Source organism: Puma concolor, chromosome B3 (genome assembly GCF_028749965.1).
Source record: "Puma concolor isolate L17-30 chromosome B3, mPumCon1.1.hap2, whole genome shotgun sequence".
In the NCBI taxonomy this organism is placed as follows: Eukaryota; Metazoa; Chordata; class Mammalia; order Carnivora; family Felidae; genus Puma; species Puma concolor.
Window position 1 is genome coordinate 102,743,399 of NC_141672.1, and position 63,487 is coordinate 102,806,885.

The 63,487-nt window shown below is 42.2% G+C and overlaps 1 long non-coding RNA gene across 2 annotated transcripts; it reads left to right on the forward strand.

Moving 5' to 3' along the window:
- The first annotated feature begins 10,430 nt into the window (after positions 1 to 10,430).
- Positions 10,431 to 22,744, forward strand: LOC147580245 (uncharacterized). 2 transcript variants are annotated; one of them, XR_015252676.1, is made up of 3 exons: positions 10,431 to 11,731; positions 21,018 to 21,113; positions 22,408 to 22,744. It is a non-coding gene; the product is annotated as an uncharacterized LOC147580245 (long non-coding RNA). The 2 variants fall into 2 exon arrangements; XR_015252675.1 differs by lacking the exons at positions 21,018 to 21,113; positions 22,408 to 22,744 and adding exons at positions 12,036 to 12,098; positions 14,261 to 14,447 and having other exon boundaries at positions 10,432 to 11,731.
- Positions 22,745 to 63,487: the final 40,743 nt, after the last annotated feature.

A 63,487-nucleotide genomic window follows, 5' to 3' on the forward strand; every position in this document is an offset into this window, starting at 1 on the left:
AAAAGGCTGACAGTTGTCTTCTGAGAGGTTTCCAGTGTGGCAGTTATTCACTTAATGACCTGACTGTGGTCTATGATCTGACCTTTGGTGTTGAGTAGACACAGAGCAACTGATCATGGTCACATGGCCATGATGCCATTCTCTTTCTGAAGGTGGATCTGGAAGAGAAGCCCACTGGCTGTGGAAAGGTGTTTTGTGGCCCTGAGTCAGGACAGAGAGGAGTTAGGCAGGTGAAAGGTGGCAGCTGTTAAGACTGCCTGGGGCAAACATCTCTACTTTAGAGTGTGACTTAACAGTAAGTTGGGAACCCTTAAAAGATGAGGGTTAATTCTCCAGGCACCACTACCAACCAAGAAAGAGCTCAGATGGACACTACACACCTTTGTCCTGGGGCCTCTCCTTTTTCTTAGTTTCCATGGTGACTATGCCCTTGTGTTTGATTGACACCATCTATCTTTAAACACATTAAAATATTAAGTCAAATTAGTCAATTATCAGAGTCTTGAAAGCCACACCATCTCTCTCAGATTTTGACCCAAACTGCTAGGATCTAGGGGTGCCTGGGTGGCTCAATCAGTTAAGCATCTGACTCTTGATTTTGACTCAGGTCACGATCTCACAGGTTCGTGGGTTCAAGCCCCACGTTGGGCTCTGTGCTGACAGTGTGGAGCCTGCTTGGGATTCTCTCTCCCTCTCTCTGCCCCTCCCTGCTTACCTGCCCTCTCTCTCTCTCTCTCAAAATAATAAAATTTAAAAAAATTTAAAAAACACACAAAATATAAAACTGTTGAGATCTACTTGGACACTGAAAAGATAATTTATCTCTCTATTCTTTTTTTTTTTTTTTTTAACTAGGCTCCACGTCCAGCATGGAGCCAAATGTGGGCTTGAACTCATGACCTTGAGATCAAGAGTCAGACACCTAACCCACTGAGCCACCCAGGTGCCCCTTTATTCCCTATTCTTTGAGGGAATCTCACTGAGCATTAATAAGAGCAGACTAACATTTACTGAGTGCCTACACTGTGCCACGCATAATGCTAAGAACTTGGTGTGTACTAACTCATCTCATCCTCACATATGAGGAGTGTTCTGGTATTATTACCATTTATAAACAAGGAGCCTGAGGCACAGAGAGGTTAAGAAACTGGCCAAAGAGCATGCAGCTCCTAAGTGGGCAAAGCGGTGTTTGAACCCAGGCAGTCCAGCTCCAAAGTCTAACCCAGTGTGTCACAAACATTAAGAACAGTCACAACTTGAATGGTTCTCTTGGAGGAAAAGAAAATTAACTAGATTCCAAGCTGAAGTTTACTGGAGTTTTAAGAGTCTTGTTGGGTGTTGTATCTAGTCTTTATGAATAAGTAGAATAATGCAGTGGCCAGCCTGGAAAGGGGAAGGAGGAACAGCTAAGCCCCTTGTCCTGGGAGTGCCCTCCCCTCGGGTCTTGTCTGGACTCCCTGCTCTTGCAGCCACTCCCTTGACCTTTGACCTGTTGTATATTATTCATTCACTAGACTTGTATCGAGCACCTTCTATGCAGCTGACACTAGGGACCTCAGAATCACCTCATGAAGTGAGGTGGAAATCGATATACCCATTTGATAATTGGGAATACTGAGGAACCGAGTAGCGTGCCTCTGCCCCCACATCTCCAGTCATCATACCCACTTGAATTCCAAATGAAGCTCTATTTCAGTTGTTCTGTCTTCTTGCCTCCATATTATACAAAGAACACTTACATGGCTAGTCTGTTAGGAGGCTTTCGCTAGTCATCAATGAAATGAGAAATAAAGATGATGGAGAGTGTTTTCATTAAACTAAATTTCTTCTATTTCAAGAACTATCCTCTATTCTGAAATTATGTTCTTCCTACCTTTCAGTATTAAAATACCCTTTTATAAATATTAGTTTTTTTTTTTTTAACTGCACTTTTATGGCAAAACAAAACATTGGTGATTCTATTATTTTCCAAACCTGTTTGCTGGTTTTTGAACCACTGCCCTTTTAAAATGCACATGACCCCTGAAAGGCACTAAGTCCAGCCCACCACCCAGAGCCATTGGTGAGCCTCTCACAGCTGGCAGTACCTATGGTGCCTGAGAGCATGACCTTGACTGGGAGGGCAGGAAAGCTGGCAGGAGGCTTGAATAAAGAAAAACAAGGAGCAGGGAAGTGCTGCCATCCCTTTACTCTGATTTATACAAGACACATGATTTTCCACAGCCACGGCAACTAGCCAAAAATGATAAGGCTGATTAATTCCGCAAATGCATTATTCCCATGTCACCAAATATTGACTCTTACCCACCCCCTCCCCCGCAGCCATCTGCCCTGGTGTGTCAAATCAAAATAAATCAGCAAACAAAAAGTGGCAGGCAGAGGACACCCCAGGGATGCCACAGCCAATTGCGTAAGTCCCAGCGCAAGCCTGAGTTCTGAGTGGCTGCGCCATTTCCCCATCTTTCTTCTTCCCCAGTGGCCAGGAGTGCACACGTCTGCATGCACACACACGTGCACTCACACGGGTTTTAGATGGCAACGGTATGGGCATGTGGGGAGGAAAATGGTGGGGAGCAGCTAGAGTGAAAAAGACTTAAAAGATCCTAGGAAGTAATGCTCATAGTAGACCATTTGGTGATGAATTTATGTACCAGGCGTACAAATGCCAGAATGATGTTTGATCCTCACCACAACTCTTGAGACAGAGGAACTATCATTAGTCCTATTTTAAAGATGAAAAACTAAAACTCATTTGTGTTAATTAACTTGTCCAAAGCCAAACATGGAGCACCTCATGGTCTGACCTCAAAATTGATGCGTTCAATCCCTACATAGGCCAACCCTCCTTCACTGCCACCTGGACGTGTTTTTCAAGCTCTCTGTGCCTCTACTTCTGCATCTTGATCATGGGACAGTTATGGTACCCAGTTTACAGGGTTGTTGGGAGAAATCAAAGACCTACCACATGTAATGCACTTACAACAGTCTCAGCACACATAAGTGCTCAATATGTGTTAGCTTTTATTACTGATATTGTTGTTATTTTTATTGCACAATATTGCCTTCCTCGGCTTGGTGAAGGGAGTGTGGAGGACACAGAATTTACAAGCAGAGGATACACCTGGATGTGTGAGCATTCCTGGGGACCTAGTGCCAACAGAGCCACACTTCTATTCCCAGCAGAGGCTAAGTCATTTCCTCCTTACCTGCTCACATTGGGTTACACGTTTCTACGCCCTGTGGACTTCCTAAGCAGCTTGTTCTCGCTTCATTCTGTCTCCTCTCTTCTGAGAGCTCTCTGGAGAGGCCACTCACCCCCTCTTCCATAGCCTTCTCTCTCTCCCTGAGTCACAAGCTGCTAGACTGTCTGGTGAGCAGTAGCTACGATGAATCTCCACATCCGCGGACCCTGCGGTGGTATGTGTGTACCACACCCACAGAAACTCCCCACAAAGCACAGAGGAAGGTCAGCTCAGTGCTCCAGCCTACTCAATTTTAAAAGCAATTTCCAGGGGCGCCTGGGTGGCTCAGTCGGTTGAGCGTCCAACTCGTGATTTCGGCCCAGGTCATGATCTCACAGGTTTGTGAGTTCAGGCCCCGCATTGGGCTCTGCACCAACAGTACAGAGCCTGCTTGGGATTCTCAGTCTTCCTCTCTCTCTGCCCCTGCCCTGCTCATATGCTTTCTCCCTCTCTCTCTCTCTCTCTCTCCTTCTAAAATAAATAAACTTTAAAAAATTTTTAAATAATAAATAAGTAAATAAAAGCAATTTCCAGCATTTTCCTCCCTCCATTATATTTCACCAAACTACAGGCAAATGTGAAAATTAATCCACTGAAGCATCACGAATAGCTGCTACCCATCTTCATGCGGGGCATTTAAATTTAGTCTTAAATTTTGTAACATGGAAAACACAACCAACAGCCCCTGTGAACGAGAATTATTTCCATGAGTTTTCTTTTCCAGCATCTGAAACCGATGACTAAAATCCCAGTCACCAGCTTGAGTGTGTCACAAACATGCTTCTTTCCCCCATGACCTTTTCCCACCACTGACTGCATTTTCAAAAGTAGCCTGAGGCCAGAGAACAGCTGTTTGCTGGTTCCCTCAAGAGCAAGTAGCAAATGGCACATCATCGTTGGCTTGTGCTTTTTGCTTCTTTGAGGAACGCACTTGAACATGCCAAATGGAAGGGAGGAATCGTAGAATGGATAATAGGATGTTAAAATTGGAAGTCGCTACTAGTCACTAAGATATACCAGATGTGAGTCAAAAGTAAAGTATAGATTAAAAAAAGAAGAGAGCGCCTGCATTATCACTCCTTGCACTGGATCGTTCCAGTGCCAACTCGTTTCCACTGGTACTACATTTCCCAGAATCACCTTTACAGAATGTTCCAGATTTGAGTCTATCAGGTGTAATTTTTGTGGGATTTGGGAGGCAGAAGTGAGGCAGTGGCTCTTCCCCTCTGGTGGTTGCTGTGAATTAAAGGAGGTAAGAGAAATGCAGAGGTGCCCGTTCGCTTTCACTACTCCCCCCACCCCCAGTGCATCCACGCTCCTTCCCAGCTGCTGACCCGCCAACCAGCAGTGACCCCAGGCCACTGCAGACACTTTGCCGTGAACCCCAAGGGAGCAGCCATGATGAGTGGACAACCTTGCACAGCCTGGTGCCTGCCCCTTGGCAGTCCTACCCCAGCAGCTGGAAGACGGGCTTCTAGCTGTCCCTGAGAGCTCTGAGGATTCGCCTCTGCCCACACTGCTGTGCGACCTTTCTCCAACCTTCCTTTTCTTTTCTCACCCTCGTTTCCCCAGTGCCTCTCACAGTTGTATGGTCTCGTTGCTAGAACATACTCCTTATTCATAATGCTTGAAAGGATTCTGCCTCCCCAATTGGACCTGGACTGATGTACTCCTGGACCCCTGAGCCAGATCAAGGATAAGGAGTGTGAAGAAAAGAGAATTATCAGGAAATTTCCCTGAGTGAACATCAGTCAGTAGAGCATGTGACTCTTGATCTCAGGGCTGTGAGTTCAAGTCCCACATTGGGTGTGGAGCCCACTTAAAGAAAATTTAAAAATTTCCTTGAGAGATGCAACTGTGCCATGTCTGTCTTCACCTCCCCCTATACCTCAAGTCTCGTGATGGGCCACCATGGGCCCCCTCAGAGGGCTTTGGTATATGCTCCCTGTGGCTAGATACAATGGCTGCCACCTAACTTGTGCCTCAGAAAGACAGAACCATTCAGAGACCCAAGGTGGCTGCCCTGGGTTCCTCTCAAGTTTGGAGATGGGTAGGGTGGGTATCAGGATTGTCCCGGGTCCTGACTGACAGGCTAGTGAGAAGGGCTGAGCAAATTCAACAGCAAGAAGCAGGAAGTATATTCAAGACTCCTGTGGAGCAAATATCACCAGCAACCCAGGGAATGGAGATGCAGGTACCAGACCAAGGGATCTGCAGGAGAACTCAGTGATGAGAAACTTGAAGGCACCCTGGAATCACTTCACTGAAAAAGCGATGTTCAATACCTACTAATCCAGAGAGCATGAGGTCAGGGTCTGGCCCTGGTCAACACCTCATTTGTTATTCCTTCCTCCTTCCTCTCTGACCCTGAAGGGGTCACAAATTGCCTAGCAAGCTGAAATGGGAGGGGGACAGGAAAGGGGCAAATATTTGTCATAAAATTAAATTTAGAGGCACCTGGGTGGTTTAGTCTCCAACTCTTGATTTTGGCTCAGGTCATGATCTCATACTTGGTGGGTTCAAGTCCCACATCAGGCTTTGTGCTAACAGCACAGAGCCTGCTTGGGTTTCGCTCTCTCCCTTTCTCTCTGCCCCTCCCCTACTCACTCACTCTGTCAAAATAAATAAGCATTTAAAATTAAATAAATAAAATTAAGTTCAGAGTTTTTGTTAATCTCTTGAGTGGACATAATTGCATTGAGATCATGTTTTGTGACTCACAGTGACTATGTAAGTGAGAGTGAGCTGGAAATTACGGGCCTGCTGTGGTTTTTACCTAGGAGTGGAAGAGTATTTCTGTTTCATTTACTTTAAGGTGGGAAAGAAAAATGGAGTTTCAGTTACTCACACCCAGAGGCTGGGTATTGTGGATGCCAGTTACAAACGTTGAGGCAGGGGTGCCTGGGTGGCTCAGGTGGTTAAGCGTCTGAATTCAGCTCAGGTCATGATACCCCAGTTCGTGGATATGAGCCCCACAACAGGCTCTGGGCTGACAGTTCAGAGCCTGGAGCCTGCTTTGAATTCTGTGTCTCTCTCTCTGCCCCTCCCCCACTTACGCTCTAACTCTCCCTGTCTCAAAAATAAGCATTTAAAAAACAAAAACAGATGTCGAGGCAGGGTCCAGGCCCTATGGGCCTCACTCTGTGCTTGTGGAGCGCTGAATTCCTCTAGTGAAGCCTCAGGACATGAGGGGGCACAGGGAAGCCTGAAAGTGTGGGATATGGAGGGCTGTCCCATCTTCAAACAAGAGTTTTTATACCTTTTTATACAGGATTTCCAAATAGGTTTTCATTTGAAGGCGGGATAGAATTCCACCACTTTAAAAAAGATCTTGAGGGGTGCCTGGGTGACTCAGTCAGCTGCGCATCCCACTCCTGATTTCAGCGCAGGTCATGAGCCCATGATCATGGGATCAAGCTCCACTTGAGGCTCTGCGTGGAGCTTGGAACCTGCTTGGGACTCTCTCTCTCCCTCTCTGGCCCTCTCCCCTGCTTTCACACTTGCGCTCTTTCACTCTCTCTCTCTCTCTCTCAAATAAAATTAAAAATTAAGAACTAAAAATAAAATAAAAAGATCTTGAAACCTGCTTTCTGTCTAACCCCATTTAACCAACCAGGAAACAAGGGCCACAGAAGGGAAGCAATTGACCAAGGTAGAAGCAGGACCTGAACCAGTGTCCTGACTTCTAACTCTAAACCCTCTCCCCACCACCCACAGCTTCCAACCCCAATGTTCATATAAACATCTGCTGTTTGATTTAAAAAAATTTTTTTTAATGTTTATTTATTTTTGAGAGAGACAGACTGGGAATGGGTGAGGGGCAGAGAGAGAGGGAGACAGAGGATCCGAAGTAGGCTCCAGGCTCCAAGCTGTCAGCACAGAGCCCGACATGGGGCTCGAACCCACGAACCATGAGATCATGACCTGAGCCAAAGTCTGGCACCCAACCGACTGAACCACCCACGCACCCCTACTGGTTGATTTTAGAGATCTCAACTCAGAAATAAATGTAAGGACAAGAAAAGTGAAACAAAAGATTAAAAACCAGATCAACAAGTGCAGGGTCAAGGAGGAGGAAGGCCTTGGTGAAGACACAAATTGCTGCTCAGGGGTTAAACTCAGCTCTGGGTCTTTCCTGACCTCAGCTGTGCCCTGTCAGCTGGGCACCTCTGAGAAAGCATATTCCCAATCCCCTGGCTTGTCCTGGGGCACAACCCTGAACCTGGATTTTAACAAATATTCCAGATGGTTTAATTGCCAGGGCAGGTTTTACTCCACTGCATGGCTTCACACATCAGGCCCAGAATGCCAGCGCACAGTGGCAGCAAAGTCCTGGACACGGGCCCCGGATGCCTTCTCCCCACTGAAGCTTACTCGGAAGAGCACGACAGGACTGCCCGCCTGCTGGGTGGTGACTCAGGCATGTGGGGAGCTAAACAGGGCCATTTCTGGCCTGAGGAATGTGCCCCCAAGGAGCAGCAGCTGCCGTTCTGGAAGCTTAGCCCAACAGAGGTGGGGCTTCTGGCTGCAGGAAAGATGGAACTTGAAGTGGAGCCAGAGGCAAGAGCTGGCCCAAATAGGTCCTGAGAGGTGGCTGTAAAGCCTGGGAGAAAGGAAAGGTCAAGGTTCTAGGCAGCAGGGGCCATTCTAAGCAATGAAGCCTCAACGTATGAAGGAGGCCGTGCTAAATTGGCAAGAACTCTTTGGCCACAGAGCCTCATGGAAAGGTTTGTGTTCTCATAACCAGTTGGAGCCCCAGAGCATTTGAAAATATGTTACTCTTACTCATTTGCGAAAGTGGGTCTCAACCAGAGGTGGTTTCGCCCCCACCTCCCCCCGGAACATTTGACACTATCTGGAGACATTCTGTTTGCCACACCAGTGGGTGGAGGCCAGGGAAGCTGCTGGACACCCTGTAAAACCCGGGACATCCCCCACCACAAAGAACTACCCAGCCCAAGAGGTTAATAGAGCTGGGGTGGAGAAACCCTGCTCTGCGTGGCATCACTACAGGAATCCATCCTTTGGGGATATCCATATCTGAGATGCCCATGATATGCCCTGGTTTCTCTCCACCCACAGACGGGCACACACATGAGGCCCCCCCACCCACTCCGGAGGGCAGGTAGGCCTGGAACCGGGCACCAAGCATGCACGCGTATGCCCACCACTATGTATCACAGCAAATTTTATTAAAAGAGAAGATAAACAGCAACATGTTTTGTAATAGGCAACAACAGGCATTAAAGTCCGCTGGCTTCACACCCCTGTGTCCCCGCTGCACCCACACCCTGTACTGTCACTGCCCACGTGATGGTTCTGCACTGTCACAGGCATGGAACAAGCACCTTTACCACCATTACCTCCCACGCCAGACACCAGGACTCCACTCATTCGATTTCCAGCAGGCAAATCTGATGTCTTTTGCAAACCAAGTGCCTCAAAGCAGGGTTGGGCTGGGGGATTGGGGGGGGGGGGGCGTTGCTTCTCTCAGAGGAGCCAATTCACTTTCTTTCTGAGCTACTCACTTTGCAGAGAGGGCAGCTGTGCTCTCTCACCCTGATCCTGGTACATCTCATACCTCTCAGTAAGTGTGGGCATCTGTGTCCCCAACGCACTGCTCCAACCTGCTCAGAACAAGCACCCCACTTTCTCCCAACTCATCTCATTTATTCAGTTCACTGAGGCGCTCAAGAGCATCTCCCCTAACATGTCAGGGGACATGGGTCCCCTACATCTCTCAAAGTGTCCTTTAAAGGGCATGGCAGGAACAGACAGGTGAAAGCTCAGAATCTTCACTCTCTCCGAGCAAGGCACTGCCAGCTTTCTTTCCTCACTTGAAACAACCCTATTTGTTATTTTGAGCCATGACTGGGATGACACTTATGACATATAGCAAAGCAGGAATTATCTTTGGGAGCAGAAAGACGAAGACATACTGTGAGTCTGATAAGATAAAAGCGGCCACAGATAAAAGCATTTATAAAGGAAAATGATGGCTATCTGCCAAACAGAAGCAAGGAAACTCACCCACCAAACACAAAGAAATGAAAAGAAGTCAAGCCAAATTCTGTAACAGGCTGCATGCTAGCATCCTTCCCTGCAAGACAACTCAGCAATAGGAGAGAACATGGAAGGGGATGTTGGGTGATGGGGTCTGGGGACACTGTGTGACCTTGGACAGCAGCTTCCTGTGGAGAGAAAGGAAGGGAAGTCACTGGTGTACCTCTCAGCGTCATGGTGATGTTTAAGCGAGAGGATGCAGGTCACAACACTGGGCGTGCTGGGAAGCATCAGATATGTAAGGCATGGGTTCTCAGACAGTCACATACGGAAGTTGCTTAGGAGAGCTGCTAAAAATACAGATTCTGGGCCCAAACTCCAGAGATGCTGATTTAGGAGGTTTGGGCTGGGGCCCAGGAATCTGGATTTTGGACAAGTGCTACAGATGATTCTGAAACAGGAAGCCTCTAACAACCCTATGAGGTAGATACTGTTACGATCTCCATTTTACATGTGAGGAAACTGAGGCAAAGCTAGTTTGTGGTAGAGCTAGCTCCCAAGAGATCTTGGACTCAAGAAATGAGAAAAGAGGTTGTCCAGATCTGGGCTGGGACTCCCGTCCCTGCCCCCTCCTCTAAAGCAGCCAACAGAGTGGCAGCCCATTCCCAGAAAGATCAGAAATGCTGTTTCTCTGAATCTTTTGAGCTTCAAGCAAGCAAATATGCCTAAGACAGGTGTAAGCAGACACTCATGAATGATAGAGACAAAGGAAGAGGGAAGGAGGGAACGGCCACATTAAAAATTATAACCTACATCAAGTTTGTGCTTCTCTGGATCACTCTGAATATTCACTGGGATAAAATATTCTCTAAAATATGTCAATGCCAAGGTGATTAAAACGCCATTCTGTACCCATCAGTGTACAGAGAGGAGAGGGAACAGCAACCAGGATGTCAAGTTTTCAGAAAACAATACAAAATGAATAAGTAGAGTTACAAAACCCAGAATCATCAAATATTAGAGTTGCATGTACCTCTGGGAGTTATCTTGATTCTCCCCTTTATTTGACTGATGAGAAAATTGAGATTTGGTGAGGGCAGGTGCTGTGGCTGGGCGTCAGAGGGCAGCCCCAAAGCCGGGGTTCTGACCCCTACTCTGGTTCTCATTTTGCTCCATATGCTGCCCTTGTGAAACTTGAAAGGAACCGAAGTCCTTAATGTAGCACTCCTTCCAAACTCCTTGAATGGCTCCAAAGCCAGGGTTGGTGTGGCAGCACCGAAAGGACCGAAGGGAGGTGAGAAGAGGCAGCCAGCCACAGACTCAGTAAATAAGAGTCTCAGACATAATCACTGTGCAGAGAAGTCCCAGCTCTCCAGCTCCCTCAGAGAGTCAGAAACAGAGAGGACAAGTGACTGAATGGAAGGGACCCTGAAGAAGGCTCCCTAGGATGGGTCAGGGGGTGTGGGCATGTCAGCTCGCCTCTCACTGCCTTCCTGCCTTGGGTACCCAGGGACGCTACCAGAAAATAACTTCTCTGAGGCACAAGCTGCAGTGGCCAGAAGTAGAGGTGGAATTTCAGGCAGGATTCAGTTGTCATTTTTCCTCCAGCTCAAAACCTTCACAGGGGCCCTTGGCCAAGCATCCCAGATCCACCATGGTCTGCCTGTACCCTGCCCATAAATTTTATTTTCTAACACTGCCCTGATGTCAGCACCCATCCTATACTTTGGATTATTCTGCCCAACCGATAGATACCCTGGGAAAAGTGCCAGTGACAGCTCGAGAGGCCAGCCCAGACACAGTCCTTGGCAGTGGAGGAGGAAGAATTTCCAGGCTACAGGGAGCAGTCCTGCGGGGGAAGACAGGCCTGAGCAAGGAAGCATACACCAGGACTTCCAAATCCCATCAGCAGGCTCACCTCTACACATGACATCACCATGATAGTGACATCAACAATGGAGAGGCATGGCCCAGCCCCCAGCTCTGAGCTGGGTCCTCTAGTGACCAGAGTAGTCAAAGCCAGCTGGAGAGCAAGCATTGCCCTGAGCTGTGGCAAGAGCAGTGTCTGGCCATAGAGGACAAGATGGAAGGACCAGAATTTCTGGTTTCCTTTCCACAAAGAGATTGGAACCAAGATTACTATCATAGAATGAGTAAACCCTGAGGCTTATCACAAGAATGAGGGATGCTGGGAGCAAAAACAGACATAATCTCAATAGTGGAAGATAAAAGAAATGTGAGCTTATCTTCTACTCAAACCGGTAATGCAGCGGTGACCCTGCCATTGAAGTTATAGCCATCCACTGGTTCTGGCTTTAACTTTGTTTAAACCAACTTGCAATAAACTGGAGATCATCAAGGTATTTACCAGGAAAATCATCCACTGGGTAACCTACTATGCATCAGGCTTACAAAATTGTCTTTATTTCCTGAACAGAACAGGATGTGTGAAGATACCAAAAAGAATGATCACCCTGCCATTTCCAGTAAGTCCTGCAGAGCCTTTCAAAGTTCCTCGTTTTTTCCTATTTGTCTTGGTAATGAATTCTCTGAGTCTTTGACCTGGCAGTTCAGCTATCTTTCCTCATCTCTGATAAAAGCCTAACTGTGGGGAAAGATAATATTTTCTTAATCAAGTGAGTATCAGTGAGATCTATGCAGCAGCTTCTAACATTTTTTAAATGACTTGACTCTTCAGAAGCTTCTCTTAGGAGAAAGCCTTCGGGTATGATATGAATGTGAAGGAATATTCTAGATTTATTCAACTCATAATCGTTTTTAAACTTTTAGGGTTGGCTGCAGGAACTGTGGAACTTTCTAGCTTTTTCCACTCAGACAATGGAAAGGAGAGATGTGAGCAATTATTTAGAAGATTTGAAAGATTCAACTGCTAATCAGGATCTTCAGGCATAAATGCTTAGGGTTTTGAAAGACCTAGGCTAGAATGTTTTCTGAGTAGCTTTACCTCCCTCTGCTACAGTTTCCAAGCCTATGAAAAAGAGTTTATTATAGTACCTCCCTCATAGAGAGATAGGAAGATTATATAAAATAATGACTGTAAAACATTTAACACAGTTTGGCTCAGTAAATGTTTGGTTTTATTGCCAAAGGATTACAGTGCCCCCCTCACAGCCCCCTTAGCTGTATTTTGCTCTCCTCAGTTTTAGTTACCCTTGGTCAACCTTTCCCTGGAAGCAGACGATTCTCCTAAAATATTGTTATAAGGTCAGTAGTAGCCTAATGCTACGTGGCAATGCCTATGTCATTTACCTCACTTTGCATCATCATGTAGGCATTTTATCATCTCATATCATCACTAGAAGGATGAGTGCGCTATAATAAGATATTTTGAGAGAAAGACACCACATTCACATAACTTCTATTACGTATATTATAATTGTTCTATTTTATTATTACTGTTAGTTTCTTACTGTGCCTAATTTATAAGTTAAACTTTATCATAGGTATGTACATATAGGGGGAGACATCGTGTATATGGGGTTCAGTACTATCTGTAGTTTCAGACATCCACTGGGGATTTTGGAACATACCCCCCGTGGATAAGGGGGGACCTCTGTAATTTCCATATCCAGTTGATTTTGCCTTTGTGGACACGGACTATACACATTCTGAACGTCACAGGGACTGTTCTAACAGTGAACAAATAGTCTCTCTAAGTAAAATGTAGTTAATGCAATCTGTTTGACTTTACTACTTGGAAAAAAATTGGCGAAAGGTTTACCATATTTGTTTCCTAGGGCTGGTACCACAATGCACCGCAAAGTGGGTGGCTTAAAACACACACACACACACACACACACAAAACAAAACAGAAACTCATTCTCTCATAACAGTAAGGTCCAGAAGTCCAAAATCAAGGTATCATCAGCAGGGTAGATTCCTTGTGGAGGTTCCGAGAGACAATGGATTCCAAATGTCTCCCTGCTTCTGGCAGCTTCAGGCAATCCTGGCATTCCTTGGCCTGTGTCTGTCTTCCAGTCTCTGCTGCCATCTTTATATAGCTTTTCTCTCTCTGCTTCAAATTTCCCTCTTCTTTTTCTTACAAGGACACCAGTCACTAGATTTTCCTAAACCTAGGATGATCTCATCTTAAGATCTTTAACTTAATATATCTGCCAAGACCCCATGTCCAAATAAGTTCACATTCATAGGGAGTGGGGGTTAGGATTCAGGCATATCTTTTGGGGAGACACTATTCAACCCACTACAATTTTAAGTTCTTCAAACAAAAGCTTTTCCACTACCTTGTTGCAGGAATGAAATGACTTCAGAGCAAGTATTGCCCATTTTCTATACATCTTTGGAAACTCATACAAAACATTTAAGACATGTGGATTACATGGGAAGTTTAAGTTTCTTTTAAATCTGGAGTCATGTTAAGTCTTTTTTTTTTTGTTTGTTAAGTCTTTTTAAAAATTTATTTTTTATTTTTTATTTTAGAGAAGGAGAGTACACAGGCGGGGGGAGAGGGGCAGAGGGAGAGAGAGAGAGAATCATAAGCACGCTCCATGCTCAGCTCGGAACTTGATGCAGGGCTTGATTCCATGACCCCGGGATCATGATCTGAGCTGACATCAAGAGTCAGATGCTCAACTGACTGAGCCACCCAGACACCCCCTAAATATATATATATATATATGTATATATTTAAGGAGTCATGTTAAGTCTTGATAGGAGATGATGGCAAACTCAATTTCAAATTTCTAAGTTTCAGTTAATGATGCTGCCATAGGCAGATTAAGTCTCCCTGCCCCACCAAATTCCTATGCCCTAATCTCTGGAAACTGTGAATATGTCACCTTATGTGAGAAAGAGGGTTACAGTTGCAGAGGGAATTGCTAATCTGCTAACTTCCAAATAGGAAAATTATTCTGGATTATTCAGGTGGGCTCAATGTAATCACAAGAGTCCTTAAGGGTAGAAGAGGGAGACAGAAGAGGAGGTGTTCATGATGCCATGTGGAAAAGCTTGACCCGTTGTTACTGACTTTGAAGGTGGAGGAAGGGTCCAAAATCCAAAGAATGCAGGCAGCTTCAAGAAGTTAGAATAAGGCAAGAAAACACCATCTTTCATTCAAAACTCCCAGAAGGAAATGCAGCCCAGCCAACATCTCAGCCTAGTAAGACTCATGTTGGACTTCTACTCTCCAGAATGATAATAAATTGTTTTTAAGCCACTAAATTTGTGGTAATTTGTCATGTAGCAATAAGAAATGCATACAGATACACTTTAAACAAATACAGTTGTCTTTCCTACTTACACCTCACTAAAAGGATGGGAGAAGCAGGCATGAACTCACAAGAACTAAGTACAGAGAAGAGGAGAAAAGTACAGAAAAAGTTTTTTTGAAGCTAGAAAACAAATGCACAGGTGGTACCTCACCTAACTGGCCTGAGAAAGCTGAATCAGAAGCCAGTGTTGTGAAGACAAGAAGCAGCCCAATATATTGTGCAGAACCCTCCAAAGGCCCCAGAAGTGGTGGCACCAGGTATATCTAGAAGTAGGGGGTGAAGCAGAAGTTAAAAACAAAAGGATTGGTGGGGGGGGGGGGGGCGCCTAGGTGGCTCAGTCAGTTGAGTGTCTGACTCTTGTTTTCAGCTCAGGTCGTGATCTCACGGTTCATGGGTTCGAGACCCGCATTGGTCTCTGTGCTAATAGTGTGGAGCCTGCTTGGGATTCTCTCTCTCTCTCTCTCTCTCTCTCTCTCTCTCTCCCTCTTTCTCTGCCCCTCCCCCACTTTCTCTCGCTCTCTAAAAAGAAATAAACTTTAAAAGAAACAATCCTTTACCAGAAGGATTGGAAAAAGTCTTTTCAAGGAGCAGTCAGAGCCCCAGATCTCATTTCCCTCCCTTACCAACCTTGCAACTTCTCCCCTCCAGCCCCAGCAGAAGACTATAGGCTCTGACCCCATAGAGGGAATAACACACAATCTCTAGAATGATACACATGGCATCAAACAAATGTTCACTGAATTAAATTGAGTTTAATTGAAAATGAATTAAATTGGATAGTACTAGTGATATAAAATGTATGTCACATATCATTTATCCATTCAGTAGTCAACATACAAAAATTAATAACTAAGACACTACCTTCCCACAAAGAGTTCTGGTGTGGAACCTAGACAATTATGTGGGCCGTTACAATAGAGTGTGGTGAGGGCGATGCCAGAGGTGAACCAGTGGCACTCTCGAAGTACTGAGGGACAGGGCCCCTCTCATAGTGGGTGGGACAGACCTGCATTCCCAGATACCGAGATGCCTGACCTTGATCACTAATCAACCTTTTTTATTGACCAATAGCACAGTGTACCAAAAACAAAGTTCTGCCATGGGAAAATCATGATGTGAAGTAATTAGGGTTATTTTGTGCTATTCTGAGGCCCTAGCCAATAGTATCACCATAAAGCCATGGATCTCAATGTCTGATGCAATGAAGGGTCCCCTGCGTACAGAACAGAGTAACAAGTATTTTATTTAGCTACATCATTTCTACCCTCAGAATACTCCTGCCAGACAGGAATTGCAATTCTTTTTTTTTTTTTTTTTTTTCCAAAGACTTTTTATTTATTTTTGGGACAGAGAGAGACAGAGCATGAACGGGGGAGGGGCAGAGAGAGAGGGAGACACAGAATCGGAAACAGGCTCCAGGCTCCGAGCCACCAGCCCAGAGCCCGACGCGGGGCTCGAACTCACGGACCGCGAGATCGTGACCTGGCTGAAGTCGGACGCTTAACCGACTGCGCCACCCAGGCGCCCCGCAATTCTTTATTTAGCAGGTTAGGAAAGCCGAGACTCAGAAAGTTTAAGTTGCCCAAGATAATCTACTTGGGGCTTCCAAGTCAGACTGTGCTCAAAGTCCACACTTGCTTTATGCCGCCACACTGCCCTGGATAGACAGGTCCCCGGGGAAGTAGCTCTGGAAGTGTCAGCTAACTGAGCTCAGAGCTCAGGTGTGGCCTGAAGGTGAAGCCATCCACCCCGTTGTGTACCCTTAGGACTAGATAAATTGTCCTCGGGACAATACAACAGCGAACTGTACTCCTTAGTTTATGATACACCTTCACCAGGAGTCTATTCAAAGCCTCTCTCTTTTTATTTTTTTCCCCCTTTGCTCATCCATTCAACAACTATTGAAAGCGTCTACAATGCTTTACCCCTACTGAGAATAAAACAGTTAAAGTGTTTGCTCTTACAGAGCTTATTCTAATCATGGAAATAGATAAACAAGTAAACAATAGATATGTATCAACAGGTGAATGAGTGTTATGAAGAGAAACTAAGGCAGAGTAAGAACATGAGAAGCAGAAGGGTAACAGGATCTGACTAACATTTTAAAAAAGATACTCCACGGGGCGCCTGGGTGGCTCAGCCAGTTAAGCATCCAACTGCCGCTCAGGTCATGATCTCACAGTTTGTGAGTTTGAGCCCCGTGTCAGGATCTGTGCTGACAGGTCAGAGCCTGAAGCCTGTTTCAGATTATGTGTCTCCTCTCTCTCTACCCCTCCCCTGCTCATGCTCTGTGTCTCTGTGTCTCTCTGTCTCTCAATAATAAACGTTAAAAAAATTAAAAAATAGATAAGTAAATAAAAATAAATAAAAAAGATACTCTGGCTGGCGTGTAGACAGTAAAGAAACAAGGAAGTAAGCCAAGGGACCCAGGAGGAGTCCTGGTGGCTTCAGTGAGGCTGGCTGGGAGCCACAGACGTAGCAGAAGTGGGTCCATTCCAGATACTTTGACAGTTGAATCAACATTATTTTCTAGGGACTGGGTGAGAGGTGTGAAAGAAAAACAGTAAAGGCCCTTATCATAGGCTGAAAAATGACTTCCCAGAAGATATCCACTTCCCAATCCTTAAAACCTGTGAATGTCACCTTACATGGCAAAAGGAGGGTAGTCTTTGCAGACAAGATTGAGGAGTTTAAAGCTTATTTGCTCAGATAGAGGGGGATGGAGAGAACCCCAAGCAGGCTCCATGCTGTCAGCACAGACTCAGACGCGGGGCTAGATCTCACAAACTGGGATATTATGACGTGAGCTGAGATCAAGAGTTGGGCGTTCAACCAACTGAACCACCCAGACACCCAGAGACTGAGGAGTTTAAAATAGGGAGATTATATCCTGCAACATGTGGTTGGGCCTTAAATGTGATCATACATACCGTTATGAGAGGGCAGCGGAGGGAGACCTGATGCACAGAGAAGGTGCTGTGACGATGAGGAGACCTGGAGATGCTGGCCTTCAAGACTGGAATGATGTGGCCACCAGCCAAGGAGTGCCAGCACCCACCAGACGCTGGAGGGGGCTGAGTGGATTCTCCTCTAGAGTCTCCAGAGCAGCCAGCACCTTGCCTTCAGCATGGTCATATTGACTTTGGACTCCTGGCCTCCAGAATGGTCAGAGAATACCTGTGTGTTGCCCTAAGCTGCCCAGTTTGTGAGAACTGGTCACAGTAGCCTCAGGAAACTAGTACGAACCCCCACTCCAATTTCCTTCCCCATACTAGACGTCTGCTCTTACGTGCTTAATACGTGGCCTGATACAAGCATGTATACTTGAAAAACACGGATCGTCGTTTTGAAGACTGTAGGTGTTTTTGAACAATATTTATGGTCTAGATCTTACTCTTCTGTATTCAACTCTGTATATGTAAGGTCTTTCCAAACTCTTGGGTGTATGCACACCTGGCTGGGTGTGTGCATCTGCCACAGAACATTCTGTATGTCTCCACCGGATACCCCTTTTCCATTCTGGTACAGAGGGACATCTACGTTGCTCCCAGCTTACCAGTCACATTATGACAGTTTAAAAATTTGCTCATCAAGAGGCAGATACTCGCTGATGTGATCTTTCAGGACCAGGGGAAAAGAACGGATACTGTAGTTGGACTCAAACTACAAGAGGATAAACTGTCAGCTCTGCATTTGAGTGACAAGTATGATTCTTGAGTTCCCTTGGCCCAACCTTTCCTCTCGGGTCCTACTGCCCTGGCCTTCCCCCTCCCCAAGAGATCTCCGGAAATTGAAAGGCTGAACAATTCCAGCTGCCTTGCTTGACAAATTGAAATGGGAGTTGGCGGCCGTTTTCCCTCCAGCATCCTCTGGGAAATCCACCCAACTACGTGTTCCCCGCCTGCCCCTGCTTTCAGAGCTGTAAGGTTCAATACCAAGCGGCAAGTGCCACGTACAGGACATAAGTGTGGAGAAGCAGTACAAGTCCTGGCAGGGGCAGAAAGAGCCCCTGGGAGGAAAAGAAGCCATGGCTATTTAGCTAGAAGAAATGTGGATGGGATGAGTTCAGCTGGCTCCAAGTGTATAAACAACGATGCTAAACAATTGTGCTTCTACTGAGTTGAGGAACAGACACAGTGGACCTGAGGTGATAAGAAACACCTGGGTTAGACATTAAGAAGGCCTTTTTAACAAGTGACGTTAGAGGCAACAATCACACAGCTTCAAAGCTGGAAGATGTAGACTCGAATGAGCTTCTGTCAGAGCAAACACTTTGTCTGGAAGGGACCCTACCAATCTATTTTAGCTCTGTCATCAGTTTGCTTTAGAAGCTGAGCTAAGCCCCTTTGCTTCGGTCTCCTCATCTGTCAAGAGAAGGGTCCAAAAGATGTGGCTGAGCAAAATTAACTCAAAATGCACCACAGAATTAAATGTAAGTGCTAAAATCACAAAACTCCAAGAAGAAAACATAGATGGAAATCTTATTATCCTGAATTAGACAAAGACTTCTCACATATGACACCAAAAGCATGATGCATAAAAGAAAGCAATTGATATACGGACTTCTCCAAAAAAAAAAAAATTGTTCTTCCAAAGATACTATTAAGAAAACTAAAATATAAGCCAAAGACTGAGAGAAAATATTTGCAATTTAGATATTTAGAAATTGCCTAAGAATGATGATCCAGGAGGTGGTGGATTTGTGAAACTTTACACAGAATTGAGTGGCCTGGGTTAACAGCTAACTATGTAAAGTAGGTGGCTTTGTCTCTTTTCTGTTAAATGTCCTCCCCTCTAGATAAGCATTTCTGGCCACCACATTTTATCCTGCCTGTTACCCCTTGTCCTCAAGTAGATAAGAGTTAGACAGACTTGTGTTCAAATGGGCAAGTGCCTTCGACTCTGAAGAGACGGGTCCTTCCTCTGTAAAGTGGGGGTAATCAAACCAAGCTCATAATGCCAACGGGCAGCCTGAGCCACACAGAGGAGCTGTCTGCTGTTAGCTTCTCTCTCCTATCTCCATCCCCAAACCTGCTTCCAGGAAAAGAAGGTGCTATTAGTCACTAGCACATCACTGAAGAATACACTGTATTTAATCCTTTTTTTTCATTGGGAATTATCCTTTTCAGGGTGGAAGAAAGACTTTTTCTGCACTGAGGGGAAAAACAGCCTCATCCAGCCTGAAGCCCTTCCTAAACTCTGGAAATCTCACTCTCTCGTCTCCTTGCTTGGTTTCCTTTTCAAGAACTCTGGGAAGAAGTCAGTTTTTGACATCTGAAAACCATGCACTTCCCCATCTTGAAGTGCTGTGCTGTCACATGGTCCCAAGGAATGTAGGGCCTTTCAGATTACATCAGCAGACACACCCAGTATGCCAAGGACACAGCTACAGTTACCTGAATGCTGAGTGCTTGCTAAGTCCTTACTCAGAACACTGATGTAGAGCAGAGCTGGGACTGGGGTGCAGTGAGGAGGAGTTTAGGGTGTAACATTTAAGGAGGCACTCACATCCAGGTGTCCGCTCCGGAATTGCATGACCCTGACGAGTGCCTCCTTAAGAGTGGGCCCCTTAGGGCACAACCTTTCCAACGCCAGCATTCTCAGGATGTAAAGGATGCCCCAGAGAGTAGATTCCTTCAGTGTTGCACCCTAGTCACCTCACTTCCTTCATTCAGCAGCAGCCCTACTGGAGAGGGTATGGACCCACGTCCACATGCTGAAGTTACAGCACCAGTGAGCCATGGGACCCTAGGCAGGTCTACATCTCCATTTTCCTGACTGTTTTCAATCTATGATTCTAGAGTTACTTGGCTTCTCTCTGCAATAAAGCAAAAACAATTATGAAAGTCTGCATTACCTTGGTCTAATAGATGCCGGCTTAGATTTCCTATCTTCACAGAAGCATTCCCTGACCCCGTAGGCTACTCTCTGTCATGTTATATTAGCAACTTGTTAATTTTATTCACAGCAGTTATCACAATTGATATTTTATTTTATTGTTTTGCATGAGACAGGATAGTCTAGATTACATTTCAGTAATAAAACGACCCACACCTCAAGAGTTTACAACAGTTTATTGCTTTCTCACTCCACATTATGTTAGGGGGCAGCTGGGAGGCTCAGCTCGGGCCCGGCTGATGAGGCAGCCACCATATGGACGCTTCACTGGTCATTGTGTCAGAGGGCAGAGAGCTCCAGGGAGCATCACATTAACTGCTTAGCCCAGAAAGGACACGCAATCACTTCTAGTCACAACCCATTGGCCAGAACTAGTCAATGTCCCCACCCACTCACAAGGGACCCTACCACTGCACTTGTGCCCCAAAGGCAGAAAGCCACAAAGGTTTGATGAGCAGCTCTAATGACTCCTGCATTATTTATTTGATTTTGTCTCAATCCTCTGACCAGAATAGTCCATGAGGGCAGGATGGTCTGTCTTGTTCATTCATTTTATCCCCGGTTGCTGGTATCTTGTTGGTGCTTAATAACCATCCGTTGACTAACTTAATGTCTCTGGTAGTTTAGGATTGGTGACCAAGACTGTCAGGTGTCAGCCCCCGCAAACTGCTTGGAATCTGGAGGACCATGTTAACTACACCCTCCTGAAAGGGGAAAGGTAGTCTAACTGCTGCTTTCATTAATTTTCTCCTTGAGTGTCTAACTGGCCAATGAATAAGAATTTCTGGGAATCTGAAAGCATAGTCTAAAGTGGGTAAGCTATAATTTGGGATCTCTTCATAATTTTATTCTTCATCTTCAAAGCCCATGTGAATTTTATATATTGCTCCATGGTCATAAAAAATGTTTTAAAACATTTCCCGGGGAAAAATGAGTGCTTTGCAAACATGTGTCAAGCTTATTTCATGGTTTCAAGGCCCCACTAACAGCTCGCCCACCCCTGAATTCCCAGGTTGGTATGCCCCAAGCCAGAGAACACAGCTCTAAGCCTCCTTAGGTGGCTGCTGGTGTCTTAAGGCTTAAGTTTAAAACATTAAGAACATCCTGGAGGCGACTGGGTGGCTCAGTCGGTTAAGCGTCCAGCTTCAACTCAGGTCCCGATCTCGCGGTCCGTGAGTTCGGGCCCCGCGTCGGGCTCTGGGCTGATGGCTCAGAGCCTGGAGACTGCTTCCATTCTGTGTCTCCCTCTCTCTCTGCCCCTCCCCCGTTCATGCTCTGTCTCAAAAATAAATAAACTTAAAAAAAAAAAAAAAGCTGCTGAGGATTCAACTCAGTTAAATAGAGGCCTCATTTTCTTTCCCACAGGTTGATGGACATAATTGTTCTAAAACTAGTGTTTTTTCAAACTCTTTCTTGTTTGTTTTTACCCTGAAGCACACTTAGAAATACATTTTATAAAACTTCCCGGAATGGACACTGTTGGTAACCCCACGCAGGCTGGTGTACCCATTCCCCAGCTGTCAAGACCATTGCCGCCTCCTCTGGAGAATTAATCTGAGCTGAGCAGGAGCTGCCTTTCTGGAGGTTATGTACCTCTGTTCCTCAGAGCAGACAATAGCCAGTGTTGACAGGATTCACAAGGCACTACCTGCTTGTCTCAGGCATCACCAGCTCTGGTACAATTCAAACCATGGGATTAGGCGCGAGTACACCCTTGCTCAGCTGGTCCCCTGCCCGCTCCAGTTCCCTCCTCATTTTTCTGTCCTAAAGACATCACAGACACCCATATTCTTTTCTTGAGCTCTGCTTCCAAGGAATCTGAGTTAAGACAATATCCAACACATACACACACACACACACACACACACACACACACACACACACACCCTTGAAATAAAATTGCAACATTTACCCTTCATGTGACATGCTCTGATACTTGCAGTATTGTTCTGTTTGATTTTTTTAATTGCTCATTTGTGATCTTTTAATTTGATTTCATAACCCACTAATAGGTCACAGCCCTGCAGTTTGAAAAAAACAGCACTAAAACTTTCCAAGTTAACCTTCCAAGTTGACCTTCCAGAGGCTGATGTTTAGTACCTGGGCAGGTTAAAGAGAAGGTGAAGCGAAGGGCATCTGCTCCAATATGCACGGCATTGAGAGTTTAGAGGCTCAAGAAGTTGATTCTAATAGGACTGAGCATCTCAAGGGAGCACCACGCGTTCCTTCCAGCCACTGACCTGCTCCACACTCCCCAGGCTGGTTTTCCTTCCTGGCAGGAATGCACATTGATAGGAAATGTGGGTTCCAAGGAAACAAAGCAGATTTTGACCTCCACAAATGCACAGAGATGGACATGTGAGAACATTTATTCCGGCATTGTCTGTGATGGCCAAGATGAAAACATTACAAATAGCCATCCCTAAGTGAACTGCAGTACAATGTATCCAGTAATAATAATGTGGGTATCTAACTACAGAAAGATTTCCATGACAAACTAAGTGCAAAACTCAACAGCCCTTCAGTTCACCAATAAAATTCCATTTTTTATTTTTTAAAAATTAGTATGTGTATAAATGCATAAAATATGGAAAACTATACTCAAAACTATCTTCAGGGAAATGATTATTGGAGACTTATTTTCTAAATCATATATTTCCACAGCATTGGAACTTTTCCCCAAGAGTACAATTTACTTTTGAAATAGGAAAAAGCAATAATTTTTTGCTTTAAAACAGTAAAACACAAAAGGAAGCTATTTATAAGGTGGCAGCATGTGTTCCTTTGAAGTCACAATAGCGGCCCTCCAGCAGGTGATGTGTGCTTTCAACAGTCTGAGATAGAAACCATTTCTAGAAGTTTGTGCTCTGAGGCAACATCTCAACATATAGAACATATAGAAATGATGAAATACAAGTCAAGAAAATGTATAAACCACAGGAAGTCTCAGAAACTAGATAAATGTCCCTATACCCTAGAAACAGAAGAGAAACCCCTCATCAGGGAAGAAGACTGAGGCCAGGGCGCCCAGGCCCAGGTTCTGGGAGCAGATATAGGTGGCTGAGTTTGGCTCCCACAAAGTCCAGGAAACTAAAAAAAGGTAGGAAGAGGACAGAGTAACCTCAACTACTGGACATGGAGACTGGAGGCCAGCTCCCCAGCTGGTGAAGAAAGCCTGGAAAAAGCTGTCTGTCTGGGGGTGTTTATTCATTCTCACTTTTTATTTATTTTTTTAAATTTTTTTTTCAACGTTTACTTATTTTTGGGACAGAGAGAGACAGAGCATTAACGGGGGAGGGGCAGAAAGAGAGGGAGACACAGAATCGGAAACAGGCTCCAGGCTCCGAGCCATCAGCCCAGAGCCTGACGCGGGGCTCGAACTCCCGGACCGCGAGATCGTGACCTGGCTCAAGTCGGACGCTTAACCGACTGCGCCACCCAAGCGCCCCTCATTCTCACTTTTTAAATCAGGTTTTTACTCTGGCTACATTTTAAAATCACCTGGGGACTTAAAAAAAATACACACACACACACACACACACACACACACACACACACACACTGTTGCCCTGGAAATTCTGATTTAATTTTTAAATTCTTTCTCTTCTTTTTTGAATTAGTTTTGGTGTTTATTTATTTTTGAGAGAGAGAGAGACACACAGCATGAACGAGGAAGGGACAGAAAGAGAGGGAGACACAGAATCTGAAGCAGGCTCCAGGCTCTGAGCTGTCAGCACAGAGCCAGATGCAGGGCTCAAACTCATGAATGGTGAGATCATGACCTGAGCCAAAGTTGGACGCTCAACCAACTGAGCCACCCAGGTGCCCCTCTCTTCCTTTTTTTTTAAAGGCTTTTTTTAGAAATTCTAATACATGTCCTAGATTGACACCTCATTGAACCTTTGGGCTTAGGTAGGGCTCAAAGTATCAGACACAACCTCTGTCCAGGTACTCAGTCAAGGAAGCAGCCAGCTTAGAGATGAGATCTGGGATTTTCCCATTCTGACCTCAGAGCAGACATTTCTGATCATCTGAGGCTTGCTTTGGGACTGGCGGCCCTTGGCAGGAGGCCTAACACAGCTGGTCAGGGTGGGATAAAGAGACAGAGAGACAGACACACAGGAAAGAAATGTCTATTCATAGGTAAATGGATGAATCTATGATCTACATGATATATTCATAGAATAGAATATAACAGTGAAATTTAACAACCCAGCATTAATATGACATAAACAGAGCAGTGAGTTATAAAAGCAACTCGCAGCATGGCAAGTACATTACAACATCATTTATTTAAATTTTAAGTTATAGGAAACAGGGAGTATATATTTTGCGGTTAAATCTGTATACACTATAACTATAAAAATATTCATAAGAATTAAATCCTATTTAAGGGCCGTGGTTGCCTTTGGAGAGGATTTGAAGGGGCATACAGGGAACAACAGACACAAACTCAGATGAGCCTCAAAGGCATCATGCTGCATATACGAAGCCCATGTTGAGAGGTCACATCCCTGGGGTGTCTGGGTGGCTCAGGGGGTTAAGCATCTGACTTCGATTCAAGTCATGCTCTTGTGGTCTGTGGTCCCTGTGTTTCAGCTCCGTGGGTTCGGACCCTGCGTCTGACAGCTCAGAGCCTGGAGCCTGCTTCAGATTCTGTGTGCCCCTCTCTCTCTGCCCCTCCCTTGCTCATGCTCTGTCTCTCTCTCACACAAAATAATAAGTAAACATCAAAAAGAATTTTTTTAAGAAGTCACATCCTTATAATTCCATTTATTATATTGGAGGAAAAAATGGTAGAGAACAGATTAGTGGTTGCCAGGGGCTAAGGGACACTGTGGTTATAGAAGGAGGTTTTGGGGGGGGATGTGTCCTTACTATAACAGTATCGTCAATCTACAATGTACTAAAATATATGGGGATGGAATTCACAAAAATAGTAGAATGGTGGCTTCCAAGGGCTGGGGGAGGAGGGAATGGGAGTCATTGTTTAATGCGGAGGGAATTTCTGTTTGGGAAGATGAAGAAAGTTCGGGAGGTAGATGGTGGTGATGGTTGCAGGACAATGTAACTTCAAAATGGTTAGAATGGAAAACATTTGTTACGTATACTTTACTACAAAATTTTAATGAAAAAAATTAGTATGATTGTATACCAGAAGAAGGAAAAAAGCCATTTTATTGAATTTTATTACATGGCCATAAAAAAAAAAAAACTAAAAGAAAAAATCCAAAGCAAATATTGCAAAAATGTTAAGATTTATTAAAGTGACATGATAAATACATTCGTGCCGGGGCGCCTGGGTGGTGCAGTCGGTTAAGCGTCCGACTTCAGCCAGGTCACGATCTCGCGGTCCGTGAGTTCGAGCCCCACGTCAGGCTCTGGGCTGATGGCTCGGAGCCTGGAGCCTGTTTCCAATTCTGTGTCTCCCTCTCTCTCTGCCCCTCCCCCGTTAATGCTCTGTCTCTCTCTGTCCCAAAAATAAATAAAAAACGTTGAAAAAAAAATTAAAAAAAAAATACATTCGTGCCTGGTAACTGAATTTTCTTCACTTCTCTGCATGTTTAAAATACCCTAATAAGTTTGTAATAGTTCCAGGTCGAATCAGATTTTTAGGGCTGCAGGAAACTTTTGAGATCATTCCTCACATTCCTTCCCTGAACAGAGAAAAGAAACTGAGTTTTCACAGCTGAAACTCCTGACTGTTTTATCCATGCTGATTATGTGGAATTGAAGTTTCTAACTGATAACAGAATTAGGCTTCTGGAATTTTGAAGAGCTGAAGAAATTCAAAAACACACAAAGAGTGTGCTCAACTTCCCCTATTCCATAGGAAACAATCCCTACATTATCAGAACATCCAACTAAGGACTCTCAAGAACAGAATTAAAATGTAATCAGCAGCTTTCTTCAAAAGAATTGTTAAAATAATTTTAAAACAAAAAAAGTTGCAAAAAAGTGTTGATTTTACACTGAGATACTCAAATTGATCTCATGAGGCATTTTAACTCGTTTCATCTTGTCTTTGCTTCTTCCTGTCTTTGTTCTCACCCCACTCTCCTCCTCTCTAAATACAACATCATACTGAATAGCTTCTGTGACCACCTCTCACCCACGTCTAGAGTCAGAGTGGCTCAAATTAGAACAGACTTTCTTTAGAAAGTAGTACTCTGCAAAATTCTTGGCCAAAAAACAATCTTCTGCCATTGCATGTGCAAGGTTCTTGGTTGCAAGCATTGGAACTGACTCAGGAAGCTAGGAAACCCAGGCCTGCACAGGGCAGGATGTGAGGGAGGAAGCCCAGTCAGGGACCCCTTGACCCCCAACAGGAAGATTGTGCCTGAGACACTGCCTTTGGTATCATTGCCACCAGCAAGATTCTCCTCTCGCTGCAGCCATCATGAAGAATTTCTCAGGTGGTGGGATGTCTTCTATGAATCACTCCATCAAAACTGAAAGCTTCAGATGTGGGCATCCAGTTGGCTGAGCCTAGTCCCCAGCCTATTCTCTAGCTGCCAGCAGTTTCTTTAAAGGGAGTCCAGCTCTGCATTTCAACAACCCCCACACAGTGAAGGACTCTCCCGAATAGGGAGGGAATTCATACTGGTTAGCAAAATAAGCAAGATCTGTCTCTTCTCTTGGGTTTCCATAGCCTTCCCAGCATCCACAAGATGTGCTTCTTGCCTTTTTAAATCCCCCTCACTGTTCCCACTCCATGCTTCCACTAAAGCCTCCACCAGTCACCTTTGTACAACTAAAAACACACACCCGCTCCCGAGGGGAAGCACAGTTCTGGCATCTCTGACTCCTGCTCCTACTCTCACCCCCAGTCACTTCTCATCCGAGCTGCCAGCATTATCCCCTTAAAGCCTAAGGCACATCTTGTCACTGCTCCGCTCAAAGTCCTCCAATGGCTCCCCTGTCACTCTGAGAAAAAGCTAAATCTTCACAGTGGCTCCTGACTCTAAGTCATTACCTCCTCCCCCCCCCGCCTGAGCCTCCTCTTCCTCCCTCTGCTCCAGCCACCCTGACCTCCTCCCTATTTCTGTCACTTCCCTAGCTTGTGTTCACCATGGAGGCTCTACTCTTCCTTCCACCAGATAGACACACAACTTGCTCCCTGTACAAATGTTATCTTCTCAGCTCCCTCTAAGTAAAATAGCACCCCATGGCTCTACTGTATCCTACCTGTATCCTACTTTACTTTTCTTGATATTATCATACCTGGCATCCCATGCAGTTATCTATTTGTTCATCATACATCTCCTTCCATTAGAACATAAACCTTATGAGTCAGGGATTTGTTTTTCCATCATGGCATCCCCAGAGCCTCGATCAGGGCCTGGTTGAGAGTAGGTGCTCACTAAACATGAATGGTTGCTGAAGTAGGAAGTGAAGTCTTCTGCTGAGAATAAAGGGCAGGGAGAGGAACAAGGGTGTCTTCCACTGAGGAGTGTAGATAAGGCCTGAGAAGGCTTCTTTGGTGAAGGGGAGAGAGCTGACCAGGAAATGAAGAGGTTTGTGCTAACAGTGATGGAGACATGGGTAAGGATGGGAACTATGTAATAGGAGCAAGGATCTGTGGTTGAGTAACTGCTTTTTTTTCAGCCCCACTCAGCAGCCTGGAGGTAGGTGTAGAGAAGCACAGTTGAATTTATTCAGCAACAGGGTTGGCCGTGTGGGTAGGGCAAAGGGGACAGGGAGAAAGGACAATGGGGTTCATTGGCAAAAAGCACTTGTGGGAATGGGCTTTGGACTCTAAGCTGCATGGTGAGGGAAGTTAAGAAGGGCAAGGAAGTGGTATAGAATACACAGATGAGAGACAGAATGCTGTCAGAAGGAGGCTAATGGGTGGAACCATCCAGGAGGATTGTTTCTGAGGAGTGGATAGCCAGGCCAGGAGGCTAGGAAGGGAGGAAAGTCAATGGACAAGGAGTGTGGGAGGGAAGGTACATGGAGTCTGAGATCTTTGAGCAAATCACTGTCAGGCGATGTGTGCAGCCAGACTAACAGAGGCACATGTACAATAGAATTTGATCTTTGAGAATTTTTAAGATCATAATCTCTTCAGTTGCAAAAGTATTTCTTCATTTTTATTGTTTCTCTAGATATCCCAAGGATACTTAAAGATCCTTTTTGTTATTGAACTACTCAGGTATTAATATATGAAAGGATCTAATGTAAAACATGATGATTGTAGTTGACAATACTGCATTGTATAAATGAAATTTGCTGAGAACTTAAATGTTCTCACCAAAAATAAAATGAAATAAAATAAAATAAAATAAAATAAAATAAAATAAAATAAATAGTGAGGTGATGGATGTGTTAATTAACTAGATGCAGGGGGGGGGTCTTTTCACAATGTGTACATATATCTAATCACCATGACATAGATTTTAAATACTTTACATACAATTTTATCACTTACACTTCAATAAAGCTATAATTTTAAAAATATGAGAGCTATTTTAACAAAAAGGTTTACAGTAATCTTTACTCTAATTATGCTGTTATTCCAAGGACAGAGACCAAATCTGACTCCCTTGAATAGAACAATTGTCAGGATATTGGGTAGCTTTCTTAGATTAATAGAAAAAAAAACTAGAAAGGTAGGCCAGAGAGGCAAAGCAGCAGGGAATGCAACCAGAAAGCCAAATAATGTTTACTGGGGTCATTTTAGAAGGTGTCATTAAGCTAGCAAAGATGATCCATTGAAGAGTCAGATCCGTCCACAGTGGCTACCCACGAAATCTCGCACTACCCACAAAATCTCTGGTAACAGCCCACTTCTCCAGTCTCATCCCCCATGGCCCTGTGATGTCACCTTCAGAAATCTTGTTCCAGTGCAGTCCTCACTGTTCCCCAGAAGACACCGTCCCTCATACCTCAGCCTTCCACATGGCCTAAAATGCCCTCCCTACACTGAGCCTTATCAGCCTGATGAGCTCCTATGCACCCTTCAAGACCCTATTAAATATCACCTGTGTGAAGCCTTTCCCTATTCTCCAGGTACACTGTATTCCCACAGCACTCAGATGTATCTCTAGTATAGCCCTGATTGTGTTATTTTTATATTATCTGTTTTCCTGTCTGTCTGCTCTAGTGGACTGTTACCTTGCACCAGTCAAGGTCTGTGTCTAATTGATCTTAATTAGTTAATTAACTGGGTTACTCTAATTAACCTAAAGGGCAGGGTCTGGTTATTTGCGTCAATGCAAAGTACAATGCCTGGTACATTTGCATGTTTCATAAATGCTGAATAAACAACTGAAGTAATTAATGATGACCCAGAAAGCTGGGAAGTACCTCATGATGCCACTTAATGGTTCCTCTTCTTCTGCACAAGGTCTGCTGAAATCTGATCAATGCTTTCCTTAAACCTGAGAACCTGGGGGTGCCCTGTTGGCTCAGTCGATTAAGCATCTAACTTCAACTCAGGTCATGCTCTCTCGGTTTGTGAGTTCAAGCCCCACATCTGGCCCTGCATCTGGCCCTGCATTGGGCTCTCTGCTGTCAGTGCAGAGCCCACTTCAGATCCTCTGTCTCTCCCTCTCTGCCTCTCCTTACCTTTCACATGCTCTCTCTCTAAAATAAATAAATATATATAAAAAAAAAAAACAAACCCTGAGAAGACTTTGGCGAGACATTCTAATACTACATCTCCTACATATGGGGATATGTTTTTTATGCCTATTGTAAAATCCTCTCTAGGGCATTTTACCAATTCTCTTGAGTCTTCCAATCCGTGGAAAGAGAAGAGCTCTTTACCATCACTTGTACAAACAAGTAGGTGGAGACGGCCACATCGGGCCAACCTGTAAAGCCTTCTCTATTATCTGGTAGGGCTTCCATAACACAATTTCATAGACCGGGTGACTTAAACAACAGAAATTTATCTTCTCACAGTTCTGGACACTGAAAGTTCGAGATCAAGGCGTTGTGAGGGTCGGTTTCCCCAGAAGCCCTCTCTCCTTGGCTTGAGATGGCCCTTTCTTGCTGCCTCTTCACATGGTCATTCTTCTGTGCACATGTGCCCCTGGTGGCTTTCAGTGTGTCCTAATCTCCTTCTCTTATAAGGACATGAGTCAGATTGGATTAGGGACCACTCTAATGTTTTTATTTTAACTTAATTACCTCTTGAAAAAAACTGTCTCCAAATACAGTCACACTCTGAGATTCTAGAGATTAGGACTTCAACATATGAAATGAGGTAGGAGAGGAAACACAATTCACCCCAGAACACTTTCTCAGCAAGCCTTCCATCTGGAGAAAAGCCGGCTTGTGGGAAGCTGTGGTGCCCCTCCCTAATTCATTCTTACATCCGTTTTCATTCCACCAATATTTAATGAGAGCCATTTATATAATGACATCATCTACATAAAACTGACAGAGTGATCTTTCCAAAATACATGTCTGATTATGTCTCCCTTCAGACAGAAACTCCTGAACGGTTTCCATGCCCTTAGGAAAATCCCAAAATCCTAGGGTGTACAAGACATTTCAAAATCTGAGTTCTGCTTACCCTCACAGCTACAATTCCATCATATCCCTTTTGTTGCAAAGTACAGAAGTTGTTTCCCAAACAAGTTATGCTGAGTTATTGCTCACTACGTGAACCTAGGAGAATATTTATTCAACAAATATTTATCATCTCCTTTCTGGAGTTGTGCTAGGCCCTGGGGCAGTTAACAAAATCCCATCCTCAAAGATCTCCTAATATGGAGGAAATATCAGACAAGTAAACTAGATATATGCAAAAATGTGTCAGGAGTCCAGAGAATAAACTTCTTAAATTTATAGAGCAATAATCCCTCCAGTAAAATAACACACCAATCTCCAAAATTAGACTTAGGAGAAGGCCAATTTATAGCACAATGGTCTATGTTGTGCTAATACATTGCTGAAATACATCAGAAATGTGGTCCCAGTTATTACGAAAAAGTGACATCTTCCATTACCAATGAAATTGAAATTGGTTACACACTCACCAAAGTATGCATGGCCTTCAGGTAGAAACTGAAATCCCTCCTTGCTGCCAAAAATGCATCTTTGGGGTGTTTTTCAAATGCACACATGAAAATAATGTTGGACAACCACTGTACAAGCCACTCCACCAAGCCTGAGGTGGTTTAGCTCCATCATGCAATTTGTAGTGAGGGTTATTTTATTTACGTTTAAAACCCTCCAGCATGGTTCTCAAGAAGTTACCTAGTCTAGAAAGTTACAAAAGAAAATGGAAGAGAGAACAGGAACGGGTATTAAGCGGCCAAAGTAATACACACAGAAAACCTTCCCTCTAAGACCACTTAGAGACTCTGGGGGCAACAGAGCACCTCTTCCGTTGTAAGGCATAACTGAGTTCACAACCACAAAGGGAAATTCCCCAGTGATTATAACAAAGAGAGAACCTAAAGAAAACTAGTCAGCAATGAGCTGACAGAGCAGCTACTCAGTTGGATGAGGTAGCATTGATACCAGTTTCCATGGAGTTCTGGTTTCAATGCCCACCTAGAAGCAAGGAGTCCTTGAGTCCACCTGTGGTGGGGGGTGGGAAGAGGACCCCCCACCTTCACAAAGCCAGAACTTTCAAAGGGAGACACCTTCAGAGAAAGGTAGACAAACAATAATGTGCTTACTGGCCCACAGATCAAGGAAGTGCGTCTCCACTCATGGTCTGGATAAGAAAAATGTCAATTCTGATGGGGTGCTAGTCAATTCATTGCCTTTCAGTTACAAATTCACTTTTCAGTACCTGGTCATGATCATGAATTGGACGCCTTAAGCATTTTCCTTGGCAGTTAAGCATGATACTATGCTTTGTCAGTAGAGGGCGATGGAGGAACATTGCAGGAGGAGGGCGTCTCTCTTCCTGACTCCCCGTGTGCTAGGTTTGGCTTTTTCTTGCTCTTGCTGCATGTTTGGTGCGCAGTGCAAATATGTGGGACATCCAGTTGTGTGCTGTGCAGTACAGTCCTTCAGTGACCTCTGTGCCCCAGCCCAGACCTGGTGACTACTTTTCCTGGCTCTCCTAATACAGATACCACGTGCTCCACACTTCAAGCCCACAGTGGCATCTCAAATTCCTGTGTGCACACACATAACAGCTGTGGCATGCCTACACCCTCAAAGTTGTTTCCTGCCTGCCCAGCAAGTGTGAACCCGCTCAAGTCTAGGCAGCTGAATAAGCTTCTCTGCCTTCCTGTGAGCTGAACCACACCTCAGTCAAGTCTGACCCTAGCCTTGGGGAAACCCCCCATTCCAAGTTTTTCCTTCCTTTTAGCATCCTCTTTATAGATTTTTATACACTTTTACCATAGCTTAACAATCCCTTATATTACACTTAAATTTAATTTAAATTATTCTGTGGCTTCTGTCTCCTGATTAGGCCTATAGTAATATAACCAAGAATTCAAAACCCTTGGCCTATGTCTTATTAAGGCTTCAAATTTACATTACAAAAACATTGGGAAGAAATAGTTCCTCAATCTAGTTTGCACAGCATTCTCACAAATAAAGCATGCTGAATATGAATTCACAATTCAAAAATTTAAAACTCAAAACTCACAAAAAATGTAATCCTTCTTCAGGAAGTGTTATCAAATATAATAATTATGGGGCTTAGAACTATAATAAATCAAAAATCTAAAAAGATTATTTAACTATGCTCCAAAAATTGGCAACATAGAAGAAATTACTAAATGTAAATGGACTAAATAATTCAGCTAAAATACAAAGATTATGAAATCTTTGTTTTATTTCCTGATTTGGATGGTGTCACATGGATTTGTTTATACTGTGAACATTTTATACAGCCACCTGTTTATGGTTATACACTTTTCTGAATGTATCATCTATTTCCTATGTATGTTTATAAAAATATATATACTTATACATAATTTGTAGGTCAAAGTAATAAATCACTAAATAAAATATAGCATATCAAAATTTGGGAGATAGAGATAAAGCAGTATTTATAGAAAAGAAACTTACGACTTTAAATAGCCTTATTAATTAAAAAAAAAAGTCTAAGAAATTAGACAAAGAAATTAGACAAAATAGAATAAATTCAAAGAGCATGGAAGGAAGGAAATCAAAAGGTTAGGAAAAACATGCCTGAGAAATTGCAAATATTAATTGCTTTTCCAGTTTTAGTTTGTCCTTGCCTTCATGGAAAGTCCATCTATGTAAGTAGGACACCTGAGCATTACAACTACTTTTGCCCCGAGGGCTTTTGCTGATGTAGGCAAACTTGGACTTCAGTTTTGTTGTTCTCATGGAGTGAGAAAAAAAAGAAGTGCCCCGAGTTTACTCTGATACTGGCAATCTAATAGGACACCCTCTTTCATATCAAGCTTGTCCCAAAAGACCACACCCTCAGAATAAGGCAAACCAGAAGTATATCTGCCCCTAACCCAACCCAGGGCACTACAGTAAAGGTCACCTCTGTGCTGAGCGCAGGTGGTGTTGAACTTGCTTGTCTGTTCCTTCTTTCCCTTAAATTCTAGCCTGATAGTGGTTTTTTTCTTTTTTAAAATATAATTTTGTCAGTTCTTTAACACTTTTACTAGATTTTAAAATATAGCCTAGAAAAAAATCTCTATATATACTTTAGACAGCATTTAGGTATATATATCACAAGGAAGGCTTGAATTATCTAGCCCAGCATTATCAGAAACCAAGCTTCTATATGTGGTAAAAGTATAAAAATCCATGTAGGAGTTACATACACCAACTTCAGGATAATGGTTAGTTCTGGAGTGGAAAGGAGGGAAAAGAGATGCAGATAGGCCTTTAGTTTTATTGTCATAGTTTATGTCTTTAAAAGAAAAAGATCTGAAGCAAATTTTCAGAATATTAACATCTCTCTCTTTTTAAATATTAACATCTCTTAAATCCTAGTAGTAGGTAACAGCAGACATTGGTGGGTTGTTTGCCCAATATCTATTATCGCTTTCTTTCTTATTAATGGAACTCGAATTTTGATGAGATTGGTTATGTTACTTTGTCAAAGCCCCTTGTGGCCTTGGAATGGCATTATGAACATAGTTCTGGCCAAAGCAAGGTATGCAGAAGTCCCAGGGAAGGACTTCCTGACACAATAAAACAAAAAAACAACCAAGTTCTGTGTATGGAGAAGCCACTCTTCTATGTTCTTGCTGCCTGAGATAAAAAAAGGTGGTGGTGGCAATGACCATCTTCACATCATGAGGACGGAAGTCACCCAAGATGGTGCTAAAGGTGGAGAAGGAGCAAGAAAAAAGGATGGTCGCTGCAGACATCTCTAAGATACTGTATTAGCTTTGGACTGCCTACATTCAAACTTCTTCTCATGGTCAAAAAATAAACATTTTTAAGCCACTAATCTTCATTTTTTTGTTACAAGCTCCTGAACCTATTCCTGTTAATACACTAGTACATGGATTTTGTTATTTTCTTTATGTGGAAATATCTCATAAATTATTTAAGAATTTTAAAATGATAGCAGAAAATACAGGAAAATAGAAAGTTTTACCACATGAGTGTAGCTTCTCTGGTCCATTTAGATTGGCTGAAGGGAACAAATGGCTGTACAATGTCATTCCTTCTATTTATAAAAAGTCTCTTATGCAGAATCTCCATTTCCAAGTTTATAAAAGAAATCACAGTAAAGTAGTGTTCAGTTCTACTATATCAAATAACTTCTTCTATGGTTCTAAACACAGTGGAGAGAAAGACTGTCTTCTTGTCTGCTTAATAATACTACAATTCCAGCTTGTTGAATAAGTGGGTTTGACCAATGTCACCAACATCACTTAACTGTAACAGGTTCAGTGGCCTGTGACCCTCAGTCATATTGTATCATAAGGGGAATCACATTTGGGTAGTTTGTTAGCAAACAGCAGAAAATAACTCTGTAGTCTTGGCAGAAAGAGACTTTCTGAGAAGGAAGTTTCCATGGCTCGAGCTGACCAAGGAAACCAAGTAAGGAAGAGGCAGAAATAGATATATTCAAAGGTGTCAGTGGCAGGACAGCTCAGAGACCTTGGCAGATCATCAACTGACTAAATGACTCCAATTATTTATCTCTTCTTTGTGACAAATTCAAAGAGGTGTGTGTGTGTGTGTGTGTGTGTGTGTGTGTGCATGTGTATGAGAGAAAGAGACAGAAAGAGAGAGAGAAGGTGAGACAGAGACATAAAGGGAAAGAGGCTTAATAACTAAGCATAAGCCTAAGGCCTTCTTACTGCTACCAAGATTTGGAATTGAAGACTCTGACAGACAGAGCCCTTAGATTCTGAAAGGATGTACATCCACTGATGTGCCATTTCCCTGCACATAGTTAAGAACGCTGCTGCTCTGAAAGAAATTTGAGCCACTATAAGGAGGGGTGTGGGTGCCAGGAGGCTAAAGCAATGATGAATACCTGCTGCTGACGTTCAAGTGCAGAAGGAAGGGACGTGGTCCTAGAGACTCTCTTAACCACTATTTCCCTACAGCATTGAACTACACAAACTGCTAGTGGAGAATCCCATTTTTGCAGATACTGTTCAAAGTATATTTCTAAGTGTTTTTGTCAAGTGAATATATGAGTATTATTATCAGCTGAAAAGGATACTGCCCAAAGCATGGGCTTGCTAGACATTAAAAACAAAAAAAGAGCAACTTTGAAACTTATTTTCAAGAAGGCTTTTAAACTATTGCCATGTAAGTAGCCCATCGCCTCCGTGAATAGAGTGATTAATATTCCAAAAACTCAAATACTATTTCAAAATAGAATGTCGTTACCTCATGGCATCATTTATTCAAATGATCAAATAAGTACGTAAACAATGACCCCTTTCATACAATAAGCTAGACTTACTTTTGAAAAAGCTTTGAAAATCTTTGGAAGTTACTTTCTGAAAGTGTTAAATATTCTTTTTTCATCATTTTGAACTTCATTAACTAAATGACAATTTTGTTTTCCTTAGAACTTATCTTGACATTTCTATTTTCTTTTCATCTCTTTTTTTACTGTGCAGTTAAAACCACCAATGAACAAAGCAGAGCATATTTAAATCTTAAGTTTAAAAAACCTGTTCTGCTTTGCAGTTCAGAATAATGCATGAACACACACACACTTATCTCCTCTTTTTCCAGAGCCTATGTGAACATGAAACTAAAGGAATAAAAAGGGACAAAGTCAACAACAATGTAGAATATTAGAAGGGCCAGTGGGTGGAGGTGAAATGTTAGCACACATATACAGGATGACAGTGGATAGACTTCCACTCTGGGAGCACAGTGGGCTGAATATTCTGAAGGGTCCAGCTGCTAAAAACTAAGTCTCATATAAGTTGCAACAAACATGATTTCAAATGCAATGCTCAGATCACAAGAAAGTGAAGGAAGTCTCTAAAAACTAAAAGTCCAAAAGAAAAAAAAAAAGGAATAGAGGGAAAAGAGAGAAAAGGAGACAGAGAGGAGCAAAGGAAAATGATAAGTGAGCCAGACCCATGGGAGGGAGCAGCGACCAGTATAACATAACTTCATGTTTCATGCCCTATATATGCCTGCATTATTTTCACCAAGCTATGGAACTTTGCATAATAAAATGAACAGGACACACAGGAAATCTAGGATTGGGGAAAACACTCCAAAGCTGTACATAAAAAATTCACTGAAATTTAATAATAAAAGTAAATAAATGCATACATAATGCTACTGCCACTTTGTTTTCTAATAAATAAATATTATCATAGTCATAGACAAAACATATCTGTTTGTTTGCTGTGGTGAACTGTAGCTTCCAAGACATGGAGAAGAGGTGGAAGGAAGAATAAGGTTCTTAGGCTGAAATGTTGCCACAGCAGAGATGGAGGGTTCCGGTTCATTGTCTGTTTTCCTTTCTTTTGCTCTGGCTTAAAATAGAAACCCTACCTTTGTTGTTTCCCAGTTTTCTTCTTTCACAAAGAAGCTGCACACACAGCTCAATGCGGCCAGACACAGAGTGCCATCCTGCTGCTCTGAGCACTGTACTGTCTGCTCCAATCCTCACAAACGCTTCCCAGTCCCAATTAGCACAGATGATAACTGGGATGTGTCTATCTCTCCTCTCCTTTATTTTTGTCACAGTGCTGTCTCTGATAGAATGCAATGTGGACTCCTTATTTCTTGGATATCACATGTTCATATGTTTCTTTTAAAATCATAATTCCAAACTTCCTCTCAATACTTTAAGTCTGTTTTGTTGTTGTTGTTCACGACTTGGATTCATATAACCAGAATGTTTACTTGTGCTTGAAATGCCAACTTAAATATTTATATTAAAAAGAATACACAAGCTTTGGAGAACAGTGCAATAGATACTTGCAGATTATATTAGTAAATCGAGGAAAGAGAGAGAAATTGAAGGGTATGTACATGCATGTGTGTGTGTGTCTGTGTGTGCGTGCTGAGTAGCCTTGCATGAGATGCTATGTTTGGCAGTGTGGCCTTTTTTTTTTTTTAATCTGATGTTTGGCTACAGCATAAGCATAGTCAAAATGTGAAAAACTGTGGAAAGGCTAACACAGTTTCTAGCTTTGGTGATTTTATTCCTTGCTTATTTATCTTGAATATATAAATGTACCCATTACAAAACAAAAACAAAAACAAAAACAAAAGAGATGGTAATGAGGCAAAAGGCAAGATTGACCCAGAGGCAAATGTTGATAACACCTCTGCAATCTGAAGACTAACTCTTCGGCCCAAGGCAAAGTGTGTGAGCTTAATCTGAAATTCATCCATTAATATAAGACTCTTAAAGGGGGCTGAAGTATTCTTGGTAGCACCACTAATTCTTGGGTGCTACCAGGACCAGAAACAAATGCCCAGACTCTCTGGATGAAAGTAACCAAATTTAGGCTCTCAGGATTCCCACAGGCTAATCATCTTCATGAACACAAAAGCATACATTTTAAACAAATTATTAACAAAGCAAATCCAGTGCTATATAAAGGAATTATACAACACAATCCAATAGGGTTTTTCTAACAATTCAAGGGTAACTTAATATTTGTGAATCAGTTCATGTAATTCACTACATTAACAACAAAAAAGGTGGAGGATAGAACATACAGTCATCTCAATAGGTAGAGTAAAACCTTCTGATAATTTACTCTTAGCAGATTAGGAATAGAAGTAAATTTCCTTAATCTGATAGTGTCCATACAAAAATCTACTGCAAATACCTTTATGATGAAATATTGTAGACATCCCCTAGAGATGAGAAATGAAACAAGGATGTCTTTTTTTTTTTTTAACAAGGATGCCTTCTATATTCACTTTCATTCATCATTGTACTGGTTGTAGCCAATGCAATAAGGCAAGAAAAGAGATCACAAAGATTGGGAAGAAAGAAATAATACTGATTTATTCACAAATGATATGGTTATGTAGATAAAAACGTAAAAACATAAAAACATCAAAAGGTAACTGGCCAAATGCAGGGCCAGATGTGGGGCTTGAACTCACAAACCGTGAAATCATGACTTCAGCCAAAGTCAGACACTCAACCAACTGAGCCACCCAGGCACCAGAAACTTCAGTATTTTAAAACAGCAATCATTTGTTATGTCTCATGATTCTGTGGAGTTCCTCCATTGATTTTTCTTGGGCTCACCCTAGGCTATATTCTCAAAAAACAGCTGGGCTGGCCAGTACAAGGTGGCCCTACCTGAACATCTGGCTGTTAATGCCAGGTGTCTACTGGGGTTCATCATTTCTCATCTACATGACATCTCACTCTTCTGTAGGCTAGATCAATGTCCTTAAATGACAGTCTCAGGACAGCATTCCAAAAGGTCAAAAGAATAAGGTGAAAGGTCCATTGAGGCCTAGCCTTAGATTTTGCAAAATGTCACTTCTGCCTTATGCTACTGGACACAGGAAGTCCCAGGGCCAACCCAGAATCAAGGCGGGGGGGGGGGGGGGAGGGGTGGAAATAGACCTTGCCTTTGATGGAAGGGGCTGCAAACTCACCTTGCAAAGGGGTGAACATAACAGGATAGGAGGAATTTGTGACTATTATTCACAATGCTACTATCTGCCCTCTGCCCACCGTTATTTACATGTCCATCATGTGCAGAAGAAATGAAAACAAAACATTAAAATTGATTGTCTCTGAGAAGGAGAATAGGGGGTAAGGAAGAGTGGGGACAAAGGTTTTTTCATTGTAGGCCCTTCCATACTCTTCTTTTTAAACACATGCACGCTCTATAAAAACAAATGTTTCTGATGTTCTATAAGGTGCATATAAATCCCTTGCTTTAAAAAGAAAAACTGGAAGGATAGTTTCTCCTATCCTCATCAAATAAATGATGAACAATATTTACTGAATAGGTATTCTAAGAACTGCAAGATTCTTAAACTACTCAGATTCAACCTTGTTCAGTTTTATTCTGCCTCCTAAGAATTCAATTAAAAAATGTGATTGTGTGTATGAAAAATGCTTCCTAAGTTATAAATGTTTTATAACTCACTATACATTATCCACTGCAACTGTTCCTACGTTGTGCCCAGCACTGTATTAAGCTGTGCAGAGGCCACAAAAGGACCAGAAAATAAGTTTTCTGCCAGCAAGAAATTAACAGTCTAGGTGAAGAGACCAGATGATACCCACAAACCAATTACAGTACATTACGCTAGACTGTACGGGTCCGTGCAGACAGTACTCTTTGCTCATTGCAGCCTCATCAGGACCCCACATACAATAAGACCTTGATAAATATGCATTGATGGAGGGATAGATCAATTACCTGGCAGCCTATAACTCAGAGCCTGGTCACAGTACCAATTGCAAATGCTGGAGGCATCTGAGAAGCGGCGATCAGAGGAGTTGGTTGTACTCAGCCAGGCACCCAGGCTGGGCTTTATTTCCAACCAGGATATGACAAAAAGAAAAGACTCAGAGATGGGAAGGAGGTCAAACCAGGGAAGTGGTAAGAGGGCTATAAGATCTCCCAGAGCACCCACCTTCTGCCCTTGCAGCAGGCATCTGGGCAGACAGGAAGCAGGGCTGGGGAGGAGTGGACAGGATGGGCTGGCAAGGGACAGGAAGCACTTGGAGCACCAGGGAGGAAGGGAGGAGACAAATCCCACCACCTAGCAGACCACAGGAAAGCCCCAATCATGGGCACTTCTGGCCTTCCCCACAGAAGAATCCTGCCTTTTCCTCCACACTGAAATTGGCAGCAGAAACAAAGGTGAATTGGACATTCTCCCACTCACCAGGATATTAGTGCCTCTTACAGGGGGACAAACACCAGTGACATAAATAATCAAGGGCCTTGAAGCATCCCGAATGACAGCAAGCCAGGACTCTGAGATGGAACTAGGCACACCGGAGTTCCTATCCTGATTCCAGGCCCAAGATCCTAAGGTAAGTTAACCTTTGTACACCTCAGTTTTGTTACCTGAGACTAGTCCCTGCCTCACAGGTTGTGAGGATGAAATAAGGTCCCCCACGTAAAGCTCTCAGAGGACTCCTTGAGCCTTAGTATTGTTGGAGAGAGCCACAGCTGTGGGACCTGGGAGGCTCAGAGGAGGTGCTGGGGACTTGAAAATGAGCAGAATTTAGACCAGCAGAGATGGGGGAGCCAGGGCATCCCAGGTGAGGGCAAGAATCAAGCCCCAGCACAGGAAACTAGGGTGTGGGGGTAGCCGTGAAATTTTCCCTTTGACTGGCTGTGGGGAGGGGAGCAAGGGAACTACCTCTGGAAGGGCAGACGGGGTATTCTGGGGATACTGGCATGTCCAGAGCAAGAAACCAGACCTTGTTCTGGAGTCAACTGGGAGCTGTGAAGTGTTTGAACAGGGTGACCAGGTGAGCAGTGGGAGGTGGGATAGGAGGCGGATGAGGTGGACTAGTGCAGGGAGGTCATGGGGCCCAGGCACAGCTCTTGGAGAGGGGTGGGAATGTGGCTGCCTTTCAAATAGATCAACTCTGACACATTCTGGGAAGGACCTAGGGTGGAGATAGAATTCTAATTCTTAGGACTCTATCTCTTTCACAACTAGCTTCAAAGGGGAGAAGGCTGGGTGACAAGGGAGGAGATAAAGGGCCACGTTAATGATTGGAGAGGCCATATGGTGCAGGAAAACATCGATACACCTCGTCTAATCATTCACAAAGAAAGTGGCTGCAAGAGAGGAGTGAGAGATGAACAGCTCTGCAACCTCACCAGCGAGCTGTAGTCCAGATGTGGTCTGGCCTTGGGAGACATGAAAAATGGATTGCTTCCTCAATCTCCCTGAAATGTCTTTACGGTCCCATTGCCCTATTAGGACTACCCTTTCCCTCAATTGCCCAGACCTCATGGCCACACCCAAATACACTATGTTTCCATGTGAGGGTGTGGTGTAGACATCTGAAAGCCCACAGTGCTACTCCCCACCTATGGCACTTCGGGCAGATGACTTATATTGGTCCCTTGAGACCTCTGTAGTAAATTGAGATGCAGATGAATCCTTCAGCAGTGGACTTAACTACTTGGAGCCTCAGTCTCAGAAATCTGTTGAAACTCTGACCTCAACTGACTGCTGAGCGTACCATGAGAGAGTTCATGTGTTTCCCTTTCAAGTTGACCCTAAGTCCACAGATGTTGTTTGCTCTTAATACGAAGATATGTCCCAATCTGTGAGAACATCTGAATTTGCGATAAACTTAGAGTCAGGTGCCAGGGTACATGTTCCAGAGACTTGTAGGTGTTCTAAGCCCCATTTTTTTTTCTGAAGAAATTACTTGAAGTATTGACACTGGTGAAACATTTCCAAAATGCAACCCGATTCAGTACATCTTCCTGAAGAGAAATGGCAGGAAAACCGAAGGCTACACAAGAAGGCAGTAATCCAAATGCAGAGAAAAGTAAAATGTCATATGATTTTAAGCAACTGGTATATTGAAAGAAAAGAAAGACCATTTGACTTTGACTTTATGGTGCCTCTTTCCCCTTTGAGTAGCTCACAGGTCCTGACATTGGATCCGTAGAGAGGACCATGTGATCCCAGCATATTGTCCCTCCCTGTGGTGGGAAATAATGAACTGATGGTAATAACACAAGTGCATTTTTTATGGGTTATAACTTTTTAAATCAACCATAGAGAAAGCCTTTATTACAATTGCAAAACTGAACAGAGAGCTTGTGAATGTTGACAATATTAAAAATGAAAGTGTCACTGACAAAGGGGCTCCAGATTAATTCAGTGGGTTGGCTTGCATCCTCTAGAAAAGTGAAATTCCTGAGGAGGAATCCAAAGCAATCACACCAACATGAAATGCCCAAATCCTACATTTGGTAAATTTGGCAGATTTGTTATTCATCAAACTGCATTTTAGAGAATTGGGCTGCTTCTTACAGAAGGTAGGAGATGAAAGACGAAGAGTGACCTTGCCTTTCAGAGAGGGAAGTAAATTACTGACTGAAGATGAATAGAACAAAAAATAGAGGTTCAAGAATAATATTTAAAGTTAAAAATATCAGCAATTGAGGAATTTTTAGGAAATAATAATTATCAAACCTTAGGAAAAGAAGAGGTAGGGGAAGTACAGAATCATGTGACCTAAATCCTCATTGTATTTTCATAACAAGGAGTCAAAAGACTATTGTAAAGCTGAGGAAATTAAGAAACACTGGTATAAGCTTGTTGTTTTGGGGGGCCTTGATTTCAGCTCAGGTCAAGACCTCACAGTTTATGGGATGGAGCCCCATGTCGGGCTGCGCACTGAGACTGCAGAGCCTGCTTGGGATTCTCTCTGTTCCTCTTTCTCTGCCCCTCCCATGCTTGTGGTGTCTCTCAAAATAAATAAATAAACTTAAAAAAAAAAATAAGCTTATTGTTTTGAATTATGGAATAAACCACAGAAGAATGAAAAAGAGAAACAGGAGAACAGGACTATGTTTGGGGCACATAAACCAGGAGAGCATTGCTTTGCATTGCAAGCTTTCTTTTGCTATTTTGTTTTTTACCAGGTACATCAATGTGTCAATAATATGTTTAGGGTGTGTGTGTGTGTGTGTGTGTGTGTGTGTGTGTGTGTGTGTGTCCCTTATAGGCAAGGACCATGACATAGCCATCTTTTTTTTCCTAGGTCTACCCTTGTAATTGGCACAATAGCAATAAATTAACAACAATAATAGGAAAACCATCTGTTAGTTAAGTGCCTACCATGCCCAGAGGCTGAGCCAAGCGCTTCACAAATATATTGTTATTCCTTACACAGCCCTGCAAGATAAACATTCTGTCCATCCAATGAGGAAGTGGATGTAAAAGAAGAAGAAGAAGAAGAAGAAGAAGAAGAAGAAGAAGAAGAAGAAGAAAGAAAGAAAGAAAGAAAGAAAGAAAAGAAAAGAAAAGAAAAGAAAAGAAAAGAAAAGAAAAGAAAAGAAAAGAAAAGAAAAAAGAAAACAAAAACAGAATTGTCCAAGGAAACACAACTGATTAATGACAGGATTTGAGCCCATGTCCTGAAATCTAGCAGGATTTAAAACTAAGTCTGACTATCTCTAAGACCTGGGGATTTTGTTTGTTTGTTCTTTTTAAAACTAAACCACCATTTGAATGAATAATTGTGAATAAATGATGGTGAATAAGTCAATGCATATGAAACTTAAAATGATGTCAGTTATGTAGTTCCATGCCTCAAGAATATTCTATCAAGTATCACTATCTAGGTCCAAAAAGCTTTAGACTCATAAACTTACTATGCCTGAAATAACTGGAAGAGAGTATTGTAAAGTCATAAATAAGGCCTGGTAGAAGCCAGAGGGAAAATTTAGATTCTTAAAGTAAGTGGCGAGATTTTGTCCAGTAATGGAACAAATTGAAGTAATCCAGGCTGAAAGAACACTGGGTAGTAAATATACATTGAATCAACCTCAACACTTACAGCTTTCTGGACTAAAATATTATTTTCATGCAGATTTAAATGGCTTAGGCATTAGGGCTTACTGCAAAATTAGTTTAAGTGGCTATGTCTTTGAGCCCAAAGAAGGTCATACAGATGCAAGAGTGTGTTCAGCCTTAGAAGAAAGAAACAGAATGTCCTCATATAGGTATCTACAAATTATATTCTGATATACTGGATTAAGATACACATTATAGCACATGCATAAAAATAGGAAACGTAAAAGGATGAACTGAATACTGCATATAAACACAAGTTCTAGGGGCGCCTGGGTGGCGCAGTCGGTTAAGTGTCCGACTTCAGCCAGGTCACGATCTCGCGGTCCGGGAATTCGAGCCCCGCGTCAGGCTCTGGGCTGATGGCTCAGAGCCTGGAGCCTGCTTCCGGTTCTGTGTCTCCCTCTCTCTCTGCCCCTCCCCCGTTCATGCTCTGTCTCTCTCTGTCCCAAAAATAAACGTTCAAAAAAAAAAAAAAAAAAAAAAAGAAAATTAAAAAAAAATAAAAAAAATAAACACAAGTTCTACTTTTTCTTCTTACTCCCCAATTGGTAGTCTTATACAACCCCAGCTACAGTCCACTCAAAAGATTACTGGTATATGGGGTGGATTATCATATACTGAGCAAGAAATGATGGAGAATAAATGGTCTACAGGAGGAAATAAAAGTATTATAATTAGAGTCAACATTTATCAAGAACTTACCCTGTACTAGGCACTGTTCTAAGCAGTTTGTATTAACTCATGGAATCCTTATAACAACCCTATGGGCAGGTTGTATGGTTAATCTCCGTTTCACAAGAGACGAGACTGAGGCACTGAAAGATTAAATAATTTACCTGAGGTCACACAGCTAGTGAGTGTTGGAACTAAAAGGCCTTTTTAAAATAAAACATTTGATTTTGGAATAATGTTTGATTTACAGAAAAATTGCAAAGATAGCACAGAGAACTCCCGTATACCTGTCAAACAGCCTCCCCATGGTTAACATCTCATCTCACCATGGTGTACTGGTACACTAAGAAACCAACATTAGTACATCACTATTAACTAAACTCCAGGTTTATTTGGATTTCAACAGTGTTCTCACTAATGTCCTCTTTCTGTTCCAGGATCAAATTTGGATATCTCGTTGTATCTAACTGTCCTGTCTCCCAAGCCTCCTCTGGTCTTTGACAGTTTCTTAGTCTTTCTTTGTTGTTGTTTTTAATGACATTAACATCTATGGGAATATCAGACAGGAATTTTGTAGAATGTCTCTCAATTTGGGTTTGTTTGATGTTTTTCTTATGATTGGCCTGGAGTTATGAGCTTTTGGAAAGAAGACCACAAAAATGAAATGTACTTCTCATTATATCATGTCGGGGGACACAGGATATCAACATGACATCACCATTGATGCTACCTTTCATCACGTGATTAATGTGGTGTTTGCCAGTTTTTTCTCCTGGGTAAAGTTACCATTTTTCCCATTCTATACTCTGTACTTTGGAAGCAAGTCAATAAGCCTAACCTACCCTGGGGAGGGGGAGGAGATTAAGCTCCACATTCTAGAGTGAGGAGTATCTACATCTACATATATTATTTGGAATTCTGTAAGGAAATTTTGTCCCTTCTCCCTTATTTATGTATTCATTCATTCATTCATTCATTCATTCATTCATTTACAATAATATGGATGTATATGCCTCTATTTTATAGTTGGGGTTATACTGCAGTACTATGTTAATTGTTTTGTTGTTTAAATTATTTCAGTGTTAGCCATTGGGTACTCTTTCAGGCTGGCTCCTGTGTCTCTTTGACATAGTGTAGTTGGGTTTATTATTTGTTTTGCTCTAGCTCTTTCTTATTCTCTGGTGCTACAAGATACTCCAAACTCATCTTGTATGTTTCTTGCCCTAATCCTAGAATTAGTCATTTCTCCAAAGAGCCCTGGTTCCTTTCATTGGAAAATAATATTAGAAATCAAGATCTGGGTGCTAGGTGCTCATTTCTACCAGGGCATCATTGCTTCTAGGTCCTCTCAGGGAACAGAGCAAGGAAATACACATATGTATATACACATCTCAACAATTATTCCTGTGTCTGTCCGTCTATCATCTATCTACCTACCTACCTACCTACTTACCTACCTATCTAAACATGAGTTCATATTGATGGCTTTAAACTCTAATTCAGTACCACAGAGTTTTTTTTAGCTTCTTTCTTGATTACCTGTAACTTCCTTCCCTGACAATGAGAAACCAGGCTCCCACCATCTGCCACCCATTACTTATTTGTTAAACCCTGGTCTACAATAAAGCAGTTTCAGAACTGTTAGCCTGTACCCTGTGAGAAACAACTTTACTAAGTGGAATACAGTGTTTTTGTGCACTTTCTTTGCCTTTAGCTCGACAGTTTCTGGTTAAAATAACTTTTTCCAGAATTACTTAGTTCAGCTTCTTTGGTCCCCACCCACTTCAGTGCTATTATATCATCATTTTGCATCAGTCAGGGTTCTGTCAGAGAAATTGAGTCACAGTAGAATATGGAGATGGCTACACATATGGTGCTCCTTTGCTTGTAGGTGACTATCTCCTCTCTGAATCTGCACATCATCATCCTTCTATACGTGTCCATGTGTCTAAATTTCCCCCTTTATAAAGACACAGTCATATTGGATTAGGGCCCACCCTAGAATCTTAACTTAATCATCAGCAAAGATCCGATTTCCAAGGAAGATCACAATAACAGGTACAGGGGTGACAACTCCAACATCTTTGGGGAAGGGGGGCACAATTCAACCCATGACTCTAGGCACGTCTGAAATTCATAGGGCAGACCATCAGAAGGGCAGGCTGGAAACTCTCAGGCAGAGACTGAGCTGCTAACCACAGGCAGAATCTTCACCTCTGCTCTGAGATCCTTCAGCTGATTGAATGAGCTCCAGATTATCTAGGATAATCATCTTCCTCATTTAAAGTAAACTTATTATGGACTTTAATCACATCTACAGAATACCTCTGCAACCAAATCTAGCTTAGGTGTTTGATTGAATAAGTAGGGACTGTAGCAAAGCCAAACTGACCATCCCACATTGTGATGTGTTTATATTCATTTGCCATAGTCTGCATTCCACAGTATGCCTCCTGAGGTCAGAGAATATCCAAACCAAACCCAGAAACTGCTGTAACTATGAACCCAAGTGGGATTACATTTTATACCTCTCACTACTTTATACATGTTTAAACAGAAAGGGACTGTTTTTTTTTTAATTATTTTTTAATTATCTTAGAGAGAGAGAGAGAGAGAGCAAGTGGGGGAGAGGGGCAGAGGGAGAGAGAATCCCAAGCAAGCTCCATACTCAGCGCAGAGCTGGGCATGGGGCTCAATTCCATGACTCTGACATCATGACCTGAGTAGAAATCAAGAGTCAGACGCTCAACCAACTGAGCCATCCAGGCATCCTGGGGCTTCTTTTTTTTTTAAGGGGTTACAAGATCGTTTCCCTAAAACAGCAGCAAAGCCAGGAGCAGAGTATTGGGGCAACAGAAGGAGCTTCCAAATGCACAGTTGCCCACCTGCAGCCCTCACCAGCTTACTTGGAGCTCTGACGTGCAGGTCGGAGGCCAACATCAAGACACAGGTAACATTTTCAGGAAAGAACAAGCAATTTCACAACCCTGGAAATCTGTTCAGTCTACTCCAAGTTGCCCACACAACCTACTCCACCCCCCAACAGATGAGACCCAACGCTTTACCCCCGACAAGTTCCACGGCTACTTCTCAAAGGCCACTGTGAACAATAGTGACCCAAATGGACCCCTGACACCCTTGGGCATCTTTGGGAAATCCTCTCTTGCTTTCTAGCCAGAATCTCAGATCCGTCTGAGAAGGGCAGAATCAAACTTTACCCTCCCCTGCTGAAGTAGGTAGCCTGGAGTCAAGGGTGTTACAATGTGAGGCTAATTACTGTAGCCTTTTAATATTCTCTTCTCTGAGGCCCTCCCGGGAAGGATAAAATAAAACTCTGCATAATAATAGGTGAAATGAACGATGGACTGGGAACCTTCAGTAGCTGTGTGACCTTGGACAAAGCAGTTGACCCAGACTGGCTATCTCATTAACACAAAGGGAAAGAGAGTGAGAGAAAAGGCCCCTTCTCCTTGCCAGGGCAAGGAGGATCAGGCTGGAGCCAGGGCATGTCAGAGAGAACACTCCTCTGTAAAATAGACCCAGGGAGGCAGTGCTGCCTTGTGGGAGACATGGTGCCCAGTTCCTCCGCCTGGGGTCTTCTCTTATATCGCCCCACAATTCTTGTCCAATTGACAGTCTCAGTTGTATTTGCCCAACAGCTTTTGTTTTGTTTTGTTTTCATCACGCACTGTATCATATACACGGAAGGATATAAAAAAGCTTCTATACAGTTTGGAAGGTAATAATAACATAACACCAGTATATTCACCATTCAGGAAAAGAAATAGAATCTTACCAAACCTGAAAATCCTCATGTGCCACCTCCAGGTCACTTTTTCCTCCTTTCTCCCACCCAGCCAGCTAAACTTCCTAGCCTGATTTTTGTGCTAACAGCCTCTCCTGCCTTTTCTTATCACCTAGAAATGTGACCTCTAAAAATTAATTTTGTTTTTGACATTTATATCAAGAGTGCCAGACTGTTACGAGTTAAACTGTAATTTGCTCCTTGTGTTTGGTTTTATGTTTTTAAGACTCCTTCATGTTGCGGCCCCTGGGTGCCTCAGTTAAGGACTCATGATTTCAGCTCAGGTCATGATCTCACATGAGATCGAGCCCCTGCATCCAGCTCCACACTGACAGGGTGGAGCCTGCTTGGGATTCTTTCTCTGCCCCTTCTGCACATGCTCGCGCTCTCTCTCTCTCCCTCTCAGAATAAATAAACTTAAAACAAAAACAAAAAAACTCAGAGGAGCCAAGATGGCAGAACAGCATGTGTCTCCCATGCATAAAATACAGCCAGACCAACACTAAACCATCCTGCCCACCTAGAAAACTGATCTGAGGATTAACACAACAATCTGCACAACCTGAACCACAGAATTCAGCAGGTGCGAGGCGTGGAGAGGTGAAGTGGGGGAGAGAGAAGCTGCAGGGGGCAGGGGAGCCACTTTTGCATGTGGAGAGAGAACGGAGACGGGGGAAGGGGGGAGAATACGGGAAAAGCACCCCCTTCCCCAAAAAGCAGCTGGAGGGAAAGTGGAAAAGTGGAAACAGCCGCAGGCACTGAACTAAAAAGGGAGAAACGAGAGGGTTTAAATTCCATTAAGACTATCAACAGGGGAAGCGCTGAGTCTGAAACTCCGCAGCTCAATACCTGGCGGTGCTCTGGTGGGAAGGGCGAATCCCCGGGAGCAGAGTGGGGTCCGGAGGTCTTCAGGCCACACGGAGAGAGGCGGTTCCCCTGCTGGGAGAACACCTGGTAGAAGCTGTGTGGGTCCCCCAAAGGCAAGGCCCCAGTGGACCTGGGAGAACAACCACATTCGCTGGTACTGGAACAAGGTCGTTAAGGGTGAAGCCTGGTGCCAGATGTGTGTTGTGATTTTCCATAGTCCCTGAGGCGCTGCTGCTACACTATCTCGCGAACTTTTTCTGGGGCGGGCTGGCACCTGGCCTCACTCTCTGGGCATCGGCAGCAGCAGGGTCCAGCAAGCGTTGCTGGCACCCCGCCATTGCTCGGCGAGACCCTCCTGCAGACGGGCAGAACAGGTCAAAGCCACAGTCCCTCACAAGCAAGGGGTCAGGAAAAACAGCCGCATCTGAGACCAAACTCAGGAGGGAGGTGCTGCCTGGGGCTTGGTCACGGACTGTGTAAAAGCGGGGAGTTGATGGAAGCCGAAGACGAAGGACGGACGCATGATTGCTTATCCAGGAGAACAGCTCTGACACTAGACGTCGGGTAGTCGGGTGACGCCATTTTTGCCGCTCCCGCGCATGCGCATACGCACCTACAAGCGCCATAACAATCCATCCCAGTAAGCTAAGCAGCGCCATCTAGTGGAGAATGGAGCCATTACACTAAGCCCCGCCCAGCTGGGCCAACCTCGCTCTTCAGGAACACAAGTCTCTCCGCCTGCTTAGTTATGGACTATAAAGCGCTTCCTAATTTGACTTCTGGGGAAAACGAAGTCATTTCACTCGTATTTCAGTCTGTTCGCTGGTCCATCTATTCAATTTTCTTTCTTTTTTTTTCTCTTTGTTTCTTTTCTCTTTCTTGAATACAGAAAGAGAAAAAATTCATTTTTACTTTCAATTTTTATGCAAAATATTTTTCTTTAATTTTTTTCTACCATATTTTCTACTGTTGTGTAAATTTTTTCAAATTCTATTTTACTTCCATCATTTCATTTTAGTCTGCTTCAGGATATTCATTTTTTTAAATTTTCAAACGATTTCCTTTTTTTTTCTTTCCCCTTTTTTCTCTAATCTATCAAGCCCCTTCCAACACCCAGACCAAAACACACCCAGGATCTAGCATCATTTATTCCAATTTGTGTGTGTGTGTGTGTGTGTGTGTGTTTAATTTTTTAAGTTTAGTATTTTAAATTTTAAATTTTTTTATTTTAATTTTTTTAATTTTAATTTTTTTTAACCTCATTAATTCCTCTTCTCCCTTCAAAATGACAAAACGAAGGAATTCACCCAAAAATAAACAGCACGAAGAAACTACAGCCAGGGACTTAACCAACACAGATACAAGCAAAGTGTCTGAACCAGAATTTAGAATCACGATAATAAGAGTACTAGCTGGAGTCAAAAATAGATTTTAATTCCTTTCTGTGGAGATAGGGCGGCAAGGATGGATGAGGCAGAACAGAGAATCAGCGATATAGAGGACAAACTTATAGAGAATAATGAAGCAGAAAAAAAGGGAGATTAAGGCAAAAGAGCACAATTTAAGAATTAGAGAAATCAGTGACTCTTTAAAAAGGAACAACAGGGGTGCCTGGGTGGCGCAGTTGGTTAAGCGTCCGACTTCAGCCAGGTCACGATCTCGCAGCCCGTGAGTTCGAGCCCCGCGTCAGGCTCTGGGCTGATGGTTCAGAGCCTGGAGCCTGTTTCCGATTCTGTGTCTCCCTCTCTCTCTGCCCCTCCCCCCTTCATGCTCTGTCTCTCTCTGTCCCAAAAATAAATAAACGTTGAAAAAAAAAAACAATTTAAAAAGGAACAACATCGGGGCGCCTGGGTGGCGCAGTCGGTTAAGCGTCCGACTTCAGCCAGGTCACCATCTCGCGGTCCGTGAGTTCGAGCCCCGCGTCAGTCTCTGGGCTGATGGCTCAGAGCCTGGAGCCTGTTTCCGATTCTGTGTCTCCCTCTCTCTCTGCCCCTCCCCCGTTCATGCTCTGTCTCTCTCTGTCCCAAAAATAAATAAAAACGTTGAAAAAAAAATAAAAAATAAAAAATAAAAAGGAACAACATCAAGGGACACCTGGGGGCTCAGTTAGTTAAGCAGCCGACTTCAGCTCAGTTCATGATCTCACAGTTTGTGAGTTCGAGCCTCGCATCGGGCTCTGTGCTAACAGCTTGGAGCCCGGAGCTTGCTTCAGATTCTGTGTCTCCCTCCCTCTCTGTTCCTCCCCTGCTCTCACTTTGTCTCTCTCTCAAAAATAAATAAAGATTAAAAAAAATTATTTTAAAAGGAACAACATCACGGGGCGCCTGGGTGGCACAGTCGGTTAAGCGTCTGACTTCAGCCAGGTCACGATCTCGCAGTCTGTGAGTTCGAGCCCCGCGTCAGGCTCTGGGCTGATGGCTCAGAGCCTGGAGCCTGTTTCCGATTCTGTGTCTCCCTCTCTCTCTGCCCCTCCCCCGTTCATGCTCTGTCTCTCTCTGTCCCAAAAATAAATAAACGTTGAAAAAAAAAATTAAAAAAAAAAAAAAAAGGAACAACATCAGAATTATAGGGGTCCCAGAAGAGGAGGAGAGAGAAATAGGGATAGAAGGGTTATGTGAGTAAATCATAGCAGAAAACTTTCCTAACCTGGGGAAAGACACAGACATCAAAATCCAGGAAGCACAGAGGACTCCCATTAGATTCAACCAAAACCGACCATCAACAAGGCATATCATAGTCAAATTCACAAAATACTCAGGCAAGGAGAGAATCATGAAAGCAGCAAGGGAAAAAAAATCCTTAACCTACAAGGGAAGATAGGTTTGCAGCAGACCTATCCACAGAAACTTGGCAGGCCAGAAAGGAGTGGCAGGATATATTCAATGTGCTGAATCAGAAAAATATGCAGCCAAGAATTCTTTATCCAGAAAGGCTGTCATCCAAAATGGAAGAAGAGATAAAAAGTTTCCCAGACAAACAAAAATTAAAGGAGTTTGTGACCACTAAACCAGCCCGGCAAGAAATTTTAAAGGGGACTCTCTGAGGGGAGAAAAGATGAAAAAAAAAAAACCCAAATAAATAAAGACCAAAAGCAACAAAGACTAGAAAGGACCAGAGAGCCCTACCAGAAACTCCAACTCTACAAGCAACATGATGGCAATAAATTCATATCTTTCACTACTCACTCTAAACGTCATTGGACTAAATGCTCCAATCAAAAGACATAGGGTAGCATAATGGATAAGAAAACAAGATCCATCTATATGCTATTTACAAGAGACTGATTTTAGACATAAAGACACCTTCAGGTTGAAAGTAAGGGGATGGAGAACCATCTACAAAACTAATGGTCAACAAAAGAAAGCCGGAGTAGCCATACTTATATCAGACAATCTAGACTTTAAAATAAAGACTGTGGGGCGCCTGGGTGGCGCAGTCGGTTAAGCGTCCGACTTCAGCCAGGTCACGATCTCGCGGTCCGTGAGTTCGAGCCCCACGTCAGGCTCTGGGCTGATGGCTCAGAGCCTGGAGCCTGTTTCCGATTCTGTGTCTCCCTCTCTCTCTGCCCCTCCCCCGTTCATGCTCTGTCTCTCTCTGTCCCAAAAAAATAAATAAACGTTGAAAAAAAATTTTAAAAAAATAAAATAAAATAAAGACTGTAACAAGAGATTAAGAAGGGCATTTTATCATAATTAAGAGGTCTATCCATCAAGAAGACCTAACAATTGTAAACATTTATGTGCCAAATGTGGATGCACCCAAATATATAAATCAATTAATCACAAACATAAAGAAACTCATTGATAGTAATACTATAATAGTAGGGGACTTAAACACCCCACTCACAGCAATGGACAGATCATCTAATCAAAAAATCAACTAGGAAACAATGGCTTTGAATGACACACTGGACCAGATGGACTTAACAGATACATTCAGAACATTTCATCCTAAAGCAGCAGAATATACATTCTTCTCCAGTGCACATGGAACATTCTCCAGAATAGACCACATACTCAGACACAAATCAGCTCTCAACAGGTACAAAAAGATCAAGATCATATCATGCATATTTTCAGACCACAACACTATGAAACTCGAAATCAACCGCAAGAAAAAATTTGGAAAGGTAACAAATACTTGGAGAATAAAGAACATCCTACTAAAGAATGAATGGGCTAACCAAGAAGTTAAAGAGGAAGTTAAAAAGTTCATGGAAGCCAATAAAAATGATAACACCACAATCCAAAACCTCTGGGACACAGGAAAGGCGGTCATAAGAGGAAAGTATATAGTAATCCAGGCCTTCCTAAAGAAGGAAGAAAGATCTCAGGTACACAACCTAACCTTACGCCTTAAAGAGCTGGAAAAAGAACAGCAAATAAAACCCCAAAACAGCAGAAGACAGGAAATAATAAAGATTAGAGCTGAAATTAATGCTATCAAAACCAAAAAAACCAGTAGAACAGATCAATGAAACCAGAAGCTGGTTCTTTGAAAGAATTAACAAAATTGATAAACCACTAGCCAGTTTGATCAAAAAGAAAAAGGAAAGGACCCAAATAAATAAAATCAGAATGAGAGAGGAGAGATCACAACCAACACAGCAGAAATAAAAACAATAATAAGAGAATATTATGAGCAATTATATGCCAATAAAATGGGCAAGCTGGAAGAAATGGACACATTCCTAGAAACACATACACTACCAAAACTGAAACAGGAAGAAATAGAAAATTTGAACAGACCCATAACCAGTAAAGAAATCAAATTAGTAATCAAAAATCTGCCAAAAGAACAAGAGTCCAGGGCCAGATGGCTTTCCATAGGAATTCTACCAAACATTTAAGGAAGAGTTAACACCTATTCTCTTGAAGCTGTTCCAAAAAGAAGAAATATAAGGAAAACTTCCAAACTCTTTCTATGAAGCCAGCATTACCTTGATTCCAAAACCAGACAGAGACCCCACTAAAAAGGAGAACTATAGACCAATTTCCCTGATGAATATGGATGCAAAAATCCTCAACAAGATATTAGCCAACCAGATCCATGAATAATTCTTATTCCACGAAGAATTATTCACCACAACCAAGTGGGATTTATACCTGGGATACAGGGCTGGTTCCATATCCACAAAACAACCAATGTGATGCATTACATCAATAAAGAAAGAGAAAAGAACCACATGATCCTCTCAATAGATGTAGAGAAAGCATTTGACAAAATACAGCACCCTTTCTCCATAAAAATTCTCAAGAAAGTAGGGATAGAAGGATCATACCTCAAGATCATAAAAGCCATATATGAAAGACCCAACGCTAATATCATCCTCAATGGGGAAAAACTGAGAGCTTTTATCCTAAGGTCAGGAACAAGAAAGGGATGTCCACTCTCACCACTGTTATCCAACATAGTATTGGAAGTCTTAGCCTCTGCAATCAGACAACACAAAGAAATAAAAGGCATCAAAATTGGCCAGGAGGAGGTCAAACTTTCACTCTTCGCAGACGACATGGTACTCTATATGGAAAGCCCAAAAGATGCCACCAAAAAACTGTTAGAACTGATCCATGAATTCAGCAAAGTGGCAGGATATAAAATCAATGCACAGAAATCAGTTGCATTCCTATACACCAACAACGAAGCAACAGAAAGAGAAATTAAGGAATCGATCCCATTAATAATTGCACCAAAAACCATAAAATATCTAGGAATAAATCTAACCAAAGAGGTTAAAAGTCTACACACTGAAAACTACAGAAAGCTTATTAAAGAAATTGAAGAAGACACAAAAATGGGAAAAGATTTCATGCTCCTGGATAGGAAGAACAAATATTGTTAAAATGTCGATACTACCCAAAGCAATCTACATACTCAATGCAATCCCTATCAAACTAACACCAGCATTCTTCACAGAGCTAGAACAAATAATCCTATAATTTGTGTGGAACCATAAAAGACCCTGAACAGCCAAAGCAATCTTGAAAAAGAAAACCAAAGCAGGAGACATCACAATCCCAGACTTTAAGATGTATTACAAAGTTGTAATCATCAAGAAAAAGTGGTTTTGGCACAAAAACACTCAGATCAATGGAACAGAATAGAGAACCCAGAAATGGGCCCACAAACGTATGGCCAAGTAATCTTTGACTAAGCAGGAAAGAACATACAATGGAATAAAGACAGTCTCTTCAGCCAGTGGTGCTGGGAAAACTGGACAGCGACATGCAGAAGAATGAACCTAGATCACTTTCTTACACCATACACAAAAATAAAATGGATGAAAGACCTCATGTAAGATGGGAAGCCATCAAAATCCTCAAGGAGAAAGCAGGCTAAAACCTCTTTGACCTTGGCCACAGCAACTTCTTACTCAACACGTCTCTGGAGGCAAGGGAAACAAAAGCAAAAATGAACTATGGGGACCTCATCAAAATAAAAACCTTCTTCACAGCGAAGGAAACAATCAGCAAAACTAAAAGGCAACTGACGGAATGGGAGAAGATACTTGTAAACAACATATCACATAAAGGGTTAGTATCCAAAATCTATAGAGAACTTATCAAACTCAACACCTAAAAAACAAATAATCCAGTGAAGAAATGGGCAAGAGACATGAATAGACACTTCTCCAAAGAAGACATTCAGATGGCCAACCAACACATGAAAAAAAAGGTACACATCACTCATCGTCAGGGAAATACAAATCAAAACCACCATGAGATACCACCTTACACCTGTCAGAATTAACATTAACAACTAACATTAACAACTCAGGCAACAACAGATGTTGGCAAGGATGCAGAGAAAGAGGATCTCTTTTGCATTGCTGGTAGGAATGCAAGCTGGTGCAGCCACTCTGGAAAACAGTATGGAGGTTCCTCAAAAAATTAAAAATAGAACTATCCTACAACCCAGTAATTGCACTACTAGGTATTTATCCAAGGGATACAGGTATGCTGTTTCGAAGGGACACATGCACACCCATGTTTATAGCAGCACTATCAACAATAGCCAAAGTATGGAAAGAGCCCAAATGTCCATGGATGGATGGATGAATGGATAAAGATGTGGTGTGTGTATATATATATATATATATATATATATATATATATATACATATATATGTATACACACACACACACACACACACACAAAATGGAGTATTACTTGACAATCAAAAAGAATGAAATCTTGCCATGTGCAACTATGTGGATGGAACTGGAGGGTATTATGCTAAGTGAAATTAGTCAGAGAAAGACAAATATCATATGGCTTCACTCATATGAGGACTTTAAGACACAGAACAGTTGAACATAAGGGAAGGGAAGCAAAAATAATATAAAAACAAAGAGGGGGACAAAACATAAGAGACTCTTGAATATGGAGAACAAACAGAGTGTTACTGGGAGGGTTGTGGGAGGGGGGATGGGCTAAATGGGTAAGGGGCATTAAGGAATCTACTCCTGAAATGGCTGTTGCACTATATACGAACTAATTTGGATGTAAATTAAAAAAATAAAATTAAAAAAAATAAAACTCCTTCATGTTACTGAAGGCAGCTGTGTGGGGTTTGATGAAATTTTGGGGTGATGGTGGGTGGTCCAGAGCCAACAACTAAGAAAGAATTCTTGAAGACATCTTTGGTGCAGAAAGGTGATTTTATTAAAACATAGGGACAGGACCCATTGGGCAGGAATAGCTGCACTGGGGTTGTGACAGGTAACTCATTACATACCCTCAGGGTGGGAGGGGGTCAGGGATAAAGTAAGTCTCTAAGGTATTTTGAAAGCAAGGTTTCCAAGACTTTTTTTTTTTTTAATTTTTTTTTTCAACGTTTTTATTTATTTTTGGGACAGAAAGAGACAGAGCATGAACGGGGGAGGGGCAGAGAGAGAGGGAGACACAGAATCGGAAACAGGCTCCAGGCTCCGAGCCATCAGCCCAGAGCCTGACGCAAGGCTCGAACTCACGGACCGCGAGATCGTGACCTGGCTGAAGTCGGACGCTTAACCGACTGTGCCACCCAGGCACCCCAAGGTTTCCAGGACTTTGAGAGGCTAGCTGTTGGTAGGGAAATGCCACTTATTACCATTTAATAAAACCTCAGTCATGAGACCCTTCAGATGTATAGTGGGGGGCCATAAGCTTGGAGTATGGTTGCCAGCATATATCTTGGGGCAGTTAAGATAAAGGAAGTAGACTTACACAATCCTCCAGATGGGGATAAGGTTAAGCTAAGGTTCTCTTTTTCCCCTAGAAAAGTGTCATCATTAAAAAAAAAAAAAAAAAAAAAAAAAGAGGTTAGAGTGGGAGAGAGCCAAAGCATAAGAGACTGTTGAGAACTGAGAACAAACTAAGGGTTGATGGGGGGTGGGAGGGAGGAGAGGGTGGGTGATGGGTATTGAGGAGGGCACCTTTTGGGATGAGCACTGGGTGTTGTATGGAAACCAATTTGACAATAAATTTCATATATAAATAAAAAAAAAAAGAAAAGAAAAAAAAAAAAGAAAAGTGTCATCATTGAGGCAGCTGAGCTCCTAGAGGGAGGTCACTCTGCCTGTGACTTGTCAATGGGTTTTGGGCAGTGAGGGAATTTAATTTTTCATTTGCCTTAGTTTCCCACATTACCATGGCAAGCACTTAAACCCCTTTCCTTTGTTCTTGGGTAGCCAGGAATGTCCGAGGAATATCACACATAATCCACCTGGGCCAGGGGGAGGGGTACCAGTCTGTATTTTGCCCTCAGTTTGCCCCATGCTCCCTCATCAGGGTTCATTCATTTTCATGCCTGTGTGGTATTTCTTCATGCACTGAATCACATCTGCCACAGTTCATTCATTCTACTGTGGATGAGCATTCACGTTGTTTCGAGTTTGGAGCCATTAAGAACAATGCAGCTGTGAAGGTTCTTGCACGTGGCTCCTGCACATGCATGTGATAGTTTCTTCAAACGGGAGTCAGCCTTACTGGGTCATATTCCTTAACACCACACTGTTTTTCAAAGTGGTTGTACCAACTTAGACTCCCACTAGCAGCTCGTGTGATTTCCTCAGCTCCCCTCTACAACACTGTAAATTATCAACCTGGCTGTTTTTGCTAATTTGGTGGTATAAAATGGTTTTACACTGTAGTTTTAATGCATAATTCCCTCATGAAAAATGAGATTGGGCATCTTTTCATGCGAGTATGAGTCAGATTTGTATTCCCCTTCTATCAAATGCCTGTTCGTGTCTTTCCCACTGTTCTACTGATTTATTTGTTTTCTTCTTATTGCCTCATGAAAGTTGGTGTATATTCTGGAAGGCTTTTATAGTTATAGATTGCAAATCTCTCTCCCCATTTGTGTTATTTGTATCATCTGTTTACTGTCTTAAAGTTGTATTCTGGAAAGAAAAAAGTTCTTAGGTTGAACATAGCTGAATTTGCAATGATTTATCAGAAGCTTTGATCTGTAGTACGCATAGTCCCACCACCTGCTGTTGCTTCTTCAACATTGTCTTGACCATCCTTGGACTTTTGATCTTCTATACAAATTTAAGAACGTGCTAGTTATGTTCTACCAAACAATTTAAAAACACAAACTCCTACTGGAATTTCACTAAATCTATAGATCACAAAAGGAGAAATTTACATCTTTATAATACTGCTTTCCTATTCAAAATGTAAGCATGGTGTATGCCATGGTTTTAGGACTAATTTAAAGTTTTTCAGTAAAATTTTAGAGTTTTATCTATAAAGACTTACATCTCTTTTATAAATGTCCTACTAAGTGCTTCCTATTTTTTGTTGCTAATGTAAATAGTTTCTTTTAAAATCATATATTTCTAACTAATTGCCTCTGCTATATAGAAATGCAACTGATTTCTATATTAATTTTATGTGCAGTCATCTGTCTAAACTCTTAACCCTAATAATAAAGATACAGATTGTCTTGGACTTTCTAGATCTGAAAACAGTTTTTTTCTTCCTTTCCAATTCTTATACTTTTAGTTTATTTTCCTTGTTTTACTGTCCTAGCTATGACCTCAAGTACATTGTTGAATAGGAATATTGGAAGTGGGCATTTCGATCTTATCCTTTGAATTTAAACTTTTGACTATTAATGATATTTGTTGTAGGTTTTTAAGAGGTCCTTTTTCAGATGAACAAGTATCTGTTCTAAATTCCTAGTTTGCTTTAATTGCATTCCAGAAGTTTCAAAACAATATTTTCATCATATTCACTTTATGTGTTTTTAAATTTCTATTATGATATTTCCTTTGATCTGTGAGTTGTTAAAGCATGTTTTCCATTTCCAAATGTAAGGGTTTTTTTTGCATTATAATTTTTGTTACTGATTTCCAGCTTAATTACATTTGAAATTTATTCATAGAAAATTCCATTTATGTTTAAAAAGAAGTAATAATCTCCAACTGCAGAGTGCAATGTTCTCTATATGCCCCCTTTATCAAGCTTATTAATGTAGTCTTTAAATCTTCTATATCCTTAATGATATTTATCTGCTGAATCTATGAGCCAGTGACAGAGATGTGTAAATTCTCCTACTAGCACAATGGATTGGTCTAGCTTCCCTTGTAGTGCTGTCATTTGCTGTATGTATTTTGAGCATAAATAGATAGAAAATGATAGACAGATAGATAGATAGACAGATAGTCTTACAAGTTTGAAATTGTTTCACGTGTTTGGGATATTAAGCATTTTACCACAATGCAGTGACCTCTTTATCACTCATAAAACTATTTACCTTAAAATCTGTTTGTTTTTTTTTTTTCTGGGGGCACCTAGGTGGCTCAGCCAGGTAAGCATCTGACTTCAGCTCAGGTCATGATCTCATGGCCTGTGAGTTCGAGCCCTGTGCCAGACTCTGTGCTGACATCTGGGAGCCTGGAGCCTGCTTCAGATATTGTGTGTCTCTCTCTGCCCCTCCCCTACTTGCATTCTGTCTCTCCCTCTCTCTCTCAAAAAATAAAAATAAATGTTTTTTTTTCTGATACTATCATATTTTCCAGATTTCTTTTAACTAGTATTTGCCTATTGTATCTTTCTCACTCTTTTAACTTCCAATATTTCTACACACTTATGTTTGAAATGTGTCTCATGTAAGTAGCATATGCTAGATTATATTTTTTTATCCAGGCTATCAATTTTTGTCTTTTTTTTCCCCCACGTTTTTATTTAAATTCCAGTTAATATATAACGTAGTATTGGTTTCAGGAGTAGAATTCAGTGATTCATAGCTCACATATTACAACCAGGGCTCATCACATATGCCCTCCTTAATACCCATCACCCATCTAACACATCCTACACCCACCTCCCTCTGTCAACCCTCAGTTTGTCTTCTATTGTTAAGAGTCTCTTATGGTTTGTTTCCCTCTCTCTCTCTCTCTTTTTTTTTCTTTCCCCTATGTTTATCTGTTCTGCTTCTTAAATTCCACATATGAGTGAAATCATATGGTATTTGTCTTTCTCTGACTGACTTATTTTGCTTAGCAGAATACTCCCTAACTCCATCCACATTGTGGAAAATGGCAAGATGCCTTTCCTTTTGATGGCTGAGTAATATTCCACCGTATATGTATACCACATCTGCTTTATCCATCCATTAGTCGATGGATACTTGAACTCTTCCATAATTTGGCTATTGTTGATTCAATTTTTGTCTTTTAACTGAGGAGTTTAGTCCTGTTATATTTATCATAATTACTAATATATTTGAATTTATTTCTACAACCCTACTATGTGTTTTACATTTGTCTAACTTTTTCTGTTTTCCCACCTCCCTTCCTTGCAAATTAATTGAGGGTTTTTTTTATTTATTCATTTGTATTTCATTGTTTTTCCCCTTCTTTGGCTTCTATTTGTTTGGAAGTGACATTGTCCACATCTTTTCTTCTTGTGATTGCCCTAAAATTTTTAAGATGCATTGTTAATAATTCTAAAATTAATATCCTTAACCTCCTCCTGAAAAATTCATGGTCTTTAAGTTTTTTTAAAATTCCAGTTATTCCCCCACTCAGTTCAACATTTATTTGTCTGATATCTTACTCCTCCTATGTTTTTCCACTGGAAATTTGATATTATTATCATTTTATACAGTTAAGGTTTATTTGGATTTAAGGTTTATTCATGCTTGTCCACATACTATTCCTTCTCGTATCACACTTTCTCCCTCTTGGATCATTTTCTCCCACCTATATTGTGTAGAATTTCATTTAGTGTAGATGTTCTGGTGGTAAATATCTGTTTTATTTCTTTTATGCTAAACATCTTTACTTTGCCCTCATTTTTAAAAAATCATTTGGCCAGACATAGAATTTTTGTTACCAGCTATTTTCTGTCAGCACATTATGCCTTTTGGCTTCCATTATAGTGAAAAGAAGTCAGAAATAACACTAATTGCCATGATTTTGTAGAAGACCCATCTTTCCTCTCTGGCTGCTTTCAACATCACCTCTTTTTCTTTATTCTGTAGTTAATATGTCTAGGAGTGTGTTTCCTTTTATTCATCCTCATTTGGATTTGTTGAAAATTAATGTCTTCCAAGAGTTCTCGAAAATTCTCAGCCATCATCTGTTGGAATGAAATCCTCTCCCCATATCTGACAGAGACATCTCATTTGGTTCTCTCTCTCTTTTTATCACTTTTGCCTTTTCTTAATATTGCTTAACTTCTCAAATTTATATCCATGATAATGTCATTGCATCCATCTTCATTATTTCTCTCCAACTGTATCTAATCTTCTGGTTATTCCATCGTTTGAGGTTTTAATTTCAATTATTAATTTTTCATATTCGGGAGTTATATTTGGTTGGTTCTTTTTCAAATCTACTTGCTCCCTGCTCGGTTTTTCAAGATTCATTTACCTCCCAGGGTTCTTGGTTTCAGTCTGTGTGGGAACTGAGAGAATTTCTTATTTCCATGTCAGCTCAGAGATACATTTGTAAAGATTAAAAAAAAACAACAACTCTATCCAGCATTTCAGTTGTTTTGGATGGGAAAAGTGTTCTGGCTACCTAATCCACTCTATTGCTGGAAACAGAAATGATCAAGCTGTTTTATTTTTAGCCAAAGCTAATTTCCAGATCACTCTGCACCTGTAAACCTAAAACAATCTGTATGAATGCTCCTTCCTTTTTTAGCTAAAAAGAATTTCCAAAGATGATAACCAATAAACTTCAGTTAGGGGAAAACATACCAGTCTATCTGTCCCAGAGGCTCCCAGAATGACATTTCTTTTTAAAAAAACTTTTTTTAACGTTTATTTATTTTTGAGACAGAGAGAGACAGAGCATGAACAGGGGAGGGGCAGAGAGAGAGGGAGACACAGAATCTGAAACAGGCTGCAGGCTCTGAGCGGTCAGCACAGAGCCCGACGCGGGGTTCGAACTCACGGACCATGAGATCATGACCTGAGCCGAAGTTGGACGCTTAACCGACCAAGCCACCCAGGCGCCCCCCAGAATGACATTTCTAACTCACATTTGAAACCATCATGTCAAATGTACTAATAAATTATTATTAACTAGTTCATCAGAGTAAGGCTTATTATTGTTTGCCAAACATACACGAATTATATGTATTATAATTTTGCCACCACCTTCTGAGGTAGTTATTATTACTAGTTCCATTTTACAGATGAGAAACTGAGGAGAGACATGGTTACATATTTTGCCCAAAGAACATGGTGGAAGTGGGAAGCAGTTGGGCTCCAGAGTGCATACTTACTCTCAGCTTCCATGCTCTGCTATCTCTGTTAGAAGATGAGCAGTCAGTGGATAACTAGCTGCCTGAGAAAGATGGCCCATATTGGCTTGTTCAGGAGAAATTATCCCTCT